The 71,118-nt window shown below is 47.6% G+C and overlaps 3 protein-coding genes across 3 annotated transcripts; 2 read left to right on the top strand and 1 right to left on the bottom strand.

The window, feature by feature from the left end:
- The first annotated feature begins 5,084 nt into the window (after window positions 1-5,084).
- Window positions 5,085-9,686, top strand: Prok1 (prokineticin 1). The gene is made up of 3 exons (XM_040751501.1): window positions 5,085-5,199; window positions 7,490-7,615; window positions 9,566-9,686. Exons 1-3 carry the CDS (start codon window positions 5,128-5,130, stop codon window positions 9,683-9,685), a joined length of 318 nt encoding a protein of 105 aa, XP_040607435.1. The 5' UTR covers window positions 5,085-5,127; the 3' UTR covers window position 9,686.
- Window positions 9,687-18,781: 9,095 nt separating this feature from the next.
- On the top strand, window positions 18,782-33,405 carry LOC101823655 (chymosin-like). Its single transcript, XM_040751710.1, is given in 10 exon segments — window positions 18,782-18,854; window positions 20,674-20,798; window positions 21,186-21,285; window positions 21,649-21,720; window positions 21,723-21,805; window positions 23,739-23,938; window positions 25,564-25,677; window positions 26,421-26,565; window positions 31,889-31,980; window positions 33,243-33,405. Coding segments are annotated over 10 exon segments (1,167 nt in total).
- A 14,059-nt stretch (window positions 33,406-47,464) lies between these two features.
- Window positions 47,465-49,146, bottom strand: Kcna10 (potassium voltage-gated channel subfamily A member 10). The gene has a single exon (XM_013118093.2). It carries the CDS (start codon window positions 49,108-49,110, stop codon window positions 47,584-47,586), a length of 1,527 nt encoding a protein of 508 aa, XP_012973547.1. The 5' UTR covers window positions 49,111-49,146; the 3' UTR covers window positions 47,465-47,583.
- Window positions 49,147-71,118: the final 21,972 nt, after the last annotated feature.

Here is a 71,118-nt window from a genome sequence, read left to right on the forward strand (position 1 = left end):
TGACCAAGTGGACTGGGAACACAGACTTGGGATCATTAACACTTGGGGGCTGTCAAGTGCACTGGGGTGAGTTTGCAATCTCAGCGAAGTCTTTTTTTTTTTTTTTTTTTTTTTTTGGTTTTTCAAGACAGGGTTTCTCTGTAGCTTTGGAGGCTGTCCTGGAACTCACTTTGTAGACCTCGAACTCACAGAGATCCGCCTGCCTCTGCCTCCCGAGTGCTGGGATTAAAGGCGTGCGCCACCAACTCCCGGCTCAGCGAAGTCATTTAAGGGATGAGAAGAAGCAGAGGAGACTTCAGAGACAACATGAAAACCTAGAGGAGACATCAGCATGAGAGGAGAGCATAGGTACCTGTGTTGAGAGACACAGAAGGGCACAGTGAGGGAAGAGTCATTAGAGATGGCACTTTAGGCCTTGCCCGGGTGAAGGGTGGGAGAAGCAGCTTCCTCGAGAGATGGGAACAAGAGCGGGACTGGCGAGGGTCTGGGAGAGAATGGGAAGGGGACACAAACCCTAGCCTTTGTAGAAGGCCACTGAGAAGAGATGTCAGGAAGAAGTGTCAGGGACAGAAGAGCAGCCTGGCTTCATGTGTGGGCTCAGAGGAGGAGTTGCATGGTTTGCGCCAGATGGAGATAACCAGTCTGGGTTGCAGGTTTCCCATCTGTAGGTAAATGGTGTTCTCTGATACCACTGTAATTCTGTCTCCTCTACACATTCCCGTTGCAGGATAAAAAGAAAGTCTTAGTTAGTTGAAACCCAGGTAGGTTGTGGGGTGAAAGTTACATGGGTGGGGGTTCAAGCTCTCAGGACTGAGGGGCACTTGGTCCTGAGTTTTTAAAATCTAAGGCGTCCTAAAGACAAGGTGGTATGAGATCACAAGTTGTACAAAGGCTGGAGAGCTCAGGGGCCAGGGGTAGGTCTATCTGACTGATTAGAAACCGTATTTTCCATGACCTCTCCATGTGGATATAGCCCCTACCACAGACTGACTGTTTGTGCTTCTTTAAAATCTTATGTTGGAGCCGAATCCTCAATGGGATTGTGTTGAGATGCAGAGTTTTGGGGTAGTGATTTAGTTAGGAGGATGGTGCCTTCAGAGATGGGTTCGCTGTCCTTGCAAGGATGCTGGAGAACCAGCATTGAGGAGGAAGGTGCTGTCTGTGAAGCAGAGCGGGCCAGCATCCTGATTTTGAACTTCCCAGCACCCTTATATTGAACTCCCTAGACTCCATGACTGTGAGCAGCACGTTTTTGTTGTCTATAAATCACCCAGTCTAAGGTATTTTGTTACAGCAACAGAATGTATAAAGATACTCCCCAACTCTTAGTCCCTATTCTGTCTGGTCCCTGGAGACTACTTTTCTTCTTCTAACTGGTTTCTCTTCCTCTTCTGTCATTTCTTTTTTTTCTTGGCACTGACTTTGTGTAGTTCCAGGTTCTCTTTGATGGCCTGGAGTTTATGACCCTGCATAAAACAAGCAAGTCCTCTTTTCTTCTTTAAGTCTACCTCAGGAGTTCTCAACATTTGGTACCATGCATCCAAACTTATGACCTGTTCTGGTTTAACTGTTGTAGATGCATAAAGTAATATTGCAAAGGAAATCAATAATATTGAAATATAGTTATCAAAAATGTCTGTTAATTTCCATGTGGTGATGAACAGAAAGGGATATTTTAAGGTGTTTGTAGCAATATAATGATATTAAAATAATAGTATTTTTTCTTGGTTATGAAGTCATGCGTTCTATGAATCATTTTGTGGGTTTTAGCCTTCAGCTAAAAGAGAAGAAAACGTTAAAATTCAGTTAGAAGTTAGTAAAAATCAAAACAAAATTTTCCTCTTTGCCCAGGTTTATTGGTTGTCTGCATCTATCTGTTCATGATTCCTTGGGGGCACTGTGGCCCCAGGTTAAGAATGTTGGGTCTGAATGTCTGAGTTCCCTTTGTTCTATTGTTAACTTTGTATCTTTGTTCTAAAATATATCCCAGCCACCTCAGCGGAAGAACCAGTAACAGAAGCGATACATTGTAATCCATTTATATAAGACAGGCCACCGTTCAGGCCTAAGAACAAGGATACTAAAGGACTCCTTGTTTGCAAAGCAGTGACGGTTACCTCAACACATCTCAGGAGCCTAAACCAGGTCAGGGTTTACACTTGCCAGTCCTGTCCCCAGACACACCATACACACATTCCTTCCCTCTGTCCCTCCCTCCCTCCATCCCTCCGTCCCTCCCTCCCTTCCTCCCTCCCTCTCTCTTCATGATATGTACACATATGGCTTTTTCACACAAGCTCTTTATTGCATGTTATCTGCTGCCCACCAGTCCTTAACCATGTCTTCGGTATAGAAATTTGCTAAAGGTTTGTCCAACACACCTCTACCAGCTTTCTTCTCTCATAAGGGAACCCAAACTTTTAGCACTTTGCATCATTTCCCCCACTCCCTCCAACTTGCTTCTCAATTCACCCCACCTCCATATTCTGGCCTTTGAATCCCAAGATCAACCAACCACAGGGCATTTGCTCCCGTGCCCAGCATTTCCAGGTCCTGACACAGGGGTGGGTCACAGTGAATGCTCGCTTAACTGACTTTCTGAAGAAAGAGGCAATGTCACATTTTTCTAAAGCTCCCAGGGTCTTTTCTGAGAGTTCCACCGAGTCACCAGCTGTCCCTCATCAAGCTGGCTCTTCTTCAAGCACTACCATCCAAGAGGAAGAAAATGCTTTCAGTCAGTGCCACTGTTTTATAAGATTTTCTTGTTAGAATTTCCTCACGGTAATTGTGTATTCTGGGAAGGAACTAGGGGAGGTGGTGAGAACTGGAGTTTCTCAGAAAACTGGGACTCTGAGGATTAGCAATATTCTTAAGGTCATGATGCCAGCAAGCAATCTTGTTCAAAGTCAGTGTGCCTGTCTGTGGGGGCCTGGCAACCAGTCACGGTGTCCAGGCCCACTGGGATACTTCTCTCACTAGTCATGGATGCCTAATGACATTTCTGTGCGAGAATCCTATTTCCACAAGATGCTTTGAGAAAATGACATTATGGATGAATATACCACAGGCTGTGTTTTCCTCTTAATGTTTCCTATGCCAGCACGAAGGGCCCTGGACAATTCTGCAGAAAGAAGCTCATTTAGGTAGGTGTACTCCGTGTCCCCAAATCTCTGACTGTGGAAAGCAATTGTCCATGTAACACCTTTGAACTGAGTACCTCTTCTCTGAAATCCTTAAGACCTGGAGTGCCCCAAGTTTGAAGGTCACCCCCAGTTTTGAATATTTGTATGTATACAATGGTATATCTCAGATGGGCTGTAAGTCTAAACTTGCATTCTGTCTGTTTCATGAACAACTTATACGCATAGTCTACATACAAGTTTCTATAGTATTTTAAGTAATTTTGCCTATACAGCAAGGTTCCACTGTGTAGAACTCTCCACATGTCACATTATGTCAGGAAGTTCTCCATTTTGGAGCTATCTAGATTTTAGACTTTTGGATTAGGGATGCATGTCCTGTATTAACATACTAGAAAACACACCTTGGAAAAATACTAGCTTTAGCCGGGCGTTGGTGGCCCACGACTTTAATCCCAGCACTCGGGAGGCAGAGGCAGGCGGATCTCTGTGAGTTCGAGGCCAGCCTGGTCTACAAGAGCTAGTTCCAGGACAGCCTCCAAAAAGCCTCGGAGAAACCCTGCCTCGAAAAACAAAAACAAAAACAAAAACAAAAACAACAACAACAACAAAAAAACCAAAAAAAGGAAAAATACTAGCTTTTATTATTGTGGAGACAAAAATGGATGGTCCAATAAAGGACCCAACAGTGTCTCTCTGGTTAGTCAGTAGGTTGGGTCCAGGGCTTCCCTCCAGCAAGAAGAGCTATGCTCAGAGTCACCGTCCCATCAGCCCCAGCTGAGCCCACTACATTTGCTTGCAGATAAAGCTGCTCTCATGCTCACCCCATGCTACAGGAAGACCACCAACATGGCTTCTTTTAGCAGCGGCCCAGCCCAAGTTCCCTTCTCTACAGGATACTGCCAGGGTGGAAGCTGTGTGCTTATATCTTCTGCTCCTGGTTCCTGTACTGGGGCATTTACTGCTTGCATGAGTTACCTTTTCCGCTGCTGGTGGAAACAAATTAAGGAAAGAAGGTTTTATTTTGGCCCACAGCTTGGGTGTACAGCCCATAATGACAGGGAGACCAAGGACGCAGGAAAATGAGGTGACAGGTGACATGGCATCTGGGGACGGGAATCACAGGGAGGTGAATGCCAGCACTCAGCCCCTCACCTTTTTGGTAGTCTGACTCTGTAGCTCATAGGGTGGTCCTCGCACCATGGAGGATCTTCCCTCCTCCATTTCGTTTTTCCAGGAATATCCTCATGGACATACCCAGAGGTGTGTTTCCATGGTGATTCGGAAGCCAGACAATTAGACATCGAAGATTCACCAGCACACAGGTATTTGTCTAGAGCCTGTTAGAGGGCAGACCCATCTGCGTATCCTTGAGAAACATCAACACCCCGGATGCATTTTTCCCATTTAGGGAAATTTAACCTTTTAGAGGCTAGGAACAGACACCACCTCACCCTCTGTCTTCTCAGCCACCTCTGTGCTGAATCCAGGTCAATGCCCACGTAATGATTGGTGGCTTGAGTGTGAGAGGATAAACACTCCTGTAGGCTGCACGGCTCAGTGTGGGTGAGGAAAAATCAATGTTGCAAATCTCTTAATTCATTACTAAAGCCATTCCCCTGACCCAAGCAGTGAAGAATGGTGCAGACAGAAATGGATAGCAAGTGAATTGCATGCAACTGTGTGAAGAGTGGTGCTCTTGGAAGAGTTAGAGCAACTGTCAAAGTGTCCTGATGTGTCCATTTTTATCAGTTCTGACGGTGGCGTGATGCCGTTAGAGATTCAGGTCTCATCTCTGCTTCTGAGCTCATCTGAATAATGCTGGTGATGGGAGGGAAGAGCGAGATGAGGTATCCAGGGGCAGCCCTGGATCAGACTATATAAATCTGAAAGAGGTAGGGCAGGGCAGCCTGGCCCGCTCAGTTTGCCCAGTGCAAGGCAGGGCAGAAGGAAGTGAGATCCACTGGAGTCTTCACCCCAAGGAATCATGAGAGGCACCGTGCAAGTCTTCATCGTGCTCCTCTTAGCAACTGCGTCCCATTGTGCGGTGATTACAGGGGTAAGTTTCTAACCTTCTCTGTAGGCTTGGGTTGGGGGCCAAGGTCAGGGTTCTGCATGGGATGTGAATGGAGACTCACGGAGGCTCTGCTGCTCCAATTCACCTAAGCCAAAGGGATTTGGGAGGTGGTCTCTACCTGGGATGGCATTGCATGTGATTTTCAGATGGGTCAGACCTCACTCTGACAGGGAGTTGGGTTTTGAGAAGCTGTGTGTAATGATAATATAGTTTTAAATACATTGAGAGGGCACTGGGATTTTGACATCGAGTCTTTAGTAAACTGAGGTACTTCGGTTGTGCCATAGGAAGCTCCTTTATAGGGCGGGCTAGTGCTCCCTTCCAAGACCCATCTGTCTTGTGTATACCTCGGTTTTCATCTACGTCTGGTCTACTTGTCCATGTTAACTCACAGAGCATGGTGTTGTGGCTCAGAGCAGAAGCACACAGAGTCACGCCCAGGTCTACTTATGCTGTTAGGAAGAGTGTTCAAACACCTCTTTTCATTCTTTAGTGAGTTCCCAGGGGCAGAACACACCCCAAACGTGCTATCCCAGGGCCACTGAGCACTTCATTCAAGCATAGTGTCCTCCCAGGTGTCCCCCAGTACCTTGTGTCCCTGTCGTATAGGCACATGCTGTCATATGCAAGATTGTCTTCATTAAAACACAGGGTTTCTGGGAGTTTTCCTGGTAGAAGTCAGGAGAAAAAAAAAGAGGGAGAATTAACTTTTATTTCAAGCTCCTCCAACTTTTTACATGGAAGGTAAGTGTGGATAATGCCAGTCAATTCCTGGAATTGGGTAAATTTTCATTTTCACAGAAAAGGCAACCTCATTGTCATATTCATAGGAAAGAGACTCCATTCAAAATAACACACAGTGCTAACAAATGCTTTGAAGGCAGAGTTGCATCTAGTGAGGGTGACTGCTGAGAGCCTTCTTGAGTTTGTCCTGAAGACCAGGGTGTCAGACCTGGGACAGAAGAGAGGATTGCCACACAGAGTGCAGCTTGGGAGTACACAGCCTGATGAGCTACTCAGTGTCAGGGTCACCAAGTCAGCTCCAGCATCTATCCCAGAGTGGCAATAGGCAGAGAGGCCTAAGGCACGTCTCTTAATGAAGAGCCGGTGAGAGAAGAGGGTTGGTCAGTCAGAACACAGTGCGGCAAGAGGAGCAGTCAGGACAGTGTTGAGGGGAAGGAAGTGGGGAGTGCCTAGCTGCCCTCCATTTCCCATGTCCCTTTGCTGTCCCTCTTCTGACTCCCACAAAGACACCAGGTCCTGACCTCTCCACACTCCCTCGCTCCTTACATAGTGACAGTCCAGGCTGTAGGGTCCAACCTCCCAGAGTGCCATGCCCGCCACTGCCAGGGGAGAAGAGTCGCAGTGGGACCTGCTTTCCTCACCCTTGGTTCTTGAGGGGCTTGCTTGGGTGTGAGAAGTGCCCCTGCTGGGTTAGAAGTAACTGCTGGTGACTGCTACTTGTACCTTCTCTAGTGGCATCCTCAGCTCCTCATCTGGATAAGTCTGGAGCTTCGGGTCCTGTCATATTCCATGCCGGCAGCCTGAAGGTACTCTGTGGCTACCACTGGAGAAAAATGAATCAAAACTCAGCTTCAAACTTCAGCCTTGAAGCCGTTTGGCCTCTGTGCAGTGGTCTGGCTGTCTGTCTGCCTCTCCACTAGGTCCGACCTGCTTTCTTGACCCTGGCTTTGGAATACAATGGGCTCGTTTGACCTATCCTTACATAGGCATTACCCAGTCACCCAGCTGGTCCAAACAGCCCAAACCAAAAAGTTCATGTTGGGGGCTGAGAGAGGCCAGGTGAGAAGCACTTGGGAGATAGGCCCCTGTGGGTTAGGCATGGGAGACATGCAGAGAGGCAGCTGACCATGAGTGCTGGAGGGCAAAGAGAGAATTCTCCCAGAGAGAACTCAGCAGTGAACATCCAAGGCCTACTCCCCTCTTCCCCACAACCCGAGAGTTCTAATTCAGTCCATCCTGCCAGTGTCGACTGGTATTAGAAAAGCTATGCCATCTAACATAGGTCTCCTCAAGGAATGGTGACTGCCACACCACTGAGCTGGGATGGTTCCCCAGGTTGAGGTCTGGTAGTCTGCTGAGCCTGAAGTGTCCTGCCTGAGACACCTGTGGTGTGACAGCCCAGGCCAACCTGTCCTGTTAATCCCAGGCTCTTAGTCACTTCCTCCAGACCCTGACAAGGATGGCTTAGTTTCCTTTCCTTTGTTGTTTTGGGTGGCACTAATGAGCTGGTCCTTTCTCTCCCCTGTAGGCCTGTGACAGAGATGTCCAGTGTGGGCCGGGCACCTGCTGTGCTATCAGTCTGTGGCTGCGGGGGCTGAGACTGTGCACCCCACTGGGGCGGGAAGGAGAGGAGTGCCACCCAGGAAGCCACAAGGTACTCCATAGGCACTGGATGGGCATGTGTGTGTGTGTGTGTGTGTGTGTGTGTGTGTGTGTGTGTGAACGACCATGGGCAAACAGACAGGGATCCTGGGGCCTGATCCAGCTTAGCCCAGGGAGTCTGTGGCTTCTGTTGACGACAAGGGGAAGATTAATATTGCTCACTCCCCAGTGGATCCAGCCTGATGGAAGGAAGGAAGGAATGCAGGCAGCCGCAGGAGTGCCACTCCAGGCAACAGCCTTACTTAGGCTGCCAGATACTGTTTGGGCATTGCTTTGGGTGCTGACATTGTACACCTGCATCTTTATAGACAGGCTGGGGAAACATAGTTATGATTTGATCTTTAAAACATTCCTTTTTTTTTTTTTTTTTTAGCAAACTGGGGAAAACAACAACAGATCATGTGACTTCCACAAGGCTCAGTCCAGGAGATAGCCAGGAGTAGAATGGAATTTTCTGAAGCCAACGATAGTCCTAGGTCACTGGTGCAGTGTACAGCCTCCTTGATTTTTGTGGAATGGTGGTACCAATTACAAAGGCTGCTAGCCTTTCAGGCAGGCCGCCCTCAGCTCTTTCCTGTTGTGTTTAGTGGGTCTGCAAGGACACACCGAAGGGAGCAGGGTAGTTAACCCTGAAGTGACTGGATTCCAAAGGGCTCCCAAATACCCTTTGTTCCTTGGAACAGACTCTCTTTAAGAACATAAAAATGCCTCCTATTCAGGACTGGAGCCAAGTATACTCGCTAAGAGGGACTCCCTCTTCAGTGTCCTAGGCAGCTAACTCTGGGTCTCTCTCTAGCCCCCAGGGACAGGGACAGCCAGGAGGCTCTTGGCTTTGGGAGGGTCGGGTGACGTAGCTGTAACTTTGGGGGCGTAGGGCCACTAAGGGGCAGGGATCTTGCTGAGCTGGACCTACAGCTACATGCAGCTCCTCTTAGCAGTCTTTTGAGCTCTGTGACTTGTCTGTACAGGCTCCAGTGCTCATGTAGGATCTGAGAATCTTCCAGCAATCTCTCCCAATCCCCCTCAAGGCCATTGATCTGTTTTTAACCACCTTGGGCTCAGGAAGCTGAAAGCTGAACCTCTTTGCCATTCTCAGTGCCTTGGGCTATGAAAGATGGTTCCAAATGATTCACTCTCTCATAAGGACGTCGGCATTAACAAAAAACAAATGTTGAGCGCTTCCTACAGGCCATTTTCCACAGTAAGTTTTCAATAAATACACGGTCCCAGTCTCTTTAGAGCCATATGTGGTAGGAGCTTTGAGCCCATTTTATAGATGATAAAGTCAAAGGAAGGCAAGGGTAAACAGGTGGTCAGTTGTCACAGATATGGTGAACGGCAGGTCTGGGATTTGAACCCAGGAAATCTGGTGCCGGGCCTAGTCTCTATCACTCTATTTAAAACTCACCGGGGGGGAGTGCTGAGATGACTCAGCAGGTAAAAGCACTTGCTATGAAAACAAGTTGCATATATAAAGGTGGAGGGACAGAAGAGACTTCACAAATTGTCCCTTGATCTCCACAGGCGCGCTCTCCCCATTATGCCGTCACGCACATAATAGCACATATTAAACAAATACCCTTTCCAAACTGGAGGAAACCTTGCTCTTTGATGTCAGTCACTGGTTAGAGAGGGTGTTTGTCCCTTCACAGCTATGCGTGATCCTGACCACAGAGCTGAGATACCAGGGGTAAGCAGAGAGATTCACCTACCAGAGGTGTCACAGTGTTTGCATGCATGCGTGTGTGAGAGCATGCTCATGGCCACAGGTGTCCCAAGGGCAGAGCATCAGCCTTATCTGGGTTCAAATCCTAGCTCCTCCACGAATTAGCTGTGTGACATTGTTGTGTCATTCAGTTCCTCGGTGCCTTGGAGTGGTCATCTGAGGAGACATTTGCAGGCCTTTCCTATGGCTGATGGATTGCTTCCTTCTCTCTTCTAGATCCCCTTCTTTAGGAAACGCCAGCACCACGCCTGTCCCTGCTCACCCAGCCTGCTGTGCTCCAGGTTTCTGGATGGCAGGTACCGCTGTTTCCGGAACTTGAAGAATGTCAACTTTTAGTTTGCCTGGGCTCAAGATCCCTACTGGGTGACCTCGACTGCATTACTTCTGTGTGGTTTAGTTCCCTACAGCTGCTCCATACCCACCCTGTGCACTGCGCATGTGTGAGCGCATGCGCATACTTTCCACTGTGGAACAGTCCACTGGTGTGCGTGGAGAGCTGTAGCCTTGAGAAGTTGGCCAGCCCTGCTCAGACTGCCTGAAGTTGTGACGTTGTGTTCCTCTCAGCTGCCTGCCTCTTCCCGCACGCACCCTTCTTCCTAAATCACACCTTCCGGGGCACTGGCCATTGAGTGCACCGCTAAGTCACAGGTCCTGTGGGGGTGGAGGACAGACACGAGGAGCATTCATTTCTTTGACTGACTGGCTCCTTCTTTTAGGACCATGGTACAAACTCAGCTTTTCTCAGGGCACCATTGGGAAGCAAGAGGCTTTCAGGGTACCTTTGAATTAGGGGTGAGAGGCAGCTCAGAGGGCTCGGGTATTGAAAGACCCCCAGAGTGGGGAGACCCTCACTCAAGTCTCGGGATAAGCGGATGCCCCAATAATTCAAGAGAGACCGTTCTTGATGCAAGCACACGAGGTTTATTCGGGGAACCAGTGTACTGGGGCCGAGTTTGTAACCCTGGCAGGGGCAGAGGAGTTCGATCCCCAGTAGCTGCAGTCCGGGTTTTTAAAAGGGAAAAACCATAAAGAATGGGGGAGTTTAGGCAAGCACCATACAGAGTGGGGAAGTTAGGTAAACACCATAAAGGATGGGAAGTTAGGTGATAGCTCATGCCTTAACGGGAAGGTTATAGGTTATCTCGAGCAAGCATTCTTGGGCCATTGTTCAGTTAAACATTGAGCAAGGCACCCGATGCATCAGGAATGTGGTGAGCTAGTTCCTGGATCAGGGAGTGTTATCTTTTAAGTTTATCTTGAGGTCATCGGTTTCTCAGGAGAGGGCAGAAGAACAAGTTACTCTGTGCTGGGCTAGTTGCTAGGGGTCTAAAAATGTTGAGTTAGGGTCTCTCAGTATGTGTGTGGGGGTTCTGCTGGGAAGGGCTGGGAGGATGGGGAAGCTCCATTGAGTAGACTTAGCATGGGCCTACCTCAACTCTCAGAGCTGGAATCCAGTCCCTTTGGATTTATGTAGATACTTGACCCCAGCAGGCCACGTGTGCCTAGTGATAGATAATTTGTGTCAGCGAGGGTGCTGGCAAAACCTTGAGGAGCCTGACCCCAGGCAGGTCGGATTTTCTCTACAAGCAGGTGGCTGCTGACTTGTCCCATCTCAATTCTCAGTCTAGATACAGGGTGTCCAATGTTGCCGTCCACAAAGTTCAGAATGGAGCAATCAAGTTGCAACAACAAAGTCTCCTTTGACAATTTTGTCTTCTGTCACATTCACAGCTATCTGAAAAAAAAACCTAGAAGAATATAAAATGTAAAAGGACAGTGTGCCATACCCACACTTTCTCAGGAGCCCCAAGGAGCGTTCACTGCAGTTTCCAAGGCCTAGGGTTCCTGTCCTCTTACCCCCGCCCCCTCCTCTGCTCAGTCCTCACTCCAGGGTCCACAACCCTGGGCCTGGGCCAGCACAGGGACCGGCTTTTGTCCCGGCTCTACTGACCTGCACATCCTTTCCTGCAGGAGACTACAAGCTCTTTTGCTTTGCTCCAGGCCCCGTCCTAGCTGTAAAATTCCTTTCCAAGTCAATTGTCCCATGATCCTCCTTATCTCACAGATCTCCAGGTTCCACTCACTGCCCTTGGGTATTGTCCTCCAGCTTGTGACCCTCCCTGCTCACAGAGCAACCCTGAGTCACAATGGTCAGAGCCTCCGTGCCTCAGAAACAAGACCCTGGAGTGCTCCCTAGGACGTTGTCACGACACCCTTCCTTCCTAGCCTCAGAGCAGGCCACCTGCAGACCCATAGGGTGATCAAAAATTTAACGTGACTGCACTCATTTTCATGTTTAATGTCATAATTCTGAGGAATGACCACTTAGTCTCTCTTGCTGTTCCAAAAGACAGCAAGGACAAACGGTGGAGAGGTTAGGAGGCTTCAGAAAATGTATTCTTTATTTAAGTAATATGCTCTTCAGAAATATGTTTATAGAAACTCCCTATAGAAATAGTATGCCCCTAAGACGAATGAATTCTAGAAGAATAATACCCTTTCAAGAGCCATCCACAACTTTAGTGACTGTCCTTAGGCCCAAGTCTTTCGTCCTCAGCCATTGGTGTATGGCGCCCTCTCGTGGGCTAAGTGGAAGTAGCAGGAGCTTGAAGGCTAAATGAAGACAGGGTGCTTCCAGAAAGTAGTGAGTTCTTCCGATATACCCTTCTTTGGACTCCACTGAAGGTTCAGAACAGTATTTGTAAAGAAGTCTGCCACCAGAAGAACAATCTTTACTAACACTCTGACTCTGCCCTACCTTGGAAGTGGCCTTGGAACCTGTGGTCCCCTTCCTGCGGACTTTAGGTCATGTGCTGTGATGACCCTGCTCACAGGTTTTCTAGAATGAGAGAGCAGATGTGAAAGCTCCCCCTTCCCCTGTCTGTGAGTCCCCAGGATGTAGCAGGGTCAGCAGAGCGGCCTTTGAGGCTCCTTCAGCACGTGGGCTGTTGCTCATTTAGCTATTGTTCCCATTACCTTCATAAGTTTCTAGTTAGCCAGGGCCTAGAGATCGCGCCCCTCCACAACAGAGGGGCAGAGGCCAGAGCAGAGACTGCTGTGACATATGCTGCCAGGTCTGCTTGCCAGAGCCTCCTCTGTCTGCTGTTCAGCTTCGAACCGCTCTCAGTGTAATCCTTAGTCTTCTGAGTGAGGTCTGGGTAAACACCGGTTAGCTACTGTTCTATGAGGTTATCAGTGCTGAGAAGGGGTTCCTGAAGGAAGAGGCTTCTAACGCCGAAGAGAAAGACCACAGCCGGGAGAGAGGCTGTAGGGCTGGACACTGGCTCAGGCTAAGTTTGTGGAATGAACCCAGATGAGCTCTCAGACCAGCCCAAGGGTCAACACTGAGACTGTTGGGAATCTACTAGAAAAATACCAGTCCCTGCCATGTAGATAGAGGAGCTCATGCTGGCCAGGGGCACAAGCTGGGTGTCTTAAGGGACATTTTCCCAGACCAGGGATTGGCATTGAAAGCAAAGAACTGCCCCGGCACAAACAGTTCTTTTTCTTTCCAGAGGAGTACAGTATGATATCCAAACATGGCATATTACTAGCCCTAAAAAGAAATACGTGTTTCATAGCATCAGTGGCCCTTGAAATCACTGGACTGCAGAAGCTTGTCATAAAAGGCCGCATTTGCCCAATTCCATTTATTTGAAATGTCCACAGCAGGTAAATGCACAGGTGGAGAAAGTAGGTCATAGTTGTCTAGGATTGGGGTGGGGTGAAGGCAGAGAAATGTGGAATAATCATTAAGGGTCCAGGTTTCTTAGGGGTGACAAGAATGTTCTAAAATTAAATTGTGGAGGTGCCTGTGTAACAGTCAACGTCTCCAACATCACAGGGGGGTGCAGCTTATGAGGGTAAAGGATGGCTGCATGAATCATACCTCAATACAACTATTTAAAGAAAACTTTAAGAGCCACAACGTTGAAAAGAGAAAGAAGAAAAGTATCTCCAGACGGAAGGACTGGGTGTGGTGTGCTGAGGAGACCCTCAGCGCCTCCTGTTGCAAGGATGGCTTGACTTTCCTTCAAGCAGGCAAAACCATATTCTAATGGTTAATTAGCACTCATGTTGTGGTGGGGAGGAGAATAGGTACTTCATTAACTAAAGCTACATATCTTGTAACCCAAGCTACATCTAGTCACCATCCAACCCCTGGGGGGGGTGTTCTTCATACAATTCCACCATCTGTGGATCAAACATATTAAAAAGAGTATCTGCATTGAACACGTGTACTCTTTCTTGTTATTCTCTGAACAATACGTATGACTGTGTGGCATTGCACTGTGTTAGATTTAAGTGACCGAGAAAGGGCTAAAGCATGTTGCAGGGTGTGCATAGGTACTCGCCAATCCCGTGTCATTTTCTACATGGGACTTGAGCACCCTCAGATTCTGGTATCCATTGGGGGTCTTGGAGCAATCTTCTGTGGTTTCTAAGAGATGTTCTGTCTCTTCTCATATTTGGAATCTGTGGTTTTCTACCTCAGACAATGCCTTGAATGGAAGTTTCCAGTATCTACACGAGATTAGTAGCACCAAAGCATTAGACCGTGCATGGCAAGCCAGGTGGGGTTCTAGTTTGTTGTGACTGTGGTGTCTTTAAATGAAGACAAGAATTATTTTTTTTATTCCTTGGAGGGCACTGCCCTGCCCACCTTGGCAGGAACAGAGAATCTGATACACAGTTAATGAGCACCAAATCCTCTGTGTTCCAGGAATGTGAGCACTCATGTTAGAATCTCATCATGTGTGGTTGAGCCATGGGCAGGGACAAGGCTGTGATGTATGAAGCATACCTTTTCTCACTCTGCTCCCAAGCTGGGGATGTTTAGCTCCAGAAACCCAGAGCCACTAGACCGTGGAGGCAAACAAAATTCAGATCGTGTCCCTACCCTGTACAGCTAGCCCTGCTGCAATCTTCCCTATCTCTTCTGCTCGTCTGGGGAGAACAGCATAGTGCTTGGGTCCCCAGAAGATCAGTGATCCAGGTCACACCAGGCATGTGACTCAATATCCATCTCCCCGAAAGTTCTTTCTCACACTCTGATAGCCCTGGCTATCCTGGAATTCACTATGTAGTCCAGACGGGCCTTATGGCAACCCTCCTGCCTGGGCAGGGAGATGCCCTGACAGACAAGAAGCTGTTAGCATGCTCTGGCAGAGAGCCAGAGCGGAGCCCAGGAACCTGTTACAAAGCAAAGCCCAAAGGTTAAGTAAACAGACACACCTGCACTGCCATTTCCTTGGCTCAGGTGCAGTGGGTTGCTCAGCAAGTTGCTGCGGTCTCCGTGTCTGCTTACTGATGGGGCAGTCCAGTGCTGAGCAATAGAACCAAATAAGTCTGAGCCCTGTTCCAGTTACTTCCTGGCTTGGGACTTCGGTCAGTTTACTGAACTTTCTCTGCCTCAGTTCCCCCCTCTATGAGTGGCAGCAGCAACAACAAGAGGCCCTGCCTCTTGGGGTTGCAGTGAAGAGGAAATGTTAGAGTATGGGAAATGCTCAGGTCGTCATCCACCATGTGGAAGCAGCTTGGGGGTGGTCTTCTTATGAAGACATCTTGAAGAGTCAGCACTTGGCTCCTGGGCCCAGCGTTTGGGGTTTTTGTGCCCTCATTTAACCACCAGAGCTTGGAGGTCTCTCCTTAGTGGAGGAAACCAAAGATCTGGGAAGGATGGAAAAGCTGTTTGGATGCATTGCAAAGGCCACAAATCTGAACTTAGCAGCAAGAAACCCCACTGTGTTCAGACAGTGTTCATACCCTGCCAAGTTCAAGTGCACGCACAGGTTCCTGGAGGCAGAGCCTGGTAACAGCTGCGATTAGAAACAGGTGCACTCTGACCTCCACCCTAGCTTTTCCCAGACTGTGGGCAGAGCAACTCTGTCGTGAGGACACATTCCTTCAACACACCTCACCACAGCAGATTCCAACTGTGGCAAGCTGCACAGGGTAGATTCTGGGGTTACCAGCAGGGCTCGATTCGATTGCAACTCCCAGGCCCCTCACGAGCTCTCGAGCTGTGACTCCCATATGGTAGTTCTGTACCTGTTACCTTCTTAGAAACCTTACCTCAGCATGTCAGTCAACCCAGCAGTTGGAGGAAATCAATTCAATGAATAGCAAAACATCGACAGTGCTGTGCAAAGAGCCGAGGCAGCTCCCGTTTGTAAAGCCCCACTCCATGTGTGGACTTCGTATTAGAACACAGCTACTGGGCTAGCTCAGTCAGTAAGACCTGTGCAGCGCAAGCAGGAGGCCATGGATTTGATTCCCATGTTAGAAAACGACATCTGGGTGCGGTGGTGAAAGCTCGTGGTTGCCGTGCTGGGAAATCAGAAGCAGGCTGGCCCTTGGGGCTAGCTAGCCAGTCAGCCAGCCTAGCTGGATCAATAAGCAAGCTCCAGATAAAAGAGAGAAATCCTGATACAAAAACAAAGAGGAAGGCTGGCACAGAGGGTCAGTGAGTAGAGGTGTTTGTGCGCATGCCTGAAAACTTGAGTTTACACCTTGGATAGCACAAGGTTGTGGAAGAGAACCAACTCCTGAGAGTTCCCCTTGGACTTCCGTGAACACAATAGTACACACACACACACACACATACACACACACACACTTTAAAAGAAACAAGGCGGAGAACAACTGAGAAAGACACCACAAGTTTGACACTGGTCTCTACATGCGCGCGCACAGCACACACACACACACACACACACACACACACGCACACGTGCACCCCTGTATGAGCACACACATGCATGCACACATCAAAGGTACCACGGCAGTAAAGAAGCAGAAGGAAGGGGGCATGCTCCTGCCTCCTCCCTGATGTGTGAGACAGGATGCCTCTTTTGATACCATGCCTGGATCTCTTTAAAGTTTTAGACTTTACCCCAAATAGAATCATCCAGGATTTTATTACTTGTGGCAGACCCCACCAATCTGTGAACTGCCCCATGGAGCCAGTCAGTTCATGGTGAAGTCTGTAAGAGAGGCTATTTCTAATTCCCACAGTGCATCAAGCCTTAGGTTCAAAGCACTTATGCCGGATGTCAGCTAGGAAGTTGAGAGGGAAACAAGCATTATCATAAATTAATGTTGCTGATGATTAATATTTGATATTTTTAACACACATTCATCTCAGGAAAAAGCTCTCCTTAATTAGCATAGCTGGGTGGTGAGCAGTGTTTTCACTGGCGTGGACTTCCTGAACATCTTCAGGTAAGGGCATGCAGAAGACAATAGGTACAGTCTAAAGTCGGATTCTCTGGTGTGTGTCATGGCCCAGACATATCTGCAGAGCTACACTTGATGCTGGGCCTGTCCTCCACAGCCCCCTCCCCCATACTTTCCTCTTTTGGAGAGCCCCTAGTTGATTCCATCATGCACTGGGCAAGCGTGTGTGGGGGCATTCCTTTAGTCTAGTTTTTGCTAAAACAAGGGGTCTGTTCTCAGGTTGTTATTGAGGTGGGCATTTGCCCAATCTATCTTATTTTGTCTGTATAATATAAAAGTTAATGCTTACCCCTGTTTTAAATGTTTGCCCCCCAAATACATAATAACAAACCTGTTTTGGGCTGACTTCATGGAGCTAGCTGGTGATCCATCTCTCTGTCTCCATGTGCCCAAATCGACCATTATCTGATGTGTATCATCTGATGGCTGTGTAGATGTTAGAGTCTGACCTGCAGGTACTTTTGTCTGCATGATATTTACTTGTGAAGAACTTTAAAAAATTAATTTGGCCAAAAAAGAAGGGAATTGAATTCACTACATTTTTTGGTATTTATTTTTAAACTTGGAATACAAGCTCAGTATTATTGTAGTAAAATGGAGGGAAGAATTCTGGCAGATTTCCCTCATACCAGCCACCCTATTTTTTCACATCACCACATGGCCCCAGTGCGCACCTGAGCTACCTCCTCATGCCGAGTGTCACTGGGCTACACATTGTCACCTGCTCAGTGAGGCTGCAGTAATCTAATGGGCTCTATTGCCACTGCCTCTGGTTTGAGAGCTGGGTGAGCAACTTGACTCTTGAGTTTCTCTTTCCTCAGTTGCAGATGGCACACAACAGCAGCCTCGCCCCACACTTTTGGCAAAGGCGAGGAAGGAGGGGTCAAAGCCAGGTATGGCGGCACACAAATGCAGTCCCAGGAGGAACAGGAGTTCAAGGCCATCATCAGCCACATAGTGAGTTCAAGGACAGCCTGGGATATGCAGTACTCTGTCTTAAACAGAAAAAACAAGATCCCCAGTGACCTCAGCAACTTCCTGGGACACAGATATCTACTTCACAGAGGACTGAGAGGTGAGTGATCATTTCCCACCAGGAACACACATCCACCAGGCCTTGGTCTTAGGGCAAAACCCTCGGTCCTTCCCCCACCCTCTCAGCCACACCGGGAGGTCAGCAGGGAAGACTCCTGCAGGCAGTCTACAAATCCCACTTGGCCCCCAATCCCACCCATTCCCAGAGACCTCAGTGGCTCCCTGGGACACAGACATCTGCTGCACAGAGGACAGAGAGAGGACTGAAGGAGAAGACTGAGAGAGAGGACAGACAGCAGCCCCAGGGACACAGACATCTGCTGCACAGAGGACAGAGAGGACTGAGAGGGTTGGATTAAGAAGCAAAACACAAAACCAAAAGCGAGCAACAACAAAAGAAACTAGTTTAAAAAAAGGAGAAGGAGAAGGAGGAGGAGGAGGAGGAGGAGGACCATAAGACCTTGCACGTTCTGGACACTTTCGGGGACCTTCTAGGGCCTGGCTGGTTATAAGAAAACCCTAGGGCTGGAGAGATGGCTCAGCGGTTAAGAGCACTGACTGTTCTTCCAAAGGTCCTGAGTTCAATTCCCGGCAACCACATGGTGGCTCACAACCACCTTGAACAAGCCCTGATGCCCTCTGCTGCTGGCATGCAGGCAGAAGATTGTATGCATAATAAATAAATAAAAAATAAAAAAAGAAAACCCTAGGAGGAGGAGGATGGTCCTCCAACCTTCTCTCTCTATCTTCTACTCTTTAAGAAAGGAAGTGGGATTCATCGTGACACTTTCATGCATACTTATCTTTATACTTTGTCTTATTTGCTCTTCCCACTGGCCCCCTCCCCTCCCCCTTCTCTTGTTCATCCCTTTCTTGCATCCCATCCCAAACAGCGCCCCTCCTGTGTTCGTGACACTCACATTCCTGTGCCCTCTCATGCTTTCCCTCCCTGTCCCTTTAGACTTCTCTCTCACAGTCCCTCGGCCTGGCTTATATCATTTATCATCTATTTTCCTACAAATTTCATAATTTTATTCTTCTGTACAACTGAATAAAATTCCACTTTGTATTTATTCCGCATTTTCTTTATCCATTTATGCTGGTGGACATCTAGGCTAATCCTATAGGCTGGCTGTTTTGAACAGTGTAACCCTAAAGATGGGTGAGCCGGTGTTTCTGTCTACGCTGACTCGGAGTCCTCTGAGTATAGAGTGCTATAACCGGATCACAGGTAATTCTATTTGCAGTTTTCGGAGGGGCCTCCTTACTGAGTTCCATAATGGTGGCACTAGTTTACATTTCCACTAGCACTGTATAAAGTTCCTCTTTCCCTACCTCCTTTCCAGCACTTTCTGTCTTTGTTTTCTTTTTGCCATTTCTTCCCTAAGATTATTTTATTTTTAATTTGCGCGTGTGCGTGTGCGTGTGTGTGTGTGTGTGTGTGTGTGTGTGTGTGTGTGTGTGTGTGTAACCCTGAGTACCAGTGTCTGTGGAGGCCACAGGTGTTGGTTTGGGGAACCAAACTTGGTCCTATGGTGGGCATTCTTATTCAAAACACCACAATACACTTGTTTATAGAGCAAGTGCTTTCAGTTCCTCTTCACTTAGAGCACTGGCTAGGTCTGTCACATGTGGCCTTTATTATGCTGAGATGTGTTCCTAGTATTCTGAGTTTCTTCAGGACTTTCATCCTGAAGGGATGTTGATCTCTGTCCAAGCCCTTTTCTGTATCTGTTGAGATGATTATGTGATTTCTGTCCTTAAGCCTAGTCATGTGTTGTACTACATTCATTATGCTTGCTGAACCAATCTTGCATCCCTGGAATGAAACCAACTTGATCATGGTGTATGGTCTTCTCTGTTGTTCTTAATTCAGACTGCAAATGTTTTGTTGAAAATTTTTGTTTCTGTGGTATAAGGGATGTTAGCACCTGATACCACATGACCCTATCAGTATCATTGTCTCTACCTTTAGAAGAAACTGAGTCATGGGAGGGTAAGGAAATTTGCCCATAGTCATACCACTGTGTAGCTGACCCTGGATTCAAGGCCACAATGGCCACAGTCTTTTTCTAGAAGCCACACTTTCACTGCCACCTTGCAGTTTGTGTGTGTGTGTGTGTGTGTGTGTGTGTGTGTGTTCCTTTGAACTTTCTCTATTATTCCCACTTGTGCTCACCTGGCTGTGGACTCCCTAGGGGCTGAGATGACAGCTGCTCTGTGCATAGAAGATGTTTAAGAAACTGACTCAGTTGACTTTGTGAGTGCTGGAATCTGAGTGCTGATGAAGGGGTGCCCTGGCTCCTGAGCTGTTTCAGCCACTTTTGTGAGTGAGTCCCCAGACACAAGTCGTCTAGACCAAGGTGATATGTCTGTGCAGTGTCAGTTAGAGAATGTTCGATTCTTATCATGGTCTCTATTAAAAGCTTTTTCTAGATTGAGGCTTGCACCTGCAGATAACCTCTCTTAGCATCGTGTTCTGTGGGGCAGTGTTCCAGCATGCACTTGGATGCTCTCAGATGGTTGCCAACTGTGTGAAAAAATAAAAGGCAAATGGCACTGAGGGATCTTTGATTCCTGGCTTTGTGGTCACCTTCCACTGGGAGAGGTGGTTGCACCCAACACCAGTAGTCATTGTCCTTGAGAGGTTGCCACTGGGTCAGGCTAGGCCCATTGGTAACATGCAGCCACAGTCAGTCCTGCCTCCATCCATCGTTTTTGAAGGTGCTAACCTAGCCTCAGAGGGTCTTAGCATTTCAGGTTGGGTTTACTGCACATACTGTGACTGTCTCAATGGGTGGCTGGAGTTTGGGAAGAAGGACCTAGAAGCAGAGTTGGTCTTGCCGTGGTACGTGGAGACATTAATTCAGGACCTTTCAGACGAGGCCAAGCTCTTACTATAGGCCTCTCTGAACTTCTGTCTCCTCATCTGTAGCGTGTCACACAGACATCACTAGATACTGCTGCTTATCGGGACAGTGGCAATGTCACTCACTCACTCACGTGTGCACTCAAACATTCCCTGAGCTCCTCTTGTGCATTATGCTCAGTGATGGAGGATAGAGGAGACACAGCCCAGGTGCAGGGCCTGGCCCATCAGAGCAGCGCCCCAGGAGAAGAGAACAAGAAACAAGCTTCACCATTTAGCACTAATCTCCCCCTTACCTCTCTGAAGGTACAAGGTGCTGAATGGTAGCTGCATGTACTTGTGGCCATCTCCCAGGAACATGAGAAGCAGCAGTGTCCTAGCCTTCAGGATTCACATCTGGTGGCTTTGTGAAGATGTACATGGAGGAGGGCATTGCCACAGTAGGGGTCAGGCCTGACTTCTGTCCTTACTTCTGTTCAAATATGCAGGTCTCCTTTGCCTGGCTTCTTGGGTTCTTCCTACAGCCTCCACAAGCCAAATGTGTGAAATTTCATAAGGAGACTCCTTCAGATCTGTTTCATGTCTCCGAGTAGAAAACACAGGACTCACAGGAATCCTGTGCCTATCATCAACCCCTCCCCAGTGTCCCCCAATTCCTGGCTACACCTCTGACCCAGAACTGTCTGTCCTTAGAGTGAGTACTTCGGACCGATCTACGTCAGGACACCACCCCAGGAGTTCACGGTGGTGTTTGGCACAGGCTCCTCGGAACTCTGAGTGCCCTCTGTCTACAGTAGCAGCAGAGCCTACCATGAGTGGCTTCCCACCCTGCCTACTCCTCTTGCCCCTTCCTTTCCAGTCACCTACATGAGGAAATGGAGGTCTAGAGAAGAGAAGGATCTTGGCTAAAGTTACTCAGATGACAGAGAAAGTGGGCATGGAAACCACACACCTGGGGTTTCTTCTCTTTTGTGTTTGGAATTGTACAGGCTTGGAAGTGGGGGTGGGTGGGCTGGGTTTTCTTGACTAAACTATGGGACCATGCTGTAGAGAGACTAGATTGCTTGCTTTCCACAGAGAGAAAAGCTGATACATAGCCCTGTTCTTGTGAGGTCTAGTGAGGGTTTCCACTCTGCTTGGGAATGTTGAGGACAAGAGGACACCAAGGATCCACTAATCTGGGTCTTTGTTGCAGAAAATCATCACCGTTTTGATCCATCTAAGTCATTCCCTTCCAGAACCTGAGCAAGCCCCTGTTTGTCCAGAATGGCACTGGCAGAGTACAGGGCTTCCTGGGCTATGACACTGTCACAGTAAGTGAGGAGGCAATGGCTGGACTCATCCAAGCTTTCCCCTGCAGCTCTCTCTCCCTCAAGATAGCCTGGTCCAATGGGTCGTGCATCTGTGGGAATGAGGATCCCTTGGATCCTGTCCACTGGATGGCTCAGTCGGTGAGAGTTCTGAGAGGGTACTCCCTTTGACAGCCATTTGTGTGACGTCCCCTTCTGCCATTGTTGATTGTTTCTGTTCCCAGAGCTCCACTGAGTGCTTCCCCCAGTTCCCGGTGCTCACTTCCGTGTCTCGGCCAGACTTGGCCTGTGTCACTGAGTTTACTCCACACACAGTCTGTCTCTGGCCTTGTCCCTCTCGCTCCCTTCCCCCTGGCCTGTTCTATCCTCAGCCTTTGCTTCTCAGAAGAATGTCACTCTCTCAGTGAGGTCTCTCACCATCCTATAACATCACACACCGCCTATGGCCTCACCATGATTAATTTCCTTCTGAGGGCTTATTGTCACTTGTTCTATATGGCTGCTTTTAAAAATTCATTGTTGGTCTCTCCTGTTGGATAAGATGTTCCCCAGGGTAGGAACATTTTTTTGTCCATTGCTGCATCCTCAAAGCCTTCCATCTGGCACATCAGAGACCCTCAGTAATGGTTTGTTGACTGAAAAAAAAGGAGAACTGAGTTATTCCTTAGCACTTAGCCATTGTTCATTTATTCACACCATGAATGCTTGCTCCAAGGAAGATATAATGGTGGACAAGAGGACAGCGGACCTGCTCACCTTATGATTTCTAGAGAAAGACACTCAGGTGGCCTTGTGAGAGTATGGCCTATGCACAAAAGACTAGTCACATGGCTTTGAACACTGTTGAGTAGGGGTAAGAAGAAAACAAAATTGGACCATGTGTCAGAGAGTGTTTCTGAGTCAGAAGATGGAGATTTGGTGGACATGGTGACCTGCTGCTACCTGGAACCCAAGTGATCTACTTCTGGAAGCCAGGTCTGAGGTGATCTGGGGTCAGCACTGCAGAGGAGCAAATGCAAGAGTCCTGGGATGGGTAGGAGCTGGAGCAGTTGAGGAAGGGGGCAGAGACCAGCACGTGGGGCAAGTGAGCTAAGGGGAACGTAAGTTGTGGGAGCTGAGGCCAGAAGGGATGATTCCCTTCTCTACTGAGATGTACGGGGCAGTAGTAGTCTGTGTGGCAGGCTTGATTTCAGATTGTAAAGCTCACATTGGCTGCCCTGGGTGGAGGTTGATTAACTTTATGGGACAGAGCAGAGGCAGGAGACCTGCTTCGGCCCTTTGAGTGGCTCAGAGCAGGCTGGTGGACACGTCTACCCTCTGGGAAGGTGGGCGAATCACGAACAGCCTTCTTTAGCGTGGTGCCAATAACTGTTGAATAAACAGTGAATGCCCAACAGGTGTTCGGTTATTTAGCTTTGGCACTGACTTGAGATTCAGGCGTTATAATTCCATTTATTAGATAAGGGACTGAGCGCCTGGGAAGAACTTGTTCAAGCTCAGTCAGCAGGCGACAGCATAGGGACCCACACAGCACCTGCTTTATGACTGGCGATGCTTCCTCGACGCCTCTGAGAGAGGACCATAAAGGGGAAGGTGCAGCTGTTTCTGCAGGCAGCACTGGGACAATCACCATCCCACTTCCTTTGGTACTGTCCCCAGCATGAAACCTGTGTCTGCACCAAACACTGTCTCCTATATCCCATTCTCTTCTCCTCAGACCAATCCTTCACAGACAAGCAGAAAATGTGGAGGACCCAGCTCGCTCCAATTTCTTAAGCTGAAAATAACCCTATAAAAAGGAAGAAAGGCCAGTGAAGGCTGGATGCCAACACTGATCTGTGATCCCAGGCTGCCTGCTCCATCCCTGAACTTCTCTGTCTCTGGCTGCAGAAGCTCCCTGGTGGATGTCATCATGACAATTTTTTCTTCTTTGCAGATCTCCGATACTGTAGTTCCCTACCAGACTGTGGGCCTGAGTACTCAGGAGCCAGGTGAAATCTTCATCTACTCTTCATTCGATAGCATCCTGGGGCTGTCCTACACTTCTCTTGCTTCCAAGTGTTCAGTACCCATATTTGACAACATGATGAATAGGCACCTGGTTGCCCAAGACCTGTTCTCCATTTACATGAGCAGGCAGGAGCTGCACCCACCAAGGGTGTGACTTTATACATGGTAAGGACTGCTGAGGTGAATGTTTGCCGCTTGGAGATAACTACCTGTCAAGGTAGCCACTAGCATCTAAACCATCTCTATCCTGGTTTCCAGGCACATCTACCTTTTGTCCAAAGATCCTACTGGAGCCATGTATGCAACTAGTGTACTAAGTTAGAGTGAACTTAGAGTGTACTAAGACAAAGATGATTTTCATTATACCTTTAAAAAAAGCAAAGCCTTGCTGGGGATGTTTTAGAGGATTTGCTTAGCATGTGCTGAACCTCAGGTTCAATATTTGGCACTACAAACAACAACAATAGCAAAGCCTATTCCCATCTCTAGATGAGGGCGTTTTGCATGTTCTTCCAAAGATACAGGATCTCAGGCATCATTTGTCCTGTAGGGTCCAGGCATCTCCTTCCACCAGGGGGAGGAAAGGAGGGATGCAGACCTGGATCCAGAGGAGCCTGCTACAGTGCTTCCTGTTTTACCTTCCTGCTCTTATGGTAACTGGGTTAGGTGGCTGCACAAGCAGAAGGAGGCCACCCCCAGGAGAAGAGGCTGGAAGCTGAGGAGAGGGGACACAAGGCAAAAGTAAGGAGGTTCCTTTCATTCACACACGCATTTAGACATTCAGTCATTTACTCCATGCATATTACCTTGGCCTTCTTTTTTGTTTGTTTGTTTTTGTTTTTCAAGATAGGGTTTCTCTGTGGCTTTGGATCCTGTCCTGGAACTCAGTCTGTAGACCAGCCTGACCTCACAGAGATCTGCTTGCCTCTGTCCCTTGAGTGCTGGGATTAGACATGTGCCACCAACGACCAGCTTTACTGGGCCTTTATATGCAGAGATTAGGTCAGGACACATGCAAATACATCTGCAATCAAGACAAGTGAGAAGATAGATTTTAGCAAAGGGAATAGTCAGTACCCAGTAATTCACACTGTAATCAGGTAATTGTGAGAAGGGTACGCCAGCAAAAAAATGGGGCATATAGGCACCTTAAGATATGGATGTTTACTCTGACATGGGTCTGTATGTCTGTGTGGACATATGTGCACATAGGACAAGGCAGGGAAGGCTTCACCAAACAAGAGTGGGAGCTACCCAGGCGAGGGCCAGAGAGGCAGCACGTTTTAGGCAGCAAGTACTATGTTCCCTGGAGGTAGGAAGGGTTCGAGTCCTAGGAGATGGAAGAGTGTGGAAGAGTAGATGAGTGTGTGAGTGTGCCCCATTGAGCATGCAACGGTATCCCAGAGGGAGCAGATGGCATCTGGCTCTGGGAGGCGGTTTTAATCCTAACTGTAGGGTCTTGTTGAAGATCCCTTTTTTATGTGCCTTTATGTGGAGGCTCATGGGGGTGCTGGGGAGACCTAGGGCAGCAGGTCAGAGCCTGGTGGCCTCCTGACCTGTGCTGCGAGTCGCTATGTCTTCAGTACTGAGTCAAGGGTGTGGATCAGAGGAGCAGGGAACTGTAGCTGTTGGGGCAGGGGTGGAAGGCAGTGGAAGGCCTTTGGGTCTCCATCCATCTGCCTCGGGATGGGGCTGGGCACTCCTCATCAGTAGAGTGTCTGCTGCCACAGAGAGGCCTTTCTTGGTTCCAGGAATGACCAGGGTAGTGTGCTCACGTTGGGGGCCGTCAATCAGTCCTACTTCATAGGCTCGGTGCACTGGGTACCTGTGACTGTGCAGGGATATTGGCAGTTCATAGTGGACAGGCAGGTGAGCAGAACCTTACATGGGCCCCTGTGGGAGGCTGACCCTTGATGTGTGGATATGGGGGTCCAGGCATCAGACCATGGGGCCGAGAAGAACTGCATCCTGTAGCTCTGAGACTATTGATTGATTGTGTCATCCAGCTGTGAGGCCAGCATCCCTTGCAAGATTATGTTGCACACCCACCCTGAACTGGCCACACTGACTGCCTCTTACCTGGGAGGGACTGTGCTGTGTGGTTGTGGTTCCCACAGAGCCTGGAGGAGGTGGGTGCTGGTATTGTCATTAGTGTGCAGGTTATGGACTTTTGGTCTAAGCCTTACAAGCATCCTCTTGCTTGAGGGATTGCTCATGTACCAATTTTGTTCCTGAGAAGCCCAAGTATACAAATGTTGGGAGATTCACCTGAGACATATTTCAAGTAAATGGCAGAGAAAACTTGAAACTGAATCCTCACGCAACTGGTTAATCCTCAGTCTGCTCAGGGAAGGGCATGCAAAAGGATTGTTTTGCTGTTATTTGGACCCTTGCAATTTAAACTGTTCTCAATTTAGCCGCTGAGGGAAAATAGTTCAGTCTTTTCTCTGAATTTGGAAAGTTTTGGGGGTGCCAAGAAGAGGCTCAAAAGACAAAAAAAGGGTCTGGACCTCCTTCCTTCCCTGAGGGTCCTGGCAGGGGTGGGAAGGACCCGGGAGAGAGGGCTGGTAAAGGTTGGTACTGTGACATCCTCTGCTTAATCTTCCAGGATCGAGGTCAATGACGAGGTGGTGGCTTGTAAAGGTGGCTGCACTGCTCTTCTGGACACAGGCACTGCCCTGCTGTGGGGGCCTGGTAGAGGCGTCCTCAGTATCCAGCAGGCCATTGGTGCTGTGCAGGGCCAGAACGGCCAGGTAAGGTCAGGCCCTCTCCTTAGCTCCAGAGACCCTCTGCCTGAATCTAGAGCCCCTTTCTACAGCAGCTCCTTTCTACAGAGATGCTGGGCTAGCCCATTTTTCAGAGGTGGGCAATGCGCTCCTTCCTGCTTTGGCCTGTGCTTTCTGTGGGAGCACCATACTTTCACAGTTCCTGGTCCTTGCAGAGGCTATGCCTTTTGTGACCTTTGTTGTACCCTCTTATTCCACTCTGTCCACCCCAGCCAGCAGTCAGCCCCTCCCCTCTTTTTCTGAGATCCTTGTGTACTCTGAGGCTGGCATTTGAGGCCAGGAGCCCGCAGTCAAGTTCCCAGGGAGGACTGTGGTGTCAGGTAAACAGAATGCACTCACCCTCAGCCTCGCACGTTCTTCCTGAGAGGGCCATCACAGAGTGAGAACAGGGAGAGATTTGCTGGTTTTTTCCTGTTGTGCTTTAATGGACCCTCAGTCACCTTGGGGAACAGCAGACATGCTTCCAGGGGAGAGCCTCGGAGCTTGGAGTCTGTGAATCTCTAGAATGTACTCTTCACACATATGCTTCTACTCCCTTCTCTCTCTCTTTCTCTTTCTCTCTCTCTCTCTCTCTCTCTCTCTCTCTCTCTCTCTCTCTCTCTCTCTCTCTCTCTCTCTCTCTCTGTGCAGGAGCGCATGTGGAATTCAGAGGACAACCTTGAGCATTATCCTCCCTCAGGAACACTGTCCACTTCTGAGACAGGATTTCTCATTGGCCTGGAGCTCAAATCACCAACTAGTCTAGACTGGTTGACCAAAGATCCCCAGGGATTCTCCCACCTTTGCCTCCAGTGCTGGGGTACAAGTGTGTTCCATTATCCCCGCCATCTTTACAAGGGTCCTGGGACCCAAGCTCAGGTGTTCACGCTCGTGAAGCAAGTGCTTTATTGACTGGGCGTCTCCTCAGCGCTGGTACTGCCTTCTTTTGACTGGCGTTTCCATGGGACAATATAAGAATTCAGACTTCTGTTATCTCCCCTAGAGCCAGCCTTTTATAGTCATGTGATATCACATAGTGACAGTGAAGGACTAGACTTGTTTTCACTTGTGGGGTCAACTCCTTCCCTCTTGGAAGACCTTGACTCAGGGGAGGCCCCTGGCTACCTAGACCCCTCCCACTTTGTCTTGACACCTGGCAAATGGAGGAGGATCTGGAAGATAGGCAGACAGTCAGGGGCTGGAAGGCCTTGGTAGTGATTCCTCAGAGGAGACTAAAGAGGGGAGTGTGGCTCTTCTTGATTGTTCTAGTGGGGGTGGCGGTAGGATTTTATTTCTGTCCTGCCATCTGGAGGCATCTCTTGGGGTCTTTCTCAGAAGTGGCCAAACATGAAAAGATGAGGCACGGGGCAGTGGAGATACCACCCACCCTCCATGGTACCTGGGAGTCTGCAGAGGGACACGTCTGGCCTCTAACAGGGAAGGTGAGGAACGAGGCTGTGGGGATGAGGTGTTGGAGAAACAGCTCCAGCTACATCCCTGGCGTGACTCGGGGCAGAGGCCATAAAAGGCTATAAAGGATTGCAGTGGCTAGGCCCTGGCCCCCGAGCCTCAGGAGGCTGGACAGGAAGGTTATTGCTGGGAACCAGTAAGCCCTGGCTTCTCGACACCTCACTTTTCATCCACAGGACCAATACCGTCTACTTGTGAAGAGCGAGACAGAATTGGGTCATGTTCATGATTTTCAGTCTTTGTATAGATTTAAAAAAAAGAAGTAAAAGAGTAATTGGATAAGCTTACAAAAATCCTGTTATGTGTTTCAGAGGTTTACATTTAACAATTGTATTTTGAATACTCAAATCTCATTTGGAGACCATAGAGAAAGTCTGAATGTGGTGGCTGTCATATACACAAGGCTTGGATCCAACAGTCTCACCCCATAGTGCTCAGCTGGCCCTGGTGGTGCTCCCTGCCACGAGCTGATGGTGGGGACACGGTAAGCTTAGCTTAGTATCCCCATCTTGGGGTTCTTGGTGTATGGCTTGCCTGGCAGGCTGTGGCCTTGCTTGTGCTGCTAACTCCGGCGACGCTGTACCTGTAATGCTCTCTACACTAGCAGTCTTCGGGGTGCGTTTTTGTATCTTCCGACATCAAACTGCCTGGCTTCAGGATGTTCCAGACCAGGCTGCTGTTTAGTCTTGACGGTGTTGTGAGGACAGCGGGTGAGGGCGGGCTAGTTGCCTTTAGAAAATTACTATTTACAGAGGGGTCCCCTGAGTGCTGGGCCTGGGCCACCTCTGTGGGGCTCTGCCAGGAATGAATGAAGGGCACAAGAACATCTGTCTGTGGTGTTCCAGGGCATGGGGAGGTGCTCTTCAGGGCTGGGCTGGCACACAAACACTTCGCACTACCTGTGTCTGGTGGTAGAGCAGTTTGCAGGGGGACCAGCAGGGGCCGGGTGGCTGTTGTGTACAGCCTCACCCAGCACCCAGCAGCGGGGCTTGGGTTCCCTTCCGTCCCCTTTGTCTGCTCTGCCCATCTCCTCTTCTCTCACCTTCAGCTCTCCTCACGCTTCAGACCAACTTAAATATCATCAGCTCTAGGATGATGCCCCCTCCTTTGCTTCCTGGGCCGTCACTCAGCAGTGCCATTTAAAGCGGCATTTCTGAGTCATAGTTATACATCTGTCTCTGACTGAGATGATTCAGGACAGTGGGGCGTCTGCCTGTCCTCTGAATCCTTAGCTGTGTGGTGGGGCTGAGTTCCTAGCACAACACAGAGGCTCAGCCCATGCCTGTGAGCATCTGTGCCTTTGTGATGTGTATGCCTTTAACAGAACGGCATGAATAGTGAGTGTGAGAAAAGTGAGTGCAAGAATGCAAACACAGACCCACACACACAGACACAGACCCACACACACACAGACCCCCCCACAGACCACACACACACAGACCCCCACACACACAGACCCACACACAGACCAACACACACAGACCAACACACACAGACCCCCACACACAGACACACACACACACACACACAGACCAACACACAGACACACACACACACACACAGACCCACACACACAGACACACACAGAGACCAACACACAGACCAACACACAGACACACACACACACACACACACAGACCCACACACACAGACACACACACACAGACACACACACAGACACACACACAGACACACACACAGACACACACACAGACCCACACACACAGACACACACAGAGACCAACACACAGACCAACACACAGAGACAGACACACACACACAGACAGAGACATACACACACACACACAGACACATACACAGATGGACACACACAGATGCACACACACACACAGATGCACACACACACACAGATGGACACACACACACACACACACACATGCACACAATGCCCTGCCCTGAGTTGACGGCAGAGACCTCCTGCCTCCTGCCCATTTCTAGCCCTCCTGCCTCCCCAGCTCACCTCCTTGCCAGTTCTCATGCTAATAAGAGGAAGCATTAGCCTGGGAGCTGCTTGGAAAGGAAGTCTTTGAAATGGAAATGTTATGACAAAATGATGGATTGTTTTCCTGGAGCTGTGTAGTTTGTTTCTTCCTAGTGGCAGAAGGGGGAATAGAACAGACAGGAAAGGCAGAGGCTGCCCCATGGCAGAGTCCAGAATGGTGTAATACAGTGACAGTTCACACCCAGAGCAGAGAACAGGGTCTTGGGAAAGGGGAGGGCAGCTGAGACAGAGCCTGGCTCCTGTCATTCCTGGGGGTCACAGCTTGCAGCCATTGCAGGGAGGGGCCAGTACTGATGCCAAGAGGGACATCTGGGCAGTCCATCTGCCTGGGCCATACCCAGCATACACAGCTTGCCTCTCCTCTGCCGTCCCCCAGGCCTTCTGTGTTCCTTGTCTTCTCTGTCTCAGGGTGCTCTCATCCCTCATGCCAGCTTTGGGGTCACCTCCTCTGAGAAGGTGCCTATTATACCTACACCCTCTTTCCTCGAAGCTCAGGAATGATTGACGGCTGAGTCCTAACCCCAAACTGTCACTTGTTTTACTCATTTTAGAATGTGACACGCTGCTCTAGGCACCGTGTCCATTGGTGAGCACACAGAAAGACTCTCCCGTGTTGTGTTGTGAAGTGTGTGTTTTGCAGAAGTGTAGACCATGGAGATAAAAGATGAATCCATGAGGGCATAGGAGCAAAGCTGCCCTGTCTAGCACTTGCCCAGAATGCACAAGGGTTCAATTCCTAGCACTGCAAACCAGACAAAACAAACCCCCTAAAACAAACAGAAAGTGCATGTGGGTATCAGTGCCGTGGGGCTGGGTGGAGACTCTGAACAAGTCTAAGAACATTGGGCCTTAAGGTGAGGCCGGAAGGGTGGGTTCAATGAGAACACAGATATGAAAGGTTAGCAAGGCACTAACAGGAGAGAGAAGTCACCACTGGGTAAACACGCATACCCTAGTTTTTGCTCATATTATTTGGCTTTCTAATAAAAGATGAGTCATTTCTAACTTCTTATAGCACTTAGTGTTGGCATAGAGGTTATATAGATGAATGTTGTGTGCATAAGCCTGGTCCTCAGCTTTCCAGCCCAGTAATCAGCACTAGTCCTGGAGCGCCCTCTAGTGACCAGACCTCAAATGCCAGCCTAGAGAATCGTGTTTATAACTCGGACATTCTTGCCCACCTCAGATGACTTTGGGAGCAGTGGTCAACCAGACAATAGACTTGACTGTTTACCTCATGCAGAGCATAGTGGCAGTTTCTTCAGGAGATATATAAGAAAGGAGGTTCCTGCCCTCTATCCCTAACTGTGTATCTGTGGGTAGCCTTTCTTTCTGTCCTCCCTCTCCTATCTTTCTGAATTGCTATAATACTGGGGTTTGTGCTGATCTGAGCTATCCAGGTGAGAATGTGTCTATTGTGTGTGTCTTAAGGGATTCAGGGACAACACTGGTCTTCCAGGTCAGCAGGGGAGCCTGCCCTGTTCCTCCACAGCAGTTACAGGGATAGCATCTCACCCGAGGGACCCTATGGGGATTTGGGGCTGGTGCTAGGGCTGGGCTGGGCCTGAGTGAGCTGAGCAGAGGCGTTTCTCTCCTCTTTTCAGTGCACTTGCCTTTGCTGTTTGAGGGCTATGGCGACCACGGCTGTCTCCTCTGTGTGGTAGTCTGCCATGCCTCCTCTGACTGTGGTAGTCTCTCATTGCCAAGGCTGACGTTTCATCGACGGTTTCCAAGTTCAGGCCATGAGAAACTTCTTTCCCAGGCCTCTGTTTAGCACTGAGACTAGAATAACTGTGCTCTTTGAACTTTGTTCTTCAGGCCCACGAGAGGGTACAAGGAGTCTCTGCAGAGAAGCCTGCATGTGTCTGGCAATGCCCGGACTCAGCCATACCTCCTGCAGCTTTGAACGGGTGCGTGGGAAGATCTGAAAGTAAAGTCTTCTCTGGGGCCCCCACCCCAGCCATAGCCTCCATGTCAGCTCCCTGGGGCACAAGTCTGGGTGCCTGTTCCCTATGCACGAGGACAATAAGCAAGGAATAGAGAATCCCCAAGTGCCTTGCTGAGTCCCCGGGACTCCTGGGAAGTCCCAGGCATAGCACAGAGAGGGGACAGATTAGGAATTGGACCATCCAGGAATGGTCTTTAGATGAAGAATCAGAGGAACTGGACATAAGACTCCACACGGGCATGTCCATCACTGGACTAGCCTGGCTGTAGATCTAGACCAGCTGTTGAGGGTTTATTTGGATCCAAGATGGACAAGAGCTTTGGCAGCCTGCAAGGCAATCCCTGCAGAGTCCAGTGGGTGTCTACACATATGTCTCCTGGGCCTCTTTCTGTCAATTCCTGCATCCTAGAAGAGATGCTTTCCTGGAATGGCATCCTACAAGAGATGTCCTCCCTCCTCATCGTATCTGGCAGCCTGAACCAGCAGTCACCATTCTATGGATGGAATCCTAGCCTGCTTGGGCTCAGGGACAGAGGTGCCTGGGTAGGACATCTGCCAGCCAGAGTTCCCTAAACTAGGAAGGTGAAAACATGGCCTAGAGAGACTGTCATCTTTCTCACATAGCTGGCTTGGCCTGAAGTCCGGGGGGTTGTGCATCCTGGGCTTTCTTTCCGTTTCATCTGATCCTTCCTGGGTGTGCCCGGCACCAGGTGCTAGAGCCACATGGCAAATTAAGCATCATCCTTCATCCACACAGAGATTTATGGGGCGTGCCAGCCAGCTTTCTGTCACCAGGCCAAACGACCCTAGAAAACCGACTTACAAGGAGGAAAGGCTTATTTGGGCTGTCACAGGCTTCTGTCTCTGGTTGGGGAATGTGTTGTTCTGCAGGGAGACAACGTCTTGTGGTAGGGAGTTTGTAGCAGAGCAAGGCTCTGTTAGTGTCATAGAAATCAGGAAACAAAGACAGGGTGACAAGAAAGAGTTAGGGTCCCAACATCTCTTCACAACACACCCACGACATAGCTCTCTCTCACTAGGCACCTCCTAAAGGACCCCAGCTCCCATTAGCCCCGCAGGCATTGGGGGGAAACGCCAAACCTCAACCATAGCAGGGAGTGAGAGCCATCGGAAAGCTGTCTCCTGCTGAGGTTTGTAGTGAGAACCATATTTTGGGTTTACATTTTTAAGATTCCATCCCATTGTCCTCTCTGTTGGTTGCAGTGTCCTAGAAAAGCTGGTAATTCTGAAGTCAGATTCCATCTGCCAGACTGTTATTTATTCCAACAAGCAGCACAGAAATCTCGTCAGGTCCTGTGTCCTAGTTGTTGCTCCAGATGCTGTGGTTCCCATCCAGGGTCTGCTTCAGAACTTGGCTGTGAAGTGAGGGTTTGAAGAGGAGCAGCTGTGGCCTGGGCCCTGAGAACTCCAAATATGTGTGCTCTCCTCTCCAGAAATCCAGTTCACCCCATAGTCAGAGTAGGGCCCATCTGGCTTCCCTGTCTGCTGCTCTAGATGGAACACCTGAACTTCATCAGCCTCTGTGCAGCTGTGAAGGCCCCCAGATGATAGGCTGTGACCTGTGCTCTGGCTTCAGGGCTGTACTCTCATCTGGGATTTCTGACTTTGGTGACCAGTTCCCTCCCCACATGGAAACCAGTCTCATACTGGGCTCAGGTGACAGTCTTGGGCCATGAGGGGAACTCTGTAGTTTCCAGGGCTTTGAAGAAGTTCCTTCCTTCCCTTGCCTGTTTATGATGGAGTCTGGTCCCTGTCTTTAGCTCTAGAAGCCGAGTCTTCCTTTCCCTTCTCTTCATAGTAGTGGCTGTCCCTGAGAATGGAGAAACAGGATGGCAGAGATGAGGTTTATAGGGAGGAGAGGGTGGTGTTGGTTTAGTTTCAGGCCCTGCATCCTGTATAGTTTGGGACAGATTGATACTAGAGACAAGAGGTAGAAAGAATTCTACTGAATTTGGCCTGCAGCAGCTGCAGAGAAGGGCCATGCCTGGAGAAGACTCTGGAAAGAAGGAGGTTCTTCATCTCTGTCATCCCACCCAAGGAGGACACAGGCATGTGGATGGGGAGTCTCTGTCTTCACTTGAACCTCCCCCTAGAACCATTTGGATCTCAAAAAGGGACCCTAGACATTAGAGAGGACTTCAAGACTGAGCAAGATCCCCAAAGAGGCCCGTATCCCAATCCTTCAAACCACTACATGTGTGCTCTTACACAGCAAAGGGCACATTGCAGATGTGACTAAACTGCAGATCTGGAGATGGGGAGGCCACCCTGGAGTATCTCAGCAGCTTCCATGCAATCACAATGGTGCTTGTTTACAAAGGCAGGAAGTCAGAGCCAGGAGATGTGACTACAAAAGGTTGCATCCTAGTGAAGGAGTATGAGTTCATGCATTCATGATGCAGCAAGAATGTTCAAGGGACCATGTGTGGTGGCAGCAGTCAATAGCCAGAGACTTCCCACAAGAAGGTGACCTTCATGTGGGGTACAGCCTCTTACGTCCAAGAGGTGAATTCCAGAACACGTTTTACCTGGAAGGTCAGGTCTTATTACATATCCAGAAAAGCAGTCATGGCATGTCTACACACACACACACACACACACACACACACACACACACACACACACACACACAAACCCTCCATATGCACTTGGCCTAGAGAACTGTAAGGGGAGTTCTCGGCTCCACACTAGGGCTGCCTATCAGCCAGCCTATGGACAGAGTCCAAGCTGCTGAAACCTTCAAGGATACATTTTAGGAGCAATCCTTCTCCTTACCCTCCGGAACAGCCTTAGCACACTGATATGGTCACTTCCCACAGGTGCAGACTGCACATTCAGACCCAGGAGAGCCCATATCCTTTAGGATAGTGGAGGGGTCCTTTCTCTGTTCCCTCCCACTTGACAGGACCCTTCCAGTGGTTGACAGTGCTGACCTCAGGGAAGGCTGCCAGGGGACACAGGCGATTCTCTGAGCTCTTTAGAATCTGTAACATGAACACTAAAGCAGGACTTTACTCCAGATAGCTCTCTGAACACGGTGCAGCGGTGTTATGAGGCCCACATGGAAAGCAATATCAGTGGGATTGATGACTCAGACCCACAGTACGGGTGATTGTTATGGTTACATCTGTGTTAGAAGGCTATTCTGAAAATTGCATCGAGTGTCACAGGGGAGACTAGTCACCTCTACTTCAGGGAAAGTCTGGAACTGTCTGAAGGGGCTCACCTGATGGGAGGCCAATGGCCATGCTCTGACCCATTGCTAGGACTGTCTGACCCTGAGTTCAAGCACACAGTTACCAAGTGACAGGGGGGAGCATGCTTATATTTTTAACCTCTTCCTGAGCATTCACGTGGGAGAAAAAGGCCAAACCATTTATTTAGTGCCTGTACTATGAAAGGACTTTTATGTTTGATTTAGTTTTTCATCAGTTTCTATTATCATGACAGAATATCTATAATCATTTTATAAAGAGAAAATGTTTATTTGGTCTCAGAGTTTTTGAATTTTACCAGTTGGCTCAACTGTGGTACATCATGGAGGGAACTGTGGCAGAGGAAGCCCCTTCAGTTCCAGATGTGGGTACAAGAGAAGAAGGAAGAGACTGGCATCCCGAAATCCCCTTCGAGGGTACATTCCCCAGTGCCTTAAGCTGTGGTATTGGCTCTGTTGTGGTACACCATGGAGAGACCTGTGGTAGAGAAAGCCCCTTCACTTTAGCACTTGGTGTGGGTACAAGAGAAGAAACCAGATACTGGCATCCCATAATCCCCTTCGAGGGTACATTTCCTAGTGGCTTAAACTGGCCCCAAATCTCCTGCCTTCTGAAGTTTCAGCCACCGTCCAAAGTTCCAAGTTGGGGACCAATTCTGTGACGTGTTGGTCCATAAAGAACAGGCCTGATGCAAGCTTGGCAACATCTTGCTTAATTTTCTTATAATGGATCACAAGACAGTTGACAGGATTGAATCACTAAGGGTTTGAGTGCCTTGCACCAAAGCTGAGATTTCGAATTTAGATTATGTAAAGCACCTAACACACACATTCACATAGTGCGTTGTGAGAACCAACATGGTACACCACGATTAAAATAGTCCAACCTGAAGCGTTGCGGCTGCAGCATGGGTTAGACCTGCACTCTGCAAGCCGTTCGAATGCCCCTTTCCCCTCCAAGAAACCATTTTACTTTCCTTTTCTCCCTCTTCCCTCCGTGTCTCCATCCACCTACAAAGAGAAGGTTGTATATTTTGCTCTTTCTACTTATTTAAACTAAAAAAGGGTCTTCTACTCTCTTCACATGTGATTTCAGGCATCCCAGCAAGAAAGCTTCCCTTCTTAGCCCGTCTCCCTGTTGTCTTGGGTGCGTGTCTCTCTCCTCATATCTCTGTCCCTTTCTCTGGAAACAATGACACAACGCAAAGTCAAGCCTCTTGGCTTTTGTTCTCTGGGTATCAAAGACCATCATTTTGCCTTTCCTGCTCCACCCAGAACTCCCTTGATTTGATTTATGTTTAACATTGAACCAACTTCCCTTCTAGGCTTCAGAGTCTCTTTCAGTCGGTTTTAGCCATGTGTCATTCAGTGGGCAGAAAATGAGTATCTCCAGTTACACTCACACTTCTCACGTCTAGGGATGACCTACAAAAGGTCAGAGTTGCTGCTTGACAGGCAGCGGATATGGGTTGGGTAGGCATGGGTTGATCTATAAACTCACGGGGAGAGATCAGAAATTAGAAAGGTAAACTTCAAGGAGAGGCTTCTTACTCACAGGAGGAGTGTAATCCACATCTACCTTTTCAAGGGCAAAATGCCCCTCCTTGACTGCCTCTGAAACATATTGAGCATCTGACCATAGCAGGAACCTGAGGAATGTTGGCAGAAAACATCAGATTCATGTCTATACTCTAACAAAGCTAGAGTTTTAGCACACTGTAGGGAACCAGTTATCTTCTGCTTGGACTTTGAGAAAAAAAAAAACCACAGAGAATTTGGGCCTGAGTATGAAATTCAGTGCCAATAAGTTACTTAAATCAAAAATTCAGTGCCAATAAGTTACTTAAATAAAAAATTCAGTGCCAATAAGTTACTTAAATCAAAAATCCAGTGCCAATAAGTTACTTAAATCAAGTTTTCTGGGTAGGTCTAGCGATGTATTTTAATGTGTAGAATGCTTGCCCAGAATGTAAAAGGTCAGGGTTTGATCTCCAGTACTGCAAAACACTGGCAGTAGTGGTGTGTGCCTCTGATCAGCACTGTGGAGGAGGAGGCAGAGAGATCAGAAGTTCAAGGTTATCCTTGACTATATAGTTTGTACTTTATGAAACCCAGAGAGTCCAGACTCAAGAAAGAAAATAAACAATGGCTTGGAAGTTATCTTGGTTAGTAAAGTGCGCTCATAACCATAGAGTTTGATCACCAGGACCCACATTGAAAAAAACAAACCAAACCAAAAAACCAAACCAAAACAACAACAACAACAAAACCAGGCATGCTTGTTCAGATCTGTGGTCCCAGGGCTAGATAGGGAGAAACAGACGTGTTCCTGGAACTTACTGGCTAGCCAGTTCAGCCTACTTGGAAAGGAGTGTCAGCTCACCGAGAGGTGTGAAAAAACAGTCAGCACCTGAGGAATGCCATTCAAGGTTGTCTCCTGACCTACACGCACACAGCCTATGTATACTTACATGTATGTCACTTGTTCATGCATGCGTTTGAGTACACACATGCACGCACACCACCACCACAACCACCACCAACAAAACAGTTTTCCAAGTAGGTGGGCCATAACTAAGGTCAAATTGGGAGGCACAGAGCTGCTTGGGGGGCCTCTGACTTGGTCCTTCCATGTCTCAGCCCTTCATTTCTTGATCAGTTATTATGTACTCAACACTGTGCTGGGGTTATGAAAATCAGAGATGCAGCTGTGACCCCTGGAAGGTTCACAAGTTACAGGTGGGCTTTTATCCTAGGCTCTACCCACCACCCACAGGGTATTTCTCATTCATGTAAGACTCAGGTCAGGGTTTGCTAACTCTGGTTTTGCATGGCACCCTTACAGCTTGCTAACAGTCTCACAGAGCACCTCATTTAAATCTCATGAGTGTGGTGATCACTTTTCTATGGTCATATTTATATTGTGTTCATGCGGGAGCCATGGGGACTGGAGAGGGAGGCTCAGCCATCACTCCTCTGGTTCTGAGGAATACAAGATCATCTAGAGTTCTTTCCTAAGGAGAATCACGCCTTCTCTCCCCAAGTGCTGACTGACACTTCTGCAATGGGAGTAAAATAGCATTCATTATCCCGTGACATTTCGAAGGAAGCCTTTCCCTCCGCTTCCCCTGAGATTCCATAACAAAAGTCTGTCTGATCTGCTTCTCCCCATCGCCGCTCTCTTTGCCACCTCCAGCTCCTTTTCATCTCCCTGTTTGAGGGCAAACGTTCTCCTGACAGCCGTCCCCGGGGAGACTGGGCTGTCTTTCTTCCTTTCCCTTCAAAGGGCCTTTGAGCAAGCACTCCACTCAACTGGGTGGATGGGTATGTTTCATCTTTCAGTAGGCTCCAATCAACTGCGGAGCAGGGAAGGGCACCTTGTGAGTTTTCTTCCGTCCTCACACACCCTGGATCCCATAGGGAGAAGAAGGGTTGGCCCCTGGTTCCTGGGCCTGGTGTGTGTGTGTGTGTGCGTGTGTGTGTGTGTGTGTGTGTGTATGCGCGTGTGCTGCTCTGTTCTTTTATGTGTGCATGTGTATGTGCACGTGTGCATGTGTGTTGCTCTCTTGTGTGTGTGTGCATATGTGCGTGCATGTGTGCGCGTGTGTGTGCTGCTCTGTTCTTTTGTGTGTGCACATGTGTGCTGTTCTGTCCTTTTGTGTGTACATGTGTGTGTGCATGTGTGCATGTGTACATGTGTGTGCATGTGTGTGTGCACGCACACACGCGTGCGCACGCGTGCATACGCTGCTCTGTTCTTTTGACCCTGCTGAGGTGGGCAGAGGCTGCTCCAGCTGCTGGGCAGTGCAAGAAGCCAGGACTGAGGGAGAGGGAGTGCCAGGCTGCTGGCTCACAGCCTCTTGAGGGACAGCCCTGGAAGAACACAGCAGAGCCCTCAGAAAAACCTTCACTGTGTTTTGGGTTTCCTCTTCCTTGCTCTCCTGAGTTCTGCCTGTCTGTCAGTGCAGGCTGGGGGCAGGCTGGGGCGGGGCAGGGCAGGAAGCTGTTCTCTAAGCCAGAGAAGGACACCCTGTGGGCCCCTTCCCTGGTTGGAAGTTCCTCATCACTTAGAGAAAGCCACAGACGCCATGACAGTAAGTCATCGGATCCACTAGGGCACATAATACAAGAGCTTCTTGGGAGTTGCGTTCCCTGTCCCAGTCTAGCAAAACAACTTCTGTAGGCAGCCTACACACTTTCAGATACCTTCTAGGGTACTGTCTCCAGCCCAGACATCAACTCCCTGCAGTGAGGTCAGGAACCCCAGATGCAGCCAGGAGAGGTGGTGACCAGAAGGGGAGCATCCACTATTTGTACTCATCTATGTGGCCTGCCTCGGGTTTCTTTTGCTGTGATATCCACCATGACCAAAGGTAACTTGTGGAGGAAAGGGTTTATTACAGGTTATGGCCCATCATCAGGGGACACCAAGGCAGGAGCTCAAGGCAAGACCCTGGAGGCAAGGCCTGGAGCAGAAGCCATGGAGGAGCACTGCTCACTGACTTGCTCCCTGTGGCTTACTCAGCCTGCTTTCTTACACTGTCCTGGACCACAGTGGACCACTCCCAGTGGCTGGGACCTTCTGCATTTAATCATTAGTCAAGAAAGTGCTCTATAGACTTGTCTACAGGCCAATCTGATGGAGGCTTTTTCTCAGTTAAGATTCCCTTTTCCCACATACGTCTAAGCTTGTGTCAAGTTGATAAAAACCAACCAGCCCATGACAATCTTCTAACTTCCCAGTGGAAGCTAGAGAGTTAAACATTTCCTATCGCAAAAATTTCAGGCATACATAAAAATAGTAAAGCTGTGTCACTAGATATGCCACCGGCATTCAATAATTGCCAAGATTTTGGTGCCCCTGCTTCATGCATTTGCAGGTGTGTGCGGCACATGTGTGTGAGTGTGCAGGTGCTTGCACCATATGCACGCAGAGGCCATAGCAAGACACTGAGTGTCGTCCACTGCTCCCCACTGTGCTGTCTTGAGACAGGGTTGCTCATTGAAGGAGACTTTTCTTTCCACTTGGCTGTCTGGTCAGGGAGTCCTCGGGATCTACCATCGTTTAGCTCAGTTTGGTTTCTTTAGGGTAGTTGGGAAGGAGAGCTTAAGGGGGAAATTAATTCAACAAATATTCAATACCTACTATAAGCTAAAAACAGGTACTTTGACTATACAAAACAAAACTCTACCTTTTAATGTTAGCATTTAAACGAGGACTCAACTGTTAAAGAGAATTACGTGTACACAAACACACACACATACACATGCATGTATGTATGTATGTATGTATGTATGTATGTATGTATGTATATTCTCTGTTTTGGTTAAGGGGGTAAAGCTCTGAACTGAGGACTGCTCGTCCTCCTGCCCCATGGAGAATGTTTGCTTCAGGACGCGTGGACCCTCCAGAAGAACATGGATGAGAGGAGGAAACAAGAGTTCTGAGGTGGAATTTGCGTCCCCAGATGCAGCTACCTACTTGCAGTTCTCAGTCATGGGAGCCACACAATCTGAACAAAATGGGTTCAGTTTGGGTTGAGTTTCTGTCACTTGCCTAATAAAGTCAAGGACTTGAGTAAGGCAGAGTAGGCCACTAGGGCAAGCTTCTGACATGCCTGTAAGGGCAGCTAGCTGTCTGTGTGAGCAACTGGATCTGAGCCTAGGCGACTGTGATGCAGTGTTGTAAAATGCCCCTTTTCAGATCAGTAGATACCAGAGAGGCTGGGACAGCAGAGATGACTCCAACCAACCTGTCCAATGTCCCAGAACCTTGGGGAGTGAGCTATTTAGGACTATGCTGTAACACTAGTTTGGTGGGGAAGAAGAGGGATTGAGGTCAAGTAGCTAAAACAGGGTAGTTGCTTATTAGTCACGATATTATCCAAGCCTTGGCTACAGTCTGCGTCTTACATTGGGTGATGTAATTATTTTATGTGTATGTGTGTGCGTTTGTGTGTATGTGTTCTTTTTTGCCTGTGGAGGCCAGAGAATAACTTTTGATGCCACTCCTCATATATTGTCTGCTTTTTTTTTTCTTTTTTGAGATAGGGTCTATGATTGTCCTGCTACATGCCAAGTAGGCTAGGCTGTCTGACAGAGAGCCCAGGAATCTGCCAGCCTCTGCCTCCTCAGCACTGACAATACAAGTGCATGCCACCACACTGAAAAAATTTTTTTAAAACATAGGCTCTGGGTCTTTGTGCTTATCAGACACTTATAAGACACTTAATTGGTTTGCACATCTCCCCAGCCCAGCCCATGAATCAATTTTATTATTTCCCTAGACTCAGTTTCCTTCTGCCAAGGGCTGTGATCTGACTAGGGTTATAAAGGCAAGTTCATTTGGAAACTGTTCCAAAAGAAAGCATTTATAGAATAACAACTCATTAATTTATGTTGAGCCTTCCCTACAGCTTGGTGAGACAAGTGTAATTCAATCCACTTGTTATAGAAACAAGTTCAAAGAGATAGAGTGTAAGAATCAGATACAGAAATTCACACATGAGCCTGGTGGCACAGGCCTGTGATTCCAGCTACCTGGAGGTTGGGCCAAGAGGATAGTAGGTTCAATACATACACAGGCAACAAAACTGGGTGCAAAACCAGCCTGGACAATTTGATTAGGCCCTGTCTCAAAAATACACAGGGAATGGAGGGCTGGGGATGTAACTCACAATAAAACATTTGCCTACCATGTATGAGGTCCCAAGTTAATTCCCTACTACTCAGAGGTGCTGGGGGCTGAGGATGGGGAGAAAGAAAAACAAAGATAAAAGAAATAGCAAGTTCTTTGCCTGTGGAAGACCCCCATGGAAACTCTTGGCCGCTGAATGAAGGAGTATAAAAAGGAGGACTTCCTGTCCTGCTCTCTCTGGGGGGGGGTGAGGGCTAGAGTGAGGAGAAACCTTCACTGTGAGCCTTCCTTCCTTCCTTCCTTCCTTCCTTCCTTCCTTCCTTCCTTCCTCCCTCCTTCCTTCCTTCCTTTTTTTCTTGAGACATGGTTTCTCTGTGTAGCCCTAGCTGTCCTGGAACTAGCTCTTGTAGACCAGGCTGGCCTCAAACATGCTGAAATCCTCCTGTCTCTGCCTCCCGAGTGTGCACCACCACCACCTGCTTCAGTTTTTCTTTTTAAAAATTATTCATCTTATTTTATTGTAGTGTATGGGTGTTTGCCTGAATGTGTGTCTGTGTACCACAGGCATGCTTTGTGCCTGCAGAGGCCAAGAGAATCGCAGTCTGTGGAACTAGAGTTAGAGGGGGGTGTGGGCCCCCATGTAGGTGCGGTGCTAGGAATCGAGCTTGAATCCTCTGGTAGAGCAATAAATGCTCTTAACTGCTAAGCCATCTTTCTAGCACTCCCCTATTAAATTTAAATTTCTATTTTCCATTTAAGGAAACTAGTCCATTGAGAACAAAATTACCTAATTAGTAAGAGTCCAGAGAGGTCTTTGATTTAAAGTCTAGAGTATTTTCCAGTCAGAGCCCTCTAGATGTTCAAAATGTTTTAAATTACACACATTGTATGCACGTTTGTGTGTTCCTGTGCACATGTGTGCAGGGGTCCACAGAGGCCAGAGGAAGACACTGGGTCTCCCAGTACTGGAGTCACAGGGGTTTGTGAGCTACCAGACCCGAGTGCTTGGAATTGAACTCAGGTCCTATGCCAGAGCAGTAAGCTTTCTTAATCACTGAGCCATCTTTCCACTCCCCTCTTTTTGTCTGTCTGTCTGTCAGTCTATCTATCCATCTACTATCTATCTATCTATCTATCTATCTATCTATCTATCTATCTATCTATCTATCTGTCTATCCATCTACTATCTATCTGTCTGTCATCTATTCATATCCCCCACTGAGCCAAATTTGGCTGCCCATATATGAATGGGTGTGGGACCATCCACTAGATCACAGTCAATTTACCAGGGAACACATCACCCAAAGAAAACTGACTCCCTTTTCTAGCAGCCCCCAACTGTCCGCAGCTCTTCAGCTAGAGTGGGAGCTCATGTGGGAGTCTCCTCACTCTGTGCTGGGATGTTGATTGGTGAGATCTTGGGCAGCCAACCACAGCTGCTGTGAGTTTAGGAATGCAGTTGTCCAGTCATGTCTAAGAGACACTGTTTCATCTTAGTCCTCTTTGACTCTAAGAATATTTCCACCCTTCTTTGGAGAGATTCCCTGAGCCTTGTGGGAAAGATGGGTGATAGAGATGTCTCATTCCTGGCTAAACACTCCATAGACACTTTATTCTCAGCAATTTGTCCAGCTATGAGTTCCTGTGTTAACTGTAATCCAACATACAAAGAAGCTTTGAGGGCTCTATTTGTTTATTTGTTTGTTTTGTTTTGTTTTTTTTTTTTTTTGGTTTTTCGAGACAGGGTTTCTCTGTATTGTTTTGGAGGCTGTCAGTCCAACCCGACCTTGAACTCACAGAGATCCGCCTGCCTCTGCCTCCTGAGTGCTGGGATTAAAGGTGTGCATCACCACCGCCCTGCTCTATTTGGGTTTTGAACTTGCCAGCCTCCATCCTAGAATGGATGTAACCAGTTTTCTTGGGTTTCCAGTTTGCCTGCTCACCCTACAAGTTACCAGCACTTCCTGGAAGTCTTGAACGGTATCTGCCATGCATAAAAGGGATTACTGCATATATAATGTTGCAGGTGTGTGTGTGTGTGTGTGTGTGTGTGTGTGTGTGTGAGCTTCTATATGCCAATATTTATATGCAGATCTTCATACCCACTTACCCATCTGCCTTTGGTTCTGTTTTTCTGAAGAGCTCTGACATACATGGGGGAATTGTATGCTGTGGGTTGTATAGTCACATAGGACCCAGGGGCATAGTACTCACACTGACTTACCTTTGTTATGTGGCTAGTGTTTGGGTATTGGGATAGTTGGGAGGGACAGAGTACAGGCTTCCTACCCAGTCCTTTGGGACTCCGATTCTTTCATCCTGGGAGTTTGATGGGCTGCTCAGTCTCCTCTCTTGAAAAGGCCATGTTTTAATTCAGATCAGCCTGACCCACCTTGTGGTAAGCCTGGCCCTCAGGACACGTGCCTGAATTTTCCTCTCCAGCTGCTCCATAGGCTACTGGTTAATTCCTGGACATCCTAAGGGGCATGATCCCTAGCAGGCAGACCTGTCTTTGTTCACATTTCTCACTCTTTCTCAGGATGTCTGTGCTGCTCCCTGTAAGTGGCCAGGTAAAAGGCATAAACAAACAAACAAACAAATATACCCCCCAAACAAACAAAAACCAACCAAAGAAACATATGCACACACTCACAAACATAGACACATACAGACACTCACAGACACTCACAGACACAAACACACAGACACACAGGCATAGACACACACACAGACACACACAGACACAGACACACACAGACACAGACACACACAGACACAGACACAGACACACACACACACACACACACACACTTCCATTGTCTAAGGAAAGTGCTGAAAGTGAAGGGGGCAGGGTGTGTACCACTTTCATAGGCTGGGAGGAGTTTTGGGACAAGTGTCCCTGAGCTGAGGGTTGAAAATCAATTTCAAATTCCTTTTACTCTTTCCACAACCTGCTGAAACCCGTCTCCATTAAGGGAAATAATGCAAGACTCAAAGGTTGGAGATCGACTGCTTTGTTCCTGTGTCACCTGAGGGCATGTTGGTTTGTTCATCTATAACATGCAATGCTCCCAGAGTCACCAGAGTCAGGGCCTGTGCTCTGGCAGCCCCAACAAGCTGCGCTCCACCACTCATCTTTAATAAGCCAATTAAAAGAGCCAGATAAATAGTGTGTGAATGCAAGTTCCCAGGAGAAACCACACCTTTCACTGAACCTTCTGCAAAGCTGATGGCCAGATTAACATGGCAGTGGTTGTGGAAGGTTGTGGCGTTGCAGGTCCATAGCATGATTATAATTTATCTTTACTGCCTTTAATAGCCATCCCTTGCTTACTCCTGGGTCTGACCTAACATGCTTTCAGTTATCAAGGGAAAACTTTTTGTTTGTTTGTTTTTGTGTTTTTGAGACAGGGTTTCTCTGTGTAGCTTTGAAGCCTGTGTTGGAACTCACTCTGTAGACCAGGCTGGCCTTGAACTCACAGAGATCCGCCTGCCCCTGTCTCCTGAGTGCTGGCATGTACTACCAACTCCCGGCCAAGTTTTTTTTTTTTAACATTTATTTAAATGTGGTGGTTTGGATGTAATGTCCCCCTAAGTCTGGTGTATTTGATCCCCAGTTGGTGGTTGTTTGGGAAGGATTAGGAGGTAGGGCTTTACTAGAGGAAGTAATTTGAAGCTTTTCAAAAGACTCTTGTGAGTTAACTCTCTGCCTCCTGCTGTGGATCCAGATGTGAGCTCTCAGCTGCTGCTCCAGCCACCTGCCACCATGCTTTCACTCTGCCACCTCCAGACGGTCATCCTCTGGAGATGTAAACCCAGTCAAATCCGTATTTTATCCGTTACTTTGGTCACGGTATTTTATTCTACCCATAGAAAAGTAACTAACACATTTATTTTTTGAGCTATGTGCCTGTGTGTGCATACGTACGTGTGTGTGTGTGTGTGTGTGTGTGTGTGTGTCTGTGTGTGTGTACAGTCCATGGTACTCATGTGGAGGTCAAAGGTCAACTTACAGGAGCTGCTTCTCTTTGCCTGCCTTCCAGGTTCTAGAGATCGAATTCGGTTCACAGATGGTCGGAGCCAAACCCTTACTGATGGACACATCTTGTCTCTCCAGGGTAAACGTTTTGAGATGCCTTATCTTTATAGACTATTAGTTTCTATCAGCCAAAGTCCAAGAGTGCCCTCTAATACGTCTGAGGCAGAGATGTTCCAGATTTACTGTAACGCCCTACTTGATATGTTCACCAACATGTTTGAAAATGTCTTGATTTGTGACTTTCTATGTTATATTGTGATACAACTTCACGAAACTGCTGTTATGTTGGAATATGAAATTTGGGATAACCTGAATCTGTGCTTTCAAGCCATAGTCACTCATATTTGGCTCCAGAATAAACTCTTATCCCCTTTGAGGTAAGAACTGTGACTTGCAGAAAAAAGATTTCGTTAATGTGGCCACATTGTGACGGTGGAGAAAGACACACAGTGGCTGTCCAAGGCAGTCTGTGGGGTCCCCAGCATGAGGCTTAGATTTAAGTAGAGGGCCAGTGGTTTGTATGGCTAAGCAGTCTCAGCTAAGGTGTGGTCCTGCTGGTCCCTGACCTATCACCGTTTCTGTTGTAGTCTCTCCTGTAAGATGGTTTGACAAGTTGTAAATCTCTTTCTGGGGACAGATTACCCTTCTGGCTGATGCATTTCCCTTTTCCTGACATGAGACTCTTGGGGTGAGATTCCAATTCCTTGAAGTACTTTGAAGAGTCTGCCAGCCTAAGGGAGGGACACAGCTGCCTGTTTAGAATATGTTCATTCCTGCCAGATAGGCTGGCAACAGGGGCAACAATCGAACATGCTGTACGAGCTACAGTGGGAGGCAGAGATGCAATGTCACTGGATAGACTTGCTTATGCAGTGCTAAACACGCCTCACCACTAAACAGTTCATTGCTACAGCTCTGGCTTTTGTTTTTACTTACTTACATTTTACTTTATTTTTATTTTTTACCTGTATATGTGATGTGTGTGCAAATGTACATGCATGCTCACATATATGAAGGTATACACTTGTGTCCAGGTACATGTGAAAGCCTGATGTCACGTGTCTTCTTCAACACTCTTCATCTTATGTTTTGAGGCAAGGTCTTTCAACGAAGCTGAAGCTTGCCAATTGGCCTAGTCTAGCTACCAGTTTGTGCCTGGGATCTCCTGTCTCTGCCTCCTTAGTGCTGGGGTCACTTGGCCATGCCTGTCTAGCCTTTACATAGGTGCTTAGGATTCAAGCTCAGGTCCTCACATTTACACAGCAAGCTCTTTACCCATCTCTTCATCCCAGTTCTGGTCTTTTAACATGCATCGTTTTAAGGAAGACCGAACCCCATACCTCATAATCTTTGTGTTAAAAGACAGATCCTGATTTGCTAGACCTGGGCAGGCTTGGCTTCTGTACTTCCATACTAACAGGCAATGTCATTGTTCTAGTGCATGGACAGAACTACAGCTTTCACAGGAATGGAGGTGAAATCTTGTGATGCATTGAGAAGAAACAGTTCAAGAAACAGAACAGAAATAGGGATTTATTAAAACAGCTGACAGTCAGAAATGGCCTGTGGGCCACAAAACAAAATTTCCATCTGGAAAAACAGTGAGAGGAGGGAGAGAGAAAGAGGTTCTGAGACCCTGGAAGCCCCTGACTGGTCACTTCCTGGATTTCTCTGTAGAACAGCCACCACTGGTCTTGTTAAGAGAGTCAGTACTCCCCATTCTGGAACCCACACTGTTGAGGATTTTGTCAATTTCTCCTGGGATGTTTTGCTTCTCTTCATTCTCAGTCTCCCGGTGATAGAAATAATTGAAATTGGAGACAATGACAGGTACAGGGAGGGCAATGGTGAGGACACCAGCAATGGCGCACAGAGTACCCACAATCTTCCCTCCTGGGGTGGTTGGGCACATATCACCATAGCCTACAGTTGTCATGGTAACCACTGCCCACCAGAAGCCATCAGGAATGCTAGAGAAATGGGACTCTGGCTCATCAACCTCAGCAAAGTAGACGGCACTGGAGAAAAGGATGACCCCTATAAAGAGGAAGAAGATGAGCAGCCCCAGCTCTCGCATGGAAGCCTTCAGTGTCTGCCCCAGGATCTGCAGCCCCTTAGAGTGGCGGGAGAGCTTGAAGATGCGGAAGACCCTTACTAAGCGGATGATCCTCAGGATGGCCAGAGACATGTTCTGTTGGGCACTTGGCTCCGTCTCCTGGACCAGTTCTGTGATGAGGGTCGCAAAGTAGGGGATGATGGAAATGATGTCGATGATGTTCATGATGTTCTTGAAGAAGTCTGTCTTGCTGGGGCAGACCACAAACCGGAGCACCAGCTCAAAGGTGAACCACACGATGCAGGTGGACTCCACCATGAAGAATGGGTCAGTGAACATGGTCTGGGAGAGGCCTGTTTTGTTTGTACTGATACTGGGGTCTCTGACCACCTTCAGTTCCCTGTCCTCTCGGAACTCTGGGAGGGTTTCCAGGCAGAAGATGGTGATGGAGATGACTACAACCAAAACCGAGACCACAGCCACACCCCGCGCTGCACTGGAGCTCTCAGGGTACTCGAAGAGAAGCCAGAACTGCCTGTGGAAATCATTGGTAGGCAGCTGTGTTTCAGGGTCCTTGATGAAGCCTTCATCCTCCCGAAACTGGTCCATGGCTTCACTACCCAGTTCATAAAAGGAGATCTCATCAGCGAAAACATCGATGGGCACATTGGCTGGCCGTCGAATTTTCCCACCAGACTGGTAATAATATAAGATTCCATCAAAACTAGGTCGGTTTCTATCAAAGAAATATTCATTTCTCATGGAGTCAAAAAATTGCATCCTTTTTTCCCGATCTCCCAGGAGCGTCTCTGGAAATTGATTGAGAGTTCTGAGCTGAGTCTCAAACCTTAGCCCAGCAATATTAATGATCACCCTTTGGTTTCCTTCATTCAAGACCACTGGCTCAGGCCCCGGGGGGTCCACAAACTCTCCTGGGATCTTGGAGAAAGCAGTTTCAAGGTTGGTGCTGTCACTGATGAGGACTCTCCAGTTGGGAAAGGGACTGCTACTAGGCCGGCCTTTTGGGTCAAAGTCTGTGGCATAGCCTGGCTCTTCGTGGATTTCATCTGAGTTATCAAAATTTACCAGAGCAACCTCCATTTCTTTCCAGCCACACACATCCATTCTAGGGAGTCAGAAAGGCAGCATGGAGATCCTCAGTCTTTATTGCCTTTTGGAAGCTGTGGAGAAGGAGAAATTCATTATATGGGAGTCAGAAGGCTACAGCTGGTTCTTGACTATTGAGGCAAGGTATACCAGTAGGTTAAACAATGATTTAGCATTACCTTGAGGAGGAACAAGGTGCTTTTAGCATCATTCTTCCCTGGTATTGCTTTTGCTCCTCAGATTTTGTATACACAAATGAAAAATATGAAGGGCAAAATGTCTCCAAAATAGGAGGGTCCTCAAACATGGTGGCAGAAAGGGGTCACCATAAAGAGAAAGTCAATGATCCCTGATATTAAAAGGTATAATTTTGTATTCATGTGAAGTCCGCCACTCTACCCTCACTTTCCCACACCCACTGCCACGCTTAACTCTTCTCTTTTGCAGCCAACAGTCAGTTTCTTATGAATCCTTTTGCTTACGTCTTCTAAGCATAGCCAATGCTCTACTCTTTCTTTCCACTCCATCACTATCTATTGGACCAAGTGGGGAGGTCTAGGATTCCGTCAGGAAGAATTAGAGGGTGGAGGTGGGGTGGCCAATCTACAGTGTCCTTGCGCTCCCTCACCTGGAAGGAGAGCTTTGAGCGTACAGCTAATGTGGTACATATGTGTAATGTTGGCAGAGAGATGGTTATATTATATCAATTGCTGTGTTTGCCAGCTTTTCCACATCACAGGAAATTTGGAAGTCACTGGCCCATGGAAGGTTTTTGGCTCTAGCCCAAGGTGAATAATTTTTGATGAAAAGCAAATAAATAATCTTCTCTGTTTCTTCCTCCTCCCCTCCCCTGCTGTGTGTACAGGGGGCATTTGGGGAAAGGTTAAGACAAAAGCACACAGGTTTAGATATACACGAACACAGATGAACATTCTCTCTTCAGACTCCTGTCAGCTTCAGTTTCTATTGAAGAGTGTGTAGCCAGGCAGGCCAGAGGGAGTGTAGAAGGAGAGGTACGTGACCTAGCCTGAGGTGGCATCTGTTGTGACCATGGCCTTGGAATAGTTACTTTACAGGGGACAGGGAGTCCCTGCTGTGTACAGTGTTGTAGTTTCTTTAAAGTGATTTTACATCCCCTTACCTCACTGGATGGCAACAGTTAGAAGGTTAGAAGACTGTTGTATCATAGGGCAGGTGACTTCCCACAACTCCATAGCTAGTGCTGCAGAGTCCTGGGCATTCTGTTGTGATCTTTTGGCCCAGAGGCATCTCCACTACACCACAGGGAGCTGGAGTGTGGGAGCTAGGCTTACAGAATCGCAGGATCTCAGTGCTCTTTGGGTGCCTCTCCCCACTTTGTAGTCCATGTACATGAATTAGGTGATGAAGTCAACATGCCGAGTGGAGATCCTGTCTCAAGGGAATAAGGCAGAGACAGATAAAGCAGGACACTAGATGTCCTCTCTGTCCTCTGGCATAAGGTATGTGTGCCTAAACTCACATGTGTGAACCCCCACCCAAAAGAAAGGCAAAACCAAGAAACAATATATTGTGAATTACATAGGGTATGACAGTGAAGCCACTTTGTAAGTTGCAAGTTATCTTTAAGTGTAGGAAACTATCCTCTCCTCCTCCCTTCTTCCCCCACCAATACAGCAAACTGCTGGAGAGTGTGAGGCTATGCAGGGGGAGTCTCAGCTCCACACCCCTCCCATTGCTTTGTCTGACCGGTCTCCACATTGTCCACCTTTTCCTCCTTTGTCATCTTCCCTGCTCATGCTGAGATAGTCCAGAACATGCCTTATCCACGCAGCCTACACTGGCCAGCCCAGCTTCAGCTGCCTCCTTGTGTCCTGACCTGCTGCCCTGAATACTCTTTGGCTCTCCATGCGGAGTGACAATACCCATAGGCTCAGCCTTAGTACCTAAACTCTCTCACAAGTGCCCAAGGGTTAGGCCATGCCTCATAGGATTTTGCTCCTGCTTTTTGCATGCACTTGATGGATAGGATTTACCTCTAATCCCTACCTGCACCAGACCAGGGTCCAGTCTGAAGTGGGAGATAGGAGGATGGCTGAGGGGACAGCGTCACTTCTAACAATGCAACCGCACCGAGTGACTATTTGGTACATATTCTCAATGAAGTGGGTTAGCAAAGATGAGAAAAAGAGTAATTGCAAGTTCCTGAGGGCACAGGACTCAGCTCACCCAAGAGCTCAGAGAATGTCTGGTGACCGAATGACGGAGTGGTAAGTATGAGTGGCAGGCAGCATACTGGGCTCCGAGGCAGGACACCTGCATTGTCTAGACTGCTTTGGGATCCCTGTCTGCTTGCAGTATCTCATCAACCCTCCGTGTTGTCAACTATAATAAGAAAATAGGCTGAGTCAAAGGAGACAGGTAAGAACATATAGAATAATTTCCTGGATACAAAACTTCAAAATGACAATCAACAACAACAGAGCAGGTCAGCAGCGGCCTGGGGTGAGGCAGGAAAGAAGGGTGGATCAGGAAGTAGGCTCCACTGGCCTCTTAGAGGGAGAGTGACTCTTACCCCTGTAGTGGTGATGGCATCACAGGTGAATACACACATCAGAAAGCATCAGGCTGCATGCTTTATCTCTAGTGTGCATGTGTTCTGTGGCTGAATCCTTGAGGGTAGAAGGAAAGCAAGCAAACAAAAGTCCAAGTGCAGGTTTTGCTGCTGTTCTTCAAGATCTGGGTAAGGACCAAAGGAGGTGGCACGGGCTGCTTTGCAGGCTGCATGTGTGCTATTGCATGGGACTCACATGTCACAGCTCCAAGACAGCTCACCTTGTCAGGACTCAGCAGATACTTTTCAAAATTTTCTTTGAGAATTTCTCATATGAGTACAATATATATATATGTATATATATATATAACTTTTATCCCTCCTTCTGTGTTCCCACTCTCTCTCAAATTCATAACCTCTTCTATAATCATGATTACACAGATGTATATAATTTACAAACTCTATTTAGTGTTGCTCATATGTACATGTGTTTAGGGCTGTTCACTTGATACTGAATACTCTATTAAGAGGTTTAACCCTGGAGAAAACTGATTATCCTTCTCTCAGAGCCATTGTTTGACTGCCTGTAGCTCTTCATCAAGGGGTGGGGCCTTGTGAAAATCTTCCCAACCACAATGGGGAAATGTCAATTGGTGTGGCCTTTATGTAGATATGTAGTTTATCACATTGTTGAAATTCTGCAACCTCTGTTGGGTCTAGAAGACACTATCTTGATAGTTGGATTGGATCAACAAATATTTATTAGCAAGAGGGAATGCGGTTCCTGGACCCCTGGAGGAGTGCTGCTTCTTGGGATCGGGCAGTGGGGAGGTTCCCCCAGCTTGGAAATGTGTGAAATATTAATGCAGCCTCTGGCTATAGCAGGATAGCTCACCTCTGCCTCGTGTCATTTTATGTGGTACGGGAACCCACTCCTCTGGAGAGAATTCACTTTATTTAAATGGTCATTCATAGTAACTGAGATTGGATTTGGTCCTTTCCCTGGATTCACAGCCTGGGGGGAGGGGCATTCTCTGGGTGGGATAAGGCCGCTATCAAGGGCAGAGCTGAGAATATTTGGAGCAGTTCCCATTGTTATTCTTGCTGGTGCAAGGTTCTCCATGACATCTAATAGCAGAAGACTGTTCTGGCCTTCCAAGGCCTCTGTAGAATTGTTCTGACTCCAAGCAGCGCTCTTACCTGTGGCTGAAGGGTGACGTCCGACTCCTCTCATAATCTGTACGCTTGCCCGGTATAGTACTGACTGTGCAGCGTGCAGATGGATCTCATTCCCCATGGACATTTACTGTGCTTTCTCCTTCTGGGCCGCCATGTGTTCAGGCCACTCTTCTAACCTTGCCTGAGGGGGGCCAGGTGGAGACACTGCTGTCCTCTTGAGCATGCTCTCTACGTTTGGCCATACTTTTTGGGGCACAGTGCTATTGGTCCATGTTTTCTTTCCAGAGGGCGGCCATGTTTGTATCCCACAGCATGTAGCATTAAGGAGCAGTCTAGCCCACTCACTGTCCTAGGCTATCTCAACGCACCATCTTACTGCTCCCTCCCCGAGTCAGACAGACTTGCTGCACGGCCTGAGGCACATTATCTAGATCCTGAGAAGTCTGTCTGACCCTTTCCTACTGCCTTTGCACAGACCACAGTGTTCCCAGCTTCTGTGGCACTTCTGCACTTTTGGTCCATGAATTGATGTTGATGAGTCTTTGTGGTGTGATGTTCTCTGTCATGACCAAGCCTGGAACTCCCTGCATACTCTACCACGGGCTTCTTCTAAAACAGTCATGAAGATGTCTGGGGCTGGGGCTGGGGCTGCAGGCAGGTCTAACTTTGCAAGGTCACTGAGCTGTACTGAGCAGAAAGGGCCTGGAGCCTACTCCTTGGCCTTTCCACATGGGTTGTCTTTGTTTCCTAGCAACCCAATGCCTCCTCCACAGTCAGGTAAGGCAGCAGCTTGTCAGGCAGTCTCACAGTGACTGCAAGAAGTCATCTACAAAGACAACGGCATAGGCTGTACCTCAGGACCCCAGGTCCCAGAGAGAGTCAACACACAGATATCTGTCCTGGCAATGTTGCATGGCTGTCAGTTGGTGGAGGGGACCAGGGAGTCTCCAGGCAGGGCTGTCTTGGAGTGGGTTTTCACTGTCTTGTGAGTTCTGAAGGGAGGATTGCCGGAAAAGGAGGTGGCAGACTGACTGTGGTGCTTCTTTGGCATGACAGGAGAGGGCGCTGTTGTCTTGCTGGAAGCGATTCCTGGCCTCTGTGCTCTTTTTATCTTTATTTTTCCTCTTTCACCTTCTACGGCCAGCAAGCTGCGGGTCTTGTATGTCCTCTCCAGGCTGACTCTCAAGACTATCCCTTCCTTTTTTCTCTTCAGCAAAACACATCACATTGGGTGGCTGTTAGTACAGACTTAGGGAGCGGAGACAAGGGCCAGCTCTCCATTTCAGGGTGACTCTTGATCCTGCATTGTCCATCTGCTGCCTGTGTGACTAAGGACAGGTTGCTAAAATCCCTTGACTTAGGTTCCTCAGATTTAAGGTGACTTTCTTATTCCCTGCCTCCTGAGTTGGTGGAGAGGCTGTTACATTACACAGAAGAGTATCTCATATGTTAGTGTCAGAGGTCAGGGATCAAAGGTCAGAGTGAGATTAGTCTTTTCCCTCTCTTGGTACCTCTTCTACACTTATCAGTGCAGAGCAGAGCCCTTTCAGAGGCTGCCTGAGACACATGTGATGGTCAGTGAGGGGAAGGCCCAGAGGCAGACTTCTGTGACCTGATCTATAGTGCCCTGTGCTATGATGACACTGTCTCTTCCTGTTCTGCCACTACACTAAGATTAACAATGCATAGCAAGTACACACAGGGCTTGAACCTGGCTGTGTCTACTGTCATTCATAGACAGGGATCCTTATCTTCATTTAACACAGATAGACAATGAAGTCCAGAAAGCTGTGTGACTAGTCCATGCTACGAAGCTGTGACTCACATCTGGGTGTTTTAACCCAAAACTCAATATTCTTCCTACTATTCTCTAATTCCACAATAGCAGACCCACTGGCATGGGGTGATGCTCATGTGGGTTCATTCACTCTGCCTGGGAACTCACACACACGCACTCACTCACACTCACACACACACACTCACACACAGAGAACTACATATGCTCGAACATAGGCACACTTATGCTTTTTTGTGCAAGGACTCATAGACACATGTATACTACATACACAGTTCCCAGAACATCTGGGAAAACATGCAGATACATGCCGGCAGACTCCTGCAGCACCACCCACACTGCACAGATGTTCCTATTCCAAGGGTGCCTGACCCCTTTCTCCAATCTAATCTTTTTGCCTTTTGGAACAGGAGAATATTCTGTTGCTTGGAGCAAATGAAGAAGACAAGGAGGACGGGAGGGGGCTCAGATGGCTGGTCACATGGCTCTCTTCCTTCTTAGAGTGGCGATGGGCACAGCGTGGGCAGCGTGTCTCTCTCCCTGTGAGGACTGCTCAAGGACAAAGCTATCTTCCTAAAGGGATGGAAAGATGTAGGCAAGAGATCTTTCATTTAAACCCTGAGCAGCAGCAGCAATGCTGAAAAGAATGAGCCCAGGATAATTCATTCCAGTAGCAATGTGAGGCTTATAATTTAGCTGCTGGTAACTGTGGGGACTGGAATCTCCTGGTCTTGGAGGAATAATTTTGTCTGGAAAGTCAGCCAGGGGAAAGGACTTTTAGATTTTATACTCTTTCCATGAACTTCATGGTTTTGTGCATTAAGGCCCATGTTGCCTCTCTGTTTGCCTGGGAGAGAAGGGTGTATCTATCTCCATGGTGACAGGTGAGGTTTCTAGATGGCAGGGGAAATACGGGGGAGGCCTTGGGTTTGGGATACTGCATACCTTCTTGCAGCTTCTGTGGTGCTGAAAGCTGGGGGGCTGGTTCACTGGGGCCCGCATCTTCACTGAGGCAGTGTCGGCTTAACTCAGTGGCCAAAATAACTATGGGCTGTCTGTGTCTTTAGAGTTCCAGTGTCGGCTACTCCCCAACAAGCTCATGGGAAAGTGTGGAGCCAGAAGGGATCCTATAGAGAACCAAGGCAGAACCTAGAACTGTCTGCACGCACATCTTGTTCTCAAGCAGGTCCTCATCCAGACTCTGTATCCTGCTGTTTGTCCTCTCAGGGGTTTAGATGAGCCCCACTGAACCTCCTTGTTGGTTACCCCTATCTAGCTGCCTCAGGCAGGACAGAACAGGCAAGTAAGATAGGGGTTTGCTCCTGTAAAACTTCTCCTGCATACCTCCTCCCCCAACAAACGTGAAGTTGCTTCTAGCTATTCCCAAAGGATGCAAGAAAGAATAGCTTGGGAAAATTATACCATTGGGGATATGACTATTTAACTCTCTACTCTGGCCACCCTTGTCATGAGCCATTTTGTCAGTTGGAAAGGGAACATGCACATGTTCTCCAGGGACACCAGCTTCAATATGGTCTCTGCCTCTTGCTGGCTGTGTAACACCAGGGAAGTCACTTTAGCTCCCTGGATTCTTTCTTTGCTGTTAATAAGCACCTGTCTGCCCACTTGGGACACTTTGATCTGTGTTGACGGAAGTACACAAGAAATGACAGACAGTTACAGAAGACTTGCCGCCTTGGCCAAATCTGTCACTGCATGAAGGGCCTGGAGGAATTAAAGCACAAGAAGGCAGCAGCTCCCACTACCCGTCAACTCTGGTGTCCCATTAAGTTTTTTTTTTGTACAACCTCACAACTAAAAATTTTTAAATACATTTTTTATATTCTTGTTTTCATTTGAACTACATAGCAGGTAGGCCTGAGATGGGAAGACTGCTATTATTGTACTCTTCTACAGACGAGGATGCCTCCTGTCTAGAGTGGTTAGGATAGTAAGGGGTGAGGCAGGGGCCAGGCTGACCTGTGTTTGTACCTGAGCCTAACACTTGCCAGTGCTGCTAGGCAGCTTATACCAAGGGTTATGGTGGGTTCTTCCCCTTCCCAGATCTGGCAGCATGTTGCAATTCATCATGGGTAACTTAACCTAGCATCACCCCCTATCCCTTCCTTCTTATGTCCTCCAGTGAGGCAGTTTGCTTAGTGTTGTGGTCACAAGCAGGGATGCTGACGTCTGAGGGCAGCTCCAGTTCTGTGAACAGTTGGTTTGTAGCTCTGTGCAGGCTACTTCATCTCTGTGCTTCTCCATGATGAGGAGGTTACTGACATGTGAATTCTTAGCACAACTCTGAACACAGGACAGGTACTATGTAGAAGCTGGTTCTGGCATTGGAGGTGGGGCCTGGCTGCCTTGGCCTGGCTGCCTTGGCCTGTTTATTTATAGAATTCTTATCATCATTGTCATCATTATCACCACCACCACCACCATCATTTTTATGCAGGGTCTTGTCATGTAGCCTGGGTTGAACTTAAACTTGAAATCCCCCTGCCTCTACTTCCTGAGTTATGAGGTCACAAGTGTGTTCCCCACTCCCAGTTGTTGGTTTGGTTTTGAGAGTACTCCTAGGGCTGTGCCTGGTCCTCCCTGCTCCCTCTTACCATGGCTTGTTCATATATTACCTCTCCTCTAGAGGTCTGCTGTGGGCTCCTCAATCCTTTCTGTCCCTATGTAGCTACCAGGGCACTCCCCCTCACAGCTGGTATGGATCCAGGCATCCCAGGTAGAGGTCTCCAGGGGAATCCATCTCATCTACTCTAGCACACATCCTGCATGTGCCTCTGTCTCCTGTGCTGTGGTGGGACCTGGAGCTTATTCTAGCTTTGTGAACTCATATGACATCTATCAAAGGAGAGGGGAGAATGAGCTGGGCTCTTGAGTCATTCTCTACCCATTCTCCTTTGTTTCCCTTTCCCTGATAGGTGACCCAGGGCCAGGCCAGCAAGTCCTGTGTTCTCATGTGAACACTGGATACAACATGCCAAATACTGCCAAAGTTCTCCAAACTTCCCCACAGCTGTATTTCAAAGTTATTTCTCCTTCTTCCTCTTTCCTTCCCCCTCCCTCCCTTCCCCTCTCCCTCCTCTTCTTCCTCTTCTTCTTCTAAGACAGGCCAAGTCTGGCCTGGAACTAATGATGTCCTTGCTTCAGCTTTCTTGTGTTGGAATTATGGGTGTATGCCACCATGGATAGCTGTTTTCAGGATTTCTTAAGCTGTGTGACTTTGGGATAGTTATTTCATCTCTTTCCTTTTAAATCCTTTTATCAGTAAAGCGGGGATATTAACAATGCTTGCAGAGAGATTTGGGAGAAAGATTCTTATCCTTGTATCACCTCAGGCCTTAGAACAATATGTTATCAAACACAGAAGAAACACTGAAAGAAAATAATTGTTGAATAATTCATTGCTTGGGACACAGAAGCACCATTTAGGGAGTAAAGCACCTATAGCAGAATTACCGATATCTGCCTATGGTAGTAGGTTAGGTGGAGGGAGTTGTCACCATGTGTCCGGCAGAACACACTAGTATCTGCCTCTACCTCCCCTAGGTTTGCTCTTCTGGTGGCTTGCATGGGGAGCATTGAATAGAGAGACTATGGAGGGTTTTCCTGGGCTCCTTAAGCCCCAATAGGACTCTAGAATTTCTAAAGCAAAATTTCACAGTGGGTGAGGATATGGTGAACATCTATACTTTCTTCACACCAAAAGTCAGAGCCCAGATTGAACCTAGTGTTCTTGGAATGCCTCGAGCTAAACAGCTGGGAGAGCAGACCATAAGAAGAATACAGTTTCCTAAGAGCATGCTGGGAAGTGAGCCAGCTTGGCTGGCTGACACTTGTTGCCATGCATGCAATTGAATTTTCCCAGAATGCCTCAAGACCTCTAGGAGAACACCACTTGGAGCCTGATATGGGAGTTAAGATCCAACCGAAGAGACTGGAGTGGGTCAAAGGAAAATCACATGGTTCAGCACTTACCAGCAAGAGTCATGGAGGGGAAGATGTGTCTCAGTCTGTATGAGCCTCTGCAGCCCTGATGGGGTCAGCTGTCCATAGCAGAAAGGATGTGCTGGTCTCAGGGTCCACAGGAGGACTGTCAGAAAGGATACTGGTGAGCAGATGCCTGGGATTCAGAAATTCTATCCTTGGGTGAAACAAGATCTCTCTGGCCCTCTCTGTGTGTGGAGGAAGATTTAGAGAGAATATCCAGCTCTGCTGGGTGGGCAGGTCCAGAGTGCAGGGGGCAGGGCACAGGATGGGCTGAGCTAAGGGCAACCAGCATCCTCATCACTGAAGGCACACACATCACCTTTGTATCCAGAAGCTGAGTTAGTCACTAACTTGGGATCTTCCCTAAAGCCAGTGATAACATGCAGGTGACAGAGTTGGGCAGTGGGAGTGGATCTCTCCATACGAATGCTAGCTGCCAGAAGAGCTTGCCACAAGAGGGCTTAGGGAGTAAGCCTAAGTTGTTCCTGTTGCTGTTGTGTGTGTGTGTGTGTGTGTGTGTGTGTGTGTGTGTGTGTGTGTGTTTACACCATGGCATGCCTATTCTCTGTGAAAATCAGAGAATAGCTTTCGGAAGTTGATTCTGTCCTTCCATTGTGGGCTTCTTGGATTGAACTCAGTTTGTCAGGCTTACATGTGGCAAGTGAATTGTGGTCGTGCCTTGTAGATGAGCACAGGTAAAAATCGTCTGTCTTCAGTCAGTAGGATAAAGCCCTTCACAGTGTATCACCAAGATTCAGCTGTCAGTCATCAACTTTGATCTCCAGAATGCCATCTATGCACAGATGGTGACCGAGAAAAGGCCTTGTCTAGCTTGTGGGGCACCAAGGGCCTGGGAGAGATGTGAACACCTGGTCTCAGAAACAGACAGATCAACTGCTGTTGGTGGCACCATAGTGTCATCACCAGGCTGAGAACATAGCCTGTACTCTGTCCTCCTGCCTTTAACCCAGGCCTCCTTTGCATGGAATGTTATTTGGTGTCAAGTGCCCCTTCTTTCTTTCCTCAGTCCCAGTCAGGCCACAGAGTGGCTCACTAGGGATACCGGGATTCCTCTTTTCATGTGGGAGTCTGGGCTCCATCTGGATGGGACTCAGCTGCCCTTATCCTGATAATTCACTCGGATTTCAGTCTACCAGGGACTGGGAAGGGTTGGAGACTGTGGCAACTATTAATTGGTTACATTTTCATTTATTCAAACTGGTTGTATTAGCCAAAGTTCTCCAGAAGAGCAGAACAAACCAAATGTAAATGAAACTATAGGAGGAGGGGCTTTAATAACTTTAAGAGGAATTTTATTAGATTGACTCACACAGTCAGAGGTTGAACGGTCCCACCATGGCTGGCTACGGACTGGCGATCTGGGGAAAGCAGTGGCTGCTCCAAGAATCTAGACACCTTGGGGCAGGAGAGATCAATGATATAGCCCCAGTCCCAGACAGATGGTTTGGAAACCCCCTGGAGCATCACTGGTGCAAGCCTGTCTTTAAAAGCAGAAGAATGCAGACTTTGATGACCACAGGTGACATCAGCAAATGACACAACCACTAAAGAAAGGTCAAGTGGGCATGTGCTGGTAAACTCACCCTTCTGCCTCCAGCCTGCTAGACAGTGTCACCCGTTTTCCAAGAAGAGCTTTGCATCTGGTTCATGCCCACTGATTTTGGAAGAGTCCTCACAGACACACTCTCCAATTTTCTATACATCTCTCAGTTCAGTCCAGTTGATAACTAAGATAAGCCATCCCATCACATTATTTATTGGATGCAGAAACTTTGCTGGATGCTTTATGGTTCAAAGGGCACTCCAACGGAAATGGTCAGTTTTCTACTGGGAGATAGGCACCGCGTCACGTCACTGATGATCTCAAAGGGTGCTGCTCACCCTGGCCTGGAATTGCAACTGAATAAAAGGAGAAAATAGAGGCCCTGTGGGGAGCAGACTGTCTATGGGTGGAGAAAACCCACCTTTTGCATTTCTTATATACTCTTTACTTTTTTTTTTAAAAAGAGTCAATTGAGGAAAAAACATGAAAATGTTTGAATTGCATGTGAAAACTCGGTCACAGAGAAAATACATATGAGACAGCCTGGAGCTGGTCACAACACTCACCGAACACTGTCCACAGCAGTTAATATTTCTCAAGCAGTCATACTATAGCAGATACAGGGCCTGATGCTCTGCCCGTGTTAGTTCATTTAGTTCCAAAGCAAGATGAGCGCTTTCTAGTATTATTTCAGTGTTGCAAATGAGGAAACTGAGTCACCAGAGAAGTTCAATTGCTCGAGTTTTGAGATGGCAGAGCTGAATTGGGAATCCAGGCTTGAAGGCACTGGCTCTGTGCTCACTTGCAAGCAGGGCAGCAGGTGGCTATGGGGCAGAGATGGGGAAACTAACTTTGCCTAAGGAAGGCAGTGAGAGACCCTTCAAAAGGGCACATCTGAGTTAAAGAAAAAAGTGATCCAGACTGAGAAAATGGTGCAGGAAGGAAGGTGTTCCGTGGAGAGCAGACCATTTAAGGGTGATGCAGTTAAAGCCCAGAAGAGCAATTCTCTTGTGACACAGGAAGTCACAAGTGTGGAGCCTAGGAATGAGGGCATGTATGCTGGTGTGCTGGTTTGAATGAGAATGACCCACATACCCTCATGTGTTTGAATACTTGGCCCTCAGCTGGTGGAACTGTTTGAGAAGGATTAGGAGGCTTGACTTTGTTGGAGAGAGTGTGCCACAGGGGGTGGGCTTGGAGATTTCAAGACTCCTACCCTCCTCACCACTCAGCTGTTCTGCAACTATGAATTTGCTCTGCCATCATGGACTTTAACATTGTAAAAACCATAGCATAATTAAAAGCTTTCTTTTGTAAGTTGTCTTGGAGACAGTGTTTTGTCACAGCAATAGAAAACTAAAACAGTTGGGTAGCATCTACACAGGCTACCACATACTCAAGACTAATAGCACAGTTGGTTTATCAACTAGAGCCCCTGCTGGCAACTACACAACTTGACTGAGCCTAAAGCTCAGGAAGGAAGGAGTTGAGATCCAAGAAGCAGGGCATTTACAGCCAGGGAAGGGTGTGTTCTTACCAGTGCCATTGTCATTATCACCATCTTTTATTCAGAGAAATCTTTTCACAAAGTCCAATATTTATAGCAGGTAAAGAAGGAAAGAAGCCCGAGTCCTGCCTGCTTGCCCTCCTGGCTCCCCATTCTTTGGATTTGGCCAGCTTCTCAGAAAACAGTCTTCCTGAACATCATGGTGTTTCCAGTGTTGCCTGGGTGAGAGGTCTGACCTCCTTGATCACCTTGGTCCCCCATCTTGGTCCCCCTTCTGCTTTTTTTTCTCTGCAGCAAGCAGGCAAGTGACATGGTTCCATTTTGCTCGTGCCTGAGAACCTGATCTCCTTGTTCTCCACTCTGACCTCTGGATCTTTTACTGCCCTCAGTGCTGGACCAGGGCCAGAGGCTCAGTGCCTCTGTCTGACCAATTGGACACTGAGCCATGAAAAATGAACTCCCCTATCAGATCCTGAGGCCTCTCAGGCTTCCACTTAGGCTTGGCCTTCTGATCTAAACTCCTGTTCTCCAGTTTCTGGGGTAAAAGAATGAGCAGGGCTGTGTAACCTTTGAGAAGCCCCCATTACCCCAGATTTTATGTTCTTGAATTAGGCTTGGATGGGAAAGGAAGAGGCAGTCCGAGGGAAGGGGAGAGTGAATCCAAAAAAGAAGCTGTTTTCTGCAAGGTCAGATGTGAATGTCAGGGTCACATTCCCATTTCTACTGTTCAGAGCCCATATAGACCTGCTCCAGTCTCTTTGCATCCAAAGACATTTGTGCACCAAGCAGCTTCTTTGCATGCAGATGTATGTGGGATTAGCTGGCAGAAATTTTAGAAAGATTACATTGAGGACCTTAAAGTTGTGGCTTTAGCTAAGAATTTATTTAGTATTGGGGGAAGTTGGGCACAAGTAGCTATACTGCAGGTCCACAAAGATGCTGGTGTGCATACATTAGTGCAGGATAGCTAGCTACTTGGGAGTATCTTTGGTATCAGCACTGGGGTGTCACTGCTAGTTGATCTAAGGAAAGTGCAAGATAGAGCCTTATGCTGGAGGACCTAGCCACTGCAAGTTCCCTTTATGTAGGCTAAAACACTGGGGGCAGGGAAAGGCTAGTATGGCCTGGAAGAGGCTGTATAAGGTGGCCCAGCTATGTGGAGAAATGACTCCAGACCCCAGGGACCATGCAGATAGTGTCAGGTTGCCTAACCCCACCTTGTCCATCCAGGTTCTACTAGGCTGAGCTCATCACTCAGTGGTATTGGTTTAGAGGTGACACCTTGGAATATTGGAGATCACTTTGCATCAGCTTTGTTATCCAACACACAGTGTGGCCTCCAGCAGTCCTGTTAGTCTTCATGTGCCTCAGTTTTACACCTGCAAATTGGGGATAATACCCCTTTTAGCCTTTCTTACAGGTTTTTCTGGAGGGCATTGGTTTTTTGGCTTGAAATAAAAGCTATAAGACACAGTACCAAAGTGACCAGCTGCCTCTCATCTTGTCATGAGATCCTTCCATCTGCAAGTCCCCCACAGCCAGAGCTGGGCTTCTGTCTTCATTTGTGTCCCCCAAGGTGTTCAGGATAGGGCTGTGTCCCTCCGTGCAGACCAAGTGAGAGGGCGGGTCACAGCTGAGGCCAGCCTGTGGGGCTCTGGCAGTCAGCAAGGTTGCCGAGGAGGGAACAGCCTGGTGATGGATGAAGCTGCCAGCCTTTGCCCATCTGGCAGCCCGAGCAATCTGCATAAAAACAAAGACAGCTCCGGTGACATGAAATATTGATGCCCCGAGACTACAGAGTGGCGTCTTAGCCTCACTGCAAAGGCCTGACTCCTGGCCTGAAGGATAATGGCACCTCCTGTCTGTTTAGGTTGATTCCAAGGGGCTGCAGGGAGGGAGAGTCGGTCTGGTGGAGAGGGCCACCTGGGAGTCCTGATAGACAAACGTTAGTTTTGAGTTTCAGGTAATATTGACTTTAATCAAACTGAATCAGAAAAAAAACAAAACAAAACAAACCATCATAGATCTGATTTGGAGAGCTCACTTTCTAGTCCAGGGGTTTTCAACCTGTGTCGCTACTCCTCTGAGATAACATATCAGATATCATTCATATCAGGATACTTACATTACAACTCATAATAGTAGCAAAATTATAGATTTGAAGTAGCCTGGAAATAATTTTAAGGTTGGGGGTCACTACATGAGGAACTGTATCAAAGCATTGCAGCATTAGGAAGGTTGAGAACCACTAGAATGTAGGCTGATGAAGGCAGATGGGGGCTTGTCTCTTAGTAGGCCTAATTAGGGGCCCTGTCTGACCCTCACACGAAGCTCCTTACCAAATTGGCAACCTTTGGGGAACAGGGTAGGGAGTTGGGGACCCAGCTCTGGGAAAGATGTAGCATAGGAAAGGGTGTGACCTAGGGAGTGCATTGTCACCAGAATGCTGGAGGGGTCTTATTCACAGAAAATGCCAGTTAGTCCTGAATAATTTTTGGGCAGCTCCTGACTCTGTTCATTCACAGATTTTTCCAAGTGGTGAGTGAGGTTGGAAGTCAGGTCTCTGGAAACCAAGGGGGAAGGGGAAGTGCTTTAGACACTGGAAAGTAGTGGGTCTACGTCCTTAGGCAGGCCAGGACATTTACTTCTCTCTCTGGCTTTTCCCTGGAGGGATGGTAGTGGCAGTATACAATCTGAACTCTCTTCTCAGCTCTGTCCCTGCAGGCATCCCTCCTGGCCCAGACCCCTCCATCTCCATCTGCCAAAAGCGCGTGAACATTCAACACTGGCCAGATTCCTACTGCCAGAGCAGGCTGGTCCTAATAGGTCTCTCAGTATGAGCAGCTCTAGGCCCCTAGCCAAGGCTTAGTCATCCTTGCTTCCTCAGCTCCTGGCACAAGGGAGGCACCTGAAAAGGTTGCTTGAAAAGGGGGGTGGCAGGGAGCCCAGGGTTGACCAATAGGATGGAGGGAGCACCCAAGACAGAGAGCAAACACTGGTAACTCCTGTTGCAGAGGCTTAGTGGGAAAAGGGTATCCTCTCATTCTGAAAGCATCCTCCTTGGGGCTTAGCAAGAATTGGATGGCTTCCTCTCTGACTATGGGTCACACCTTGCCAAAAGAGCTACAACATATAAGCTATTTGGGTGTTTGACTTTTATTTTCTCCTTTCTACAAAGAGAGGCACATCGATGATAAAAAAAAACATGGCAACAAACAGAAGAAAACAAAGGAAATAGCTATGATGTTTTGAGTGAGTTGAGTCACACTTGGAACATTCTTACTGTAAATAAAGCTGTCTTGGCTGGGTTGGGGTTAGAGGGGTCTGTCTCTCTCATCCCATAAACAAAGGATGTCAGCTGTGTACCACCCATGCCTATCCCTTGATCTGATATTTCCCATGGAGCAGGTGGCTCTTAGTGAACACAGGCTTAAGGTTTGCCTGTTCTGGGATGTCTCTATTAGTCCTTGTGAGAAGGCTGAAGAACCCAGATGCATTTGGGTCATTTTCCTTTCATTTTCTTGGAGAGCTAGTGCTTTATCAGGGTGGGGACACCAGCCTGTTTCTTAGTAAATTGGAGTGTATGTGGGCAGGAGGTGGGGAGCGGACAGTTAGCTATATTATTCTGTTTGATAGGAAAGATTGCTAATTCACAGTCTTTTTGAGGCCACAGATTTATCACTCAGTCTGCATACACAAACCACCCTGAGTGATTGCTGCAGTATGCAAATCTGATCTGTCATTCCTCTTCTCAAAATTCTTCAATGACAGCCATCTGGTATAGGGCAAAATTGTTGTTCCTGAATCTTGGTGCTCTCTTCTTTAGTATCACAATTCTTAGCTAGGAATGACATTGCAACAACTAAGACCACATTCCTTGGCCTCCCTTAGAGTTTTGGTCAGCTAACTGCCAGCAGACCCTCAGTGAAAAGAGCAAGCCTGGTGGCTAATAATAACTGACTCATAGATGCGCAAGGAATTATATATGGCTGACTCAAAGTCTGTTGAGTTTGGTCAGTGGTCTGTGCTCTTATGGTACATAATTGACAGAGTAAGAAAGTAATAGTCAAGATACCCAGCTATGATGAAAGACACAAAGAGAAAGAGAAAGTCACAAGACTAGACTCAATGCCTGTGAATGAGTGAATGAATGGATGGATGAATGAATGTCACAAGGCAACATGTGTATAAACACACATACACATACATACACACACACACACCCTTCTCTTTTTTCACACTTTTAAATTTTATTTATTTATTTTTTAATTTTTTAAGTTTAAATTTAAATTAGAAACAAGGTTGCTTCACATATCAATTCCAGGTCCCTCTCCCTTTCCCTCCCCTCCTCCCACACCCTCCCACCAACCCCTCCAATATCCCCTCATTTCCCCAGGGAGGGTGAGGCCTTCCATGGGGATGTCCATAGTCTGTCATTTCATCCAGGGCAGGGCCTAGACCCTCCCTCAAGAGTCCAGGGTGAGAGTGCATCTCTCACTGTTGGATGAGCACCCAAAGTCCATTTGACACACCCTTCTCTTAAAGACCAAGGATTATCAGGAAAGATTATAAAAACCAGAGATTGAAAAGGATGGCTACACAGCCATGTTATTTGGCCATGATAGGCCTGTTACACACATGGACTCACAGAGAATACCCTATGGAAGACCAGCATGTTCAAGGTCAAGGCAATCAAAACTGCAACACAGATGGGAGAGAGGCTCACAAAGTCCAACTCTTAACAGAGCAGCTATTGGCAGCTGATGGCTGAAAGAGGGTCCAGTTTTCTCCAGGGACACTTCTATGAGTAGGTTGCCCATGTTCCAGTGGATGGCCCAATATTGGCAGACTCAGTGGTTAAAAAGAGAGTATGTGATCTTGGCAGTCTATGGGACCTCTGGTAGTAGAATAGTATTTATCCATAGTGTATGATGAGTAGACAATAGAGCCCATTCCACATAGAGGGATACACTTTCAGCCTAGACACATGGGGGAGGGCCTGGGCCATGCCCCAAATGATGTGACAGACTTTGATGATCCCCCATGGAAGGACTCACCTTTCCTATGGAGCAAAAGAGTGATGGGATGGGGGTCCCTGGGGGGTATGGGAAGATGGGAGGGAGAGGGAACTGGGATTGATATATAAAACAAAATTGTTTCTAATTTAAATAAAAAACAAAACAAACAAACAAACAACAAAAAAAGAGAGTATGTGAAGCTGGGAGGGAGATGTGGTGATGGGGCCTTGGAGGAGTTTGAGGAGAAGCACTAGGGGTGGATTTGATCAAAACACATTGTATGTATGTATGAAATTCTCAAATGTAATGAGAAGCTTTTTCCTTGAGAGAAGCCTTCCCCCCAGCCTGGTTCTAGAGCCGCATCAGTCCCAAATAAACACACAGGAGGTTATATTAATTATGAAGCTGTTGGCCTTGCTTGTTTCTTACTGGCTAGCTCTGACTTAAGTAATTACCCTATAATTGTTAATCTAAGTATTTCTCTTACTGGAGAATAGTTCCAGGCTTCCTACCCCATGGCGTTACATCTTGACTCTCCTTGTGTTTCTCCTACCCAGAGTCCTCCTCGACTCCTAGTCCCACCTATCTTGCTTCCCTATTGGCCAACAGTGCTTTATTGACATATACACAGGACTTCCCCCATCACTCAAAGATTAAATAAAAATATATAAAGGGAAGAAAAATCAGTGAGCAACAGTGGCAGAGATGAGGAGAATCAGGTTAAAGTGCCTGAGGCCATTTAAGCTCCCTTGGATGGAACTAAGACACTTGGAAGGAGCTGATCCATCAATGGGTGAATCTTAATGATGCAAATGTCCATAGGAGCTGAGTAACATAATGAAATATTTTAATTAATGTGCCTTGGATGAGTCCTCAATGTTTCTATTGTGTAGCTGTAAGGAAGATACTGTGTTCAGGCTGAATGAGTTTGTGACCCATTGGACAGTTCCAGCTCTTGTGAGTTAATTGATATTCTGATCTCACTCACTGGTGTTAATGCAAGGTTTGTGGACATCCACATATACAAAATGATCAAATGTGATTGAGGATCCTAATAGATTTTATCTGGCTTATTACCAGCTCATCAGAATAAAAGCTCTGTTGTGTGTTCAGCCAGTTGGCTGTGTGAATACTCAACATTCTTTGTGTTTTTATGGCTACTGTTGTTATCCAGATGTCCAAACACCTGAAGTGAGACTAAAGGGTATGTGTTCATGGTTGTGGGGAAAGACACTAGGCTTGACTTTCAGCTTCTGGGACCTAATACCTACAGCAACTTCACTAGTCCTGCAACTCAGTTTGCCAGTCATGGCATACTTTTCCTATGGTTCCTGAATCTTCTATGTAGGAGATTCCCATACTGATGAGTCACCGATTTGTTCTCACCATGGTGCTGCTGATGACTCAGGCAGGCTGGCCATGTGCCACTCTGAGGGCAGGAGTCATGACTGGGCTTAACACCAAGAACCTGCCATGTGAGAATCTGCCTAGGGTGTCAGTAAGTGCTGTGGACTAGTTGAAGTTTGGGGCTGGGGTATTCCACAGTTTCTCAGACCTGGGGGTGACTGTCTGGGGCTCCCCTTCTTCCACCCATGCTCCCAAGCTGTGCCCTTGGCAAGAGCCATCCATTACTTTTGCTTTATTGCCTGCACCACTTTCTAGCTGGTCCCACTCCCAGAAGGCAGTAAGAAAAGCTCTCTTGATAGGGGAACCATGAGAATGGTTTTCCTTTGTACTTCCTACTTTCTCCTTACTCCTGATATGTCCAACCTTGGGATTGATGCTGACTGAGCCCTGAAAGCTGAGAGAAAGCTTAATGCAGTGAGGTAGGGTAAGGGCATTTATGGGGCTCAGTGTGGTGTTGGCACCGAGAGAGGAATTGGGAGTTAGAGGACTTGCGTTCCAGGGCCCTGGCTCTGGGGTACTTAGCAGGCCATTTTATTTTCTTTTAAGGACCTAGGTCTTCATCTATAAAACAAAAATGCTGAGCTTCTTAATGGTTTCTAGCACTAAAATTCTGTGGTTTCATTTTTGAACTCACCAAAACTGTCCTGGCATGAAAGCCAAGAAACTGGACATCTCACCCTGATTGTGTGGGGCTCTGTCCTTGGTGCTGAGATTGTGGGCATTGCATCATTGGCCATCAGATGGCCAGGGGTGGGGGTGGGGTGGGGGTGCTACACACACACGCGCGCACACACACACACACAATGGTATGCCACTGAAAACTTTGACAATTCCTTAGAGTTATTTCTTAAAATGCTACTTTAACCAGCATGCCATAGACTGGGCTTGAAGTCTTTAACAGAACTATTGTTAAAGAATTTGTTTTGAAACTCTGATTACAGACCATTTGGCACAGTGCCTCCCAGGACCACCTTGGAATTTGATGGCATGATAGTATATTCCAGGAGTTTAGAATATTGCTCAAATTTCAAGCATGTATCGCAAGCTTCTGAATCATTGCAATGCTGTTGAAATCATAATATTTTGTATGTGCATATCACATACTCCAAAACTATCTCTTGGCTATGATAGTAGTTTAAAAGTCTGATGTCCACCTATTGGCTTAGATTTAAGGCTTTGAAAATATAACTTTAGGGGGCTGGAGAGATAGCTCAGAGGTTAAGAGCACGGACTGTTCTTCCAGAGGTCCTGAGTTCAATTCTCAGCAACCACATTGTGGCTCACAACCACCTTGAATGAGATCTGGTGCCCTCCGCTGGCATGCAGGCAGAAGACTATATACACAATAAATAAATAAAATATTTAAAAAACTATTAAAAAAAGAAAATATAACTCTAGTGTAGGTAGAGTCTGCTTGATATTTCTTGTGTTGATATTGTAAATCTGGATGAGAAATTACCAGAATTTTTAAAATAGAAAATATTGGCTAGAAGGCATACTTAGGCTATATTGTGAGCTCATATTTTGGGGACAAGAAGGCCAAAGACAAAACAGCTCAGCAGGGGCCCTGCTGACTGTCAACAGACAAGAGTTATAAAGGGAAAATGTAGCACAAACGTCCTTTACCCTAAGGTATTTAGCGGACCTCTTGCTTTGACACTGTTTTGAAACAGTAGTGATGACAGAATGGGGATTGTCATATGAATCAGCCTCCTGATACTGGATATGAAAGGTCAATGCTGGCCCCTGGTGGATTTAGAAGGTTCCCAGAGTCATGTGGAGCAGTCTACCTTGGGATGTCCTTATACTCACTGAAGTCTTTGATTCCCTCTTTCTCCTTTCTTGTAGGATGGAGCTTCTTTCCTCTCTTAATCAGTGAACTCAATTTAAGGTTTATCCTGGTAATTTAATTCAGGAAGTATTCATTGAGCACCTAGCATGTGCTTGCCACTATGCTTGTTCTTGAAGTAAGTGAGTTTGGAGTCTAATTGGGAGCCAGTCAGAGGGTCCAGAAAGAAAATAGTGGAAGAGAGATGGGAGGAAGTTGAGAATGATAGTGTGGCAACTTTGAGAAGAGAGATAGTAGTATAGGACTGTAATCTGGGATTCTAGAGATGGCCAACCTAGGCTCAAGGTCCATCTTAGATATTTAATAGGAATGTGAATGACCCCTTGACTAGTCTAAACACAATAGTAAGAAGGTATAAGAATAATACTCTGACTCCCCAAGGTTAATGGTGGAATTGAATAAAATAATTTATGCAAAGGTTTTCATTGATAATTATGAATGCTCAGTAAAAGGTGCATGGTCCTTTTTATTATAGACATAGGATCTCTTCAGCATGTGGGTTGCTTTACCAACTCTAAGATCCACATACTCAACTATTATCCATCTCTCATCTTGGAGTATGAAATCCTTCAATTTGGTCTTGACAGTTTCTTATCTCCATCAAGGATACATTAGAAGCCTTTTCACCTTGTCATTTGATTGCCAGGTTTTTTGTCTGGTACTGAAAGTCTTTGGCTCTGTACCTGGAGAGCTGCCTCTGTGTTAAGAGCCATCTCCATATCCACCTCACTACAGTCCTCAGGGGTACTTTCCAACCTCTGTATATCTAAGCACAGTATCTTACACCCTTTTCAGGTATGGTTTCCTATATGCCTCAGAATGAGAGACAAAGGGGGCAGCTGGTTATAAAAACATAGCTCCTCAATGGCCTCTTTAATTATTTCCTGTCCTAATCAAATATGGCTTTTCATCCTTCCATCAAACAAGACATCCTAATTATGTGATTATAGTTGATCTTTTAAAATCAAGACAGCAGATAAAAACATGTCCGTCTCCTCATTGTCTCTGGTTACTCTGTCATTCAGCTGGTTAAAGAGGGTGGCTGCTGGGTGCAGCACTGTGTCTTGCCCCCTCCCCCCTTCTCTTTGTCATTTATGCATAGGAACTGTCTACCTCTCCCTGGCAAGAGCCTTCTCCCCACTTCCCCCCATCTTTTATCTCTATGCATG

The sequence above is a fragment of the Mesocricetus auratus genome, unplaced genomic scaffold (assembly GCF_017639785.1).
Source record: "Mesocricetus auratus isolate SY011 unplaced genomic scaffold, BCM_Maur_2.0 Super-Scaffold_100009, whole genome shotgun sequence".
Lineage (NCBI taxonomy): Eukaryota > Metazoa > Chordata > Mammalia > Rodentia > Cricetidae > Mesocricetus > Mesocricetus auratus.

Excerpts from the sequence above, each read along its gene's own strand:
- Kcna10 (XM_013118093.2), bottom strand. The coding sequence starts at position 49,110 with ATGGATGTGTGTGGCTGGAAAGAAATGGAGGTTGCTCTGGTAAATTTT.
- Prok1 (XM_040751501.1), top strand. The coding sequence starts at position 5,128 with ATGAGAGGCACCGTGCAAGTCTTCATCGTGCTCCTCTTAGCAACTGCG. Across the intron at positions 5,200-7,489 it reads ATTGTGCGGTGATTACAGGG|GCCTGTGACAGAGATGTCCA; the intron begins GTAAGTTTCTAA and ends TCTCCCCTGTAG. Across the intron at positions 7,616-9,565 it reads GCCACCCAGGAAGCCACAAG|ATCCCCTTCTTTAGGAAACG; the intron begins GTACTCCATAGG and ends TCTCTCTTCTAG.